Source organism: Juglans regia, chromosome 3, assembly GCF_001411555.2.
Source record: "Juglans regia cultivar Chandler chromosome 3, Walnut 2.0, whole genome shotgun sequence".
NCBI lineage: Eukaryota > Viridiplantae > Streptophyta > Magnoliopsida > Fagales > Juglandaceae > Juglans > Juglans regia.
This window is the reverse complement of record NC_049903.1, coordinates 29,475,456-29,547,544: the sequence shown is the minus strand read 5'-3', so window position 1 is coordinate 29,547,544 and position 72,089 is coordinate 29,475,456. Positions and strand designations below refer to the sequence as shown.

Sequence of the window (72,089 nt, the reverse complement as noted above, 5' to 3'; positions counted from 1 at the left end):
TTATAATGATTTTAACATAGTTATGTATTTAGTATTATAAATTATCGTAAGATCCCTTTCGTAAATGGGTTAGGATTTAATATTTTAGTCGGAATTACTAAGTTGGATATTGGTGAATTTAGACAATAAAGTTAGTATCTTAGGAATAATGAGAAGTTTGAGTTTGAAGAATCAAAAATAGATTATTTTAGAAATTTTAGGCTTGAATATCAAAATGCGAGATTGATTGGAAATTTATGAAAATTTATGTGATTATTTTTATAGGTGACGATTTATAGTCGACTCGACATATTTGAGGAAAATTCTGGAAAAGTTAAGTCGTCCAGGTAAGCGGGGTTTCTATACTAGATTTGCATAAAAATAAAATGGTCGGAGGTTGATTTTTGAAAACGAACATGTTTATTATAAAAATATACTTGAACTACCTCAGTTATTTGTTCTGCATTACTCATGAGATTCTGTTTAAGAATAAAGCATTTTCTTGCATGACTGGTGTAGACATGAGCTATTTTGCATTTTGCTTCTAAATTCTGAAAAAGAGAGCGAATATGAAAGTTTGTGCATAAAATAATGTTTTGTGATTTCTGAAAACCTCTGGCATAACATTCTGTTTCTGTTTCTGTTCCGTTCTGACCTCACCACGGGTGTAAAATTGTGGCCTTTGTTCGGGTTGGTACCAACTTTTCTGTTTATGGTGCACCCACTTTGGAAACAAAGTGGTTTTCTGCGTGGACTTTCCTATGTGCACACTCGGGGCTCCGAGAATGAATAAGGGGAAGTTTCACATTCTGTTTCTGCTCGGTTAGCTACCGGGGTTTGCACAACCCTACCACGGGGGTTAAACATGGTATTTGTTCTGATATGACAAGATAAGATGTGATGTTTCAGTTTATGCTATGCCAAAGGGATTTTGATTATGAATATTTTCGAACTATTGCTCTGATATTTTTGGTAACATGTTCTGACGCTGCATTTTGAAAACATTATTTTGATTCTGCATTCTGAAAGAAAATATTTTGTTCTGCATTCTGATTTCTGTAAATGCTCATGTTTACACACTAGTATATGTCCTCTGCTTACTGAGTTGTTGATAACTCACCCCTTATCTCTATAATATTTCAGATGAAATTGATGGTTCAGCTGAGGATCAGTATTAGAGTTTATGGAGAAGATTAGCAGTGAATGGTTGTTGGGTAACTCGTGGTATTAGTGTTGATGTTGAAAGCTATTTATATTTCTTAAGTTTGATTCAATGGATTTAGACGGTTTATGGAGACTTATGTTAATGTTTCATTATTTTAGTTTGTTATTTGAGACATGAAGAATAGTTGATTTTATTTGAGTTGCTGGATTGAAAATTGGATAGATGAGTTTATATGGTTTATTTAATTGAAGTATTTTACGTGTGATTTGAGGTTTGAGAAAATATATATTCTTGAATTTGGAAGTACTCTAGCCTTGTAAGAGTTGATTATCAGGTTATATGAGTTAACTCTCCGGACCTTCGGGGACGGGGCGTTACAGTTGGTAAGCGGGGTTCCTATGCTAGACTTTGCATTAAATAAAATGAACTGAGGGGACTGGGTTAATTGTTTGGGCTCAATTCAAGCAGAATTTCTTTGATCGATTTTTTCCTAAGGCTGATAGGGAAGCAAGAGCTCGCGAGTTCACTAACTTGGTGCAAGGGACCATGACTGTGCGCCAGTATGCTGCAAGGTTTGCGGAATTATCACGTTTCGCCGCATACTTGATTCCCGATGAGGAGAAAAAGACTAGGAAGTTTGAGGAAGGTTTGAACTACAGGATTTATGAACGTGTGATGATATTTCAGATTCAGAATTTTTCAGAATTAGTACACAAGGCGATGTTAGTTGAGCAGAATCTCAAGAGGGGTGCTGAATTGCAAGAACAGAGAAAGAGAGCTACTCCACATGGATCCTCTAGTATGGATCAAGGGCCATGGAAGAAGAGAAATGATGGAAGCAGTTCGGGACAAAAGCAAATGCAAGGTTATCAATCAAATAACCCCTGCAAGTTTTGTAACCACGTACACACTGGGGAGTGTAGAAGGGAAAATGGGTCATGTTTCCGATGTGGAAAGAATGGCCATTTCATCAGAGAATGCCCATTACTGTCAGACGACAAGAATAAGACCAATACACCTCCAGGTCCCCGTCAGACGACTCAGGGAAACAATCAGCGTAGAATGGGACCAGCCCGAGTGTTTGCATTGACAGCTGAAGATGTTGAGGACGATAACAATGCGATCACAGGTACCCCACTATTTCTTCTCCTTGAAAGCTTTTGTTTTAGTTGAGTTGGGATTAATCTTATGATGGCATGAAACTTTCCTAGTTGTGTAGTTTAGAATATTGTGGTTGGTTGGAAAGGTTTTCAAAGGGATTAGACCCAATATTTTATATCTTTGAGGCACTAGCTTTTGGTGTTTGATGAGTTAGTATGTGTTTTGGAAGTGAAAAGTCTAGGAAAAATTTATGGTTGGAAGTAGATTTTCTAGGGATTCGGGAATTCGTGACTTGAGTTACCTAGGACTTAATTTTTTGAGCATTTGATTGTACTATTATTTGAAGATTTAAATATTATTTTGGGAGTTCTCTTTTGGTTATTTGTGAGGCTTAGCTGGTAAAGACTGATTATGTGGAGATTAGTTCTTTTCCGACGTATGTGTTTGGGATTCAATGTTTTAGGACTAGAAGTTGTTAGAGTGAACAGCGGAAGCGTGGTTGTATTGATATAATAGTTTGAGAGTGTATTTCGTTTTTATTGAGGTTTTATATTAGGTGGAGATTTTGGAATTTATTGGTTGGTCTTTAATTGCATTATGGAGGTTTATATTCTAAATTTGATAAAGCAATATGTGCGAACGTGTATGGCTAAGGATATTATAGGAGAATACAATCGATAATATTGGAGAGTTAGTATTTGAAATATTAGGTTCGACAATTTTTTTAGATTATTTATTTAGTGCAGCAATATAATCAATGTTTGGGGTAGGCATGAGATGTTTGTAGTGGATAAATATTTAGGTTTGTGGTACTAGCAAATTTCGAGGACGAAATTTTTTTTAGGAGGGGAGAATGTAACACCCGGACCCAATATTGGTATAGTTGGACTTTAGATTTTTACTTATTTATTTATTTTTTTTTTATAACTTGATTGTTTATTTAAGTTCTTAATTTACGATTTTGAGTAGCGATTTTGTTTTCTTTTAATTTGGAGTTCTTGGCCGTTTATTTTTATTTTTCCCGCATGTTTCATTTTTTTTAATTCTTTCTCTTTCCGTCTATTTTAATTTTTCGCACGGCTTATTTTTTTTCCGTCGCACAGCATGCATACACGCACGCTTTCGTTCACGGCATGCTTGCACACACACGTCCCTCATGCACGTCCCGCGTCCGTTTGGTTTTCATCTAGGGTTTTCTTTTCATGTTCAATCGTCTACTTATATTCATACGATGAAGGCTCGCGCCGCTGCCTTCCCACGCGGAACCATAGCCCAGTTTTTCCTCCTCAGCCTCCATCCCCTCGGTTCCTCGCACCCCGAGTCGTGCAGCACCCCATAACTTATCCGCGTACCGCGACGCCGCCCCAGCATCACCGCAGCCTGTCCTCACCCTTTCGGAGAGCACCACGCCAGTTAACAGAAAAGCCTCTGCCTTCAGCCTACCGTGCACCGAGTTGCATACCGCAGGAAGCCATCGCAGCCGCCGGGTCCATACCTCCTTAAACCGCCGTAAACCTACACGAAACCACCGTGCCCACTGCCCAATCAGTCGAAGCTGTCGCCTAGCGTTCCCGTAGCCTCTTCAGCAAGCATCGGACTGCTCTGTTTTGTTATCCAAAAACAGAGCATTTCCAGCCACCTTGAGCCGCTGAAAGCATCCTCCACCGAAAGCCCCTCCGCGCTGTGCCCACACAGAAACTGCCGAGGAGGACGTCTCTTCACCCCTGTCCGCCGCACGCAGCCTCTGTTTCCCCGGTAAGCTCACGCCATTTCTTGTTGGTGTCTCCATTCTCTCGGTCTCTCCCTCTTTCTCTCACCGTCTCTCTCTCGGTTTCAGCTCTCTCTCTCTCTTCCAGTGCACCGCCGCAGTACCCACCACCACTAGCGCACCCGCCCAGCTCCGTCGCAGCTCCACTTCTCTCGGTAGGTCCTCCGTTACTCTTCAACCGCGCGGCATGGTCACGTTGCTTGTGTTGTGTGGTTCCGTAGACTTTCCGTAGTTTAGGAAATATTTTGTCTGATAATTACTTTTTTACCCTTTGTGGGATGTATAGGATATTGTACCGAGTTTATATAGTATTTTTTTTTAAATTATACTATGTGCAACGATTATTTTATTGAAAGTGTATTTTGAACATTTTATTTATGATTAAAGTAAATCACTTAAGTATTTTTTTTATGTTATTAAGTAAATGTTTATTTTAAGAGTAAACAATATTGGTGTTTTTAGATAATGGTGGTATTATAGGAAATTTTTAGAATTCTAGGTTTTGAGGATTTAAATAGGTTCTTAGGTTCAAATACGAAATACGTGATTGATTGAGAATTTACGGAAATTACTTGATTATTTTATAGGTGACGATTAATTATTGTCCGACGTTTTGAGGAATTTCGAAAAAAGCTAAGAAGTTCAGGTAAGCGGGATTACTATGCTAGATTTGCATAAAAATAAAATGGTCTGAGGTTGATTTTTGAAAACGAACATGTTTATTATAAAAATATACTTGAACTACCTCAGTTATTTGTTCTGCATTACTCATGAGATAATATTTAAGAATAAAGCATTTTCTTGCATGACTGGTGTAGACATGAGCTATTTTGCATTTTGCTTCTAAACTCTGAAAAAGAGAGCGAATATGAAAGTTTGTACATAAAATAATGTTTTGTGATTTCTGAAAACTCTGTTCTGTTCTGAAGATGGTCTGTACTCTGATATGATATACTTTCTGAAAACTCTGTTCTGTTCTGAAGGTGTTCCGTATTCTGATATGATGTGATTTCTGAAAACTTTGGGCATGACATTCTGAATTGGGATGTGGTTTGTGGATGGTGACCTATTTGACCTACCACGGGTGCTAATAGTGGTTTCTGTTTGGGTTGGTACCAACTGTTCTGTTTCTGGTGCACCCACTTTGGAAACAAAGTGGTTTTCTGGTGGTCTTTCCTGTGTGCACACTCGGGGCTCCGAGAATAAATACGGGGAAGATTCACATTCTGTTTCTGCTCGGTTAGCTACCGGGGTTTGCACAACCCTACCACGGGGGTTAAACATGGCCTCTGATGCGATATGATGCTCTGGTTCGATGGTGGTCAGTTATGCTATGCCAAAAGAATTTGAATAAGAATATTTTTGAACTTTCGCTCTGATATTTTTATAACATGTTCTGACTCTGCATTCTGCAAATATAAAGTGCTTTGTTCTGCATTATGAAATCTGTAAATGCTCATGTTTGCATACTAGTATATGTTCTCTGCTTACTGAGTTGTTGATAACTAACCCCTATCTCCATAATATGTTTCAGATAATTTTGATGCAATAGCTGAAAATCAGGGATAGGGAATACTTGCAAATTTTGTGGATCATAGAAGACTATGTACCCTAGGGTACAATGACTTTTGGAGAGTCTTTTGGTAGCATTAATATTTTATGTGGCTTTGGTATGTTGAGCATTGGATATTTTTAGTCCTTGTGGAAAAGTTTATCTATATCAATGAGACACCACTGATGTGCCCTTATGTAGGAACATGAATATTTGTGTTGAACAAATAGGTTAATATGTTATGGAGATTCTGGTTTATTTTTAAAAGTATTATTTGGAAATGATTTTTTAGTGATATGAGTTAACTCTCCGGACCCTCTGGGGTCGGGGCATTACAGTTGGTTCAACACAATTTAGGGGTTCGATTGAAACCCCTAACTCAATTTAGGGTTTTGGATTGAACCCCTAAATTGATTTAGGGGTTCAATCCGAAACCCTAAATTGAGGGGGTTTCAATTGAAACCCCTAACTCAATTTAGGGTTTCGGATTGAACCCCTAAATCAATCTAGGGGTTCAATTCGAAACCCTAAAATTTAGGGGTTTCGATTGAAACCCCTAAATTTGAAGCACAAATTTCAGATTGGAACCCTAAATTGATTCAGGGTTCCAATCTACAAACAAAAACAAACAAACAAGTACAAAGAAACAGACGAATGAAACACACAAACAAAATTCTCCACAGCACACAAATTCACAAATTTCCCATCCTCCATCTCCGATTCAACCCAACCTTCCTCCAATCTCCAATCCAAAAAAAAAAAGAAAAAAGAATGGGTTTCGGATTTCTTACCTTTGAGTGGCGGCGAAATCCCAGTGAGAGACGGAGACGGAGAAGTGGCAGCGGTGGTGCTGCTCGTGCGAGACGGAGATTCGACTGAGAGAGAGAGAGGCTTGTGGATGCGAGTGCGAGACTGAGTCAGAGAGAGTGAGTGTGAGAGATCGGCGAGAGACTCAGAGACAGAGAGTGAGAACGGAGAGTGAGAACGGAGAGTGAGAGAGGAGAGTTCGAGAAGGAGAGTGAAATGCAGAAATGGGAAGTAGACGCGGAGAAGGGGGGGGGACCTTAACTAATAGTGAAACGGCGCCGTTTCACTATTAGTTGAGGGGCGGCACTTACCAGACCTAAGTGAAACGGCACCGTTTTGTCTATAACAAAACGGCGCCGTTTCACTCTACTTATTTGTTTTTATTTTTATTTTTATATATATATAATTTTAATTATATTTTATATATATATAACTCAAGCGGGGCGGGGCCTCGCCCCATCCGTCCCCCGCCTCCGCATCATCCATGGGGTGCGGGCGGGGCCCCCCGCACCCCGCTTTAGCGGGCCGGATCGTCCGCCCCGCATGTGCGGGGGCGGGGCGAACGGGGCGGGTCAACGGGGCCCCGCTGCCCACCCCTATCTAAAACTATATTATCTTATCTTACTATCTAAACTCAAATAACCATGTCATAAAATATCACCATATCTCTTTGGAGCAAGAACAAACAACGGTAGGGTTGGGATCTCCAGAAGAAGAAGAGCAAATAGTGATGGCAGAAGCGATGAGCATCGACGCCATGAGTAGATGATTGAAAGAAGAAGAAAAAAATAACAAAAATAAAACAAGAGAAAATGTATCTTAAAAAGATTTACAACTATTTAAAAACATTTCTCTAATATATATATGATCTTATCTTAAATACAAATTATATGTTGGGCAAGTCTTAAATTTTAATTTTTAAGACAAAATTGAAAAATAAAACAATAACTACAAAAATGAATAATAATTCTTAATAGATAATGAATGGTACTATATATATCCCATTCAATATATAATTAATCTTATGGAACTTGATTGTCATGTTATAATCTATTATTTAAATGTCTTGATTATTAGTAACCATAATTAATGAGTCTTCGATCTAATTTCTATTATAATTGATCGACAAGATGTGTTAAATCTACATCTAAAAGGACAAGGACAAACATCACTCTCGGATTGCATTATTCATGCTACAAAGTGTGGAATTCATACATAATTTCGCATCATTTGGTTTGGAATGAGTGAACCTTAAAAACGACGCACTTCTGCTGCAATTTTTCTTTGTTTTTTCTTTGAAGAAAGAAACAAGAAACGCAAGAGTTCACGTGGAAATAAGTTTTGGCACGTACCCAAAATGTCTTACATATTACGAAAGGGAGGGTTCAAAAAAAAAAAAAAAAAAAAACATAGGAGATTACGTTAAAGAAAAGGTGGTTACAACGCTAAAACCTTGATGTGACACGAAAGTATTCAATTAATCATGTCAACGGACTGTGTGCTGCCATGCATGCCAGAGAGGAACCAAACTAAATAAAGTTACTTAAAAATTCACGTGGATTAATGCAGAAAACACAACGGACACCATTGACGTCGGTGTTAGAGATTCAACTGACAATAATTATATAAAATATTATTATTTTAAAATTTTAAAAAATTATATTAATAAAATGAGATGAAATAAAATTATTTATATATATAAGACCTTAAATTTAAGTTCTTCTGAACAATGAATTGATCATCCAATTATAAGCTCTGGCCTCGATTGAAACCAGCTATGATCTGCAAGTTCTGCATTTTGTTTATTCAATTTTTTTTTTTAACTTTTTGCTTTAATTTGTAGGAATTCCACTTAATTTCTCAATTTAATTCCTTAAAATGCACCGGCCTTTGCACACTCAATCAAGGAAAATAACAAATTTATAATTTTTTACGGTTGCTTTAAAACTTTATTTCTAATGAAGAATAGTTATTTAAAATTATGTTTTGTTTTTATTAAGTGACATGATTATATTGATTAATCACAAAATGAGTTATAAAATAATTGTAAGGGTATCCTCGTAACAATGAATAACATTACATACTATATTATTATATATTTTCTACTTTATAAATATAATATTCTCTATCGTCTTTAATCAACTTTTATTTAAACAAAAAAGTTAAAAAATTGACGGATAATGACACATCATCACAATGGGATAAGAGTATGGTAATGATGTAATATATAGAATTTTTCTATAACATATCTACATCCTAGTATTAAGCAGGTTTGGGAGGTAAGATGAGAATTTTGTGTTTTGTTTTAGTGTTTAAAATATTATGTTTTAGTATTATTATTGTGTTGGGATTTGAAAAAGTTGAATTGAGATTTGAAAAAGTTGAATTGTTTATTAAATTTTGTATGGGAATTTGAAAAATGTGTAATAATGAGATGAGATGAGAATTTTGTGTCTCATCCCATCCTCCAAACCTGCCTAAGTGTAGCTGCTTCTTTATAACTCTAAACACAATCTTGAACATTAGTTTGTAGATATAGAGAGTACAAATTCTTCTACTTGTAACATGTGTTAAACTACAATTTACCATAAGATTTACAATCATTATCTAATTAACATGACAGGATATAGGGTTGGGAGGCGGGGCACCGCCACCCGCCACCCCGTCCAGCCCCCGTCTGTAGACGAGGAGTGTGCGAGCGGATGCCCGCACACTTTTGGTTGTCAGGAGATGGGGTCCGGCTTGACCTTGGCTCGCCCGAGGTTTACCTCGTCCGCCCAGCCCAAAATGTTATATATATATATATATATATATATACACACACACATGCACGCACACACATATATTAAAAAAAACAAATTCATAAATATAAAACGATGTCATTTTGATGTTTGACTGAGTGTATAAAGAAAGCTACAAAACCCTAAATCTCATTCTCTCATTTCCTCCACTCCTCCTCCTCCTCCACTATTTCTTCTTGAAGTTTGTGACTATGAGACATCCACGGGCCACGTTGAGTCTGAGGTCATGAATGGTCGTAGGCTTGCGAAGAGACCCATGACCATTTGTGGCCGTGGTTCTTTGCTCAAACTCATGGCTACGCCGTGGTCTTGCCGAAGCAGAAGGTTGTGATTTTTTTAAATGATTTTTTTCGATTTGTGTTTGTATCTTCATGTATTTGTTGTTGGACGATGGATTTGTGCATTTGATGAAAAATCTTGGTTGGTTTTGGATTTTGTTGTTGTTTTTTTATTGTGTTTCGTCATGGGTAGGCGATGGATAGGATGGGGTGGACGGCCATGGGGGCTAATCCGTCCTTCGGCATCCAGATAGGGGTACCCGCCTATGTGAGGTGGTGCAGAGGTTCGGGAGTCTTAAGGCCTCGTTTGTATTTGTAACCCATATCAACTCATTATTACAATTTTTTCAAATTTCCACACAAAATATAATAAGCAATTTAACTTTTTTAAATTTCAAAATAACTTTTTCAAATTTTCACACAAAATATAATAAATAATTCAACTTTTATTCTACTATTCACAAACCATCTCAACCCATCTCAACTCATCTCTGAATTCAAATTACTAAATTGTACCCCCGCTCATACAGGGCAGAGAACGAGACAGGTGCACCCCTATCTGGAGTGTGGTTTGCACCCTAATAGGAGAAGTCAATAAAACAACTTGGAAATATATTTTTTTTTCCAAAAATCACGTTCTAATTAGCTAACCTCTGGCGTTGTGCGTGTGTGTTTTACATTCCAATTAATTAAAACATATGTCTATTCATCATCAGGAGGAGCTAGCTAGCAGCAATTACTGACTGCAAAGTTGGCAAGATTTCCTTGTCACCAACCTAAAATCTTGATAAAGATCTTAATATCATCATACAAAAAATAAAAAATAACTAAAAAGGACGCCACTAAGTGTTATGAAAGCTACATCTTTGAGAGGTGATCTGTTTCTACCTCTTCACCTGTAAAATATAAAACGTTCTGTCGTAAGAAAAGCAAAACTAGCATTCTTAAAACGTTTACATGTGTTAAGTGACTATTGTGGAATAGACCCTTTATTAAACCCAATATAATCAAACTGGATCAGCCTTTCGGTACTAGTGCCAAGTCCGTATGCTTCGGTCAACGTTAGCTTGAGAGTTGAGGAGGGTTTATGCTGAAAATCTGCATATAGCAATCCAATCATATCCATTTTTAGTGATGATAAAAGTGCTGAAGTGTCAGACAATGTGCCTCCCAGCAGATAAACACAGACTAAGTTCAACGTCCAAAAAGATTACTTAGGATTATAGTAATGTAGGGTTTTTTTGGAGTCGAAAGAGAGATCAGACCAATGGCATTGAGCTAAGTGTCACGACCAACTTGTCGCCTAGCCTGTCTGGCCTTCACCCATCGGTCCTTAAGATTCGACAGATCATTCCTAAAACCTAACCCATATGCCTGACGATCAGGTCAAGAGAAACCTTAAGGGAGGCATGGCCTTCGTCATGCCTACATATTTTCTAACATGGAGGTGTCTTCCAATCCTTTTTATATACAAAAAAGAATGAAAAAATCATCTGGAAATTAGTCAGGAAAGGAGGTGTATTTTAGTCCTAGAATCGCATGCGAGTGTCGACCTCGATAGCATCGATGGGAGGCGTTTCTCTTCCATGGTCTTTTGAACTTTGGTTTAAATCTCAAAGGTCGTTCGGGAAAGTAATTCAGGTGTACGTGCAACTGCAGTACTAGCTAGTAGTAGTTGAGAAAGAGAATGATCATTAACATAAAAAAGAGGACGTACGTAAAAAATTGTGGGACACAGCTCCTAACTTAATTAGATCGATTTTCGGTTTCCATCTGTTTCAATCTTTCTACGTACGTGCTCTATCGATCGATGACTTTTATTTATGATATTTGTTTGTTTATTGGAAAAAAAAAAAAAAACTTTTCATGATCTTAATCTACTGATTGATGTTTTACATTTCCGATTTTAAATTATCAAAACTCATGACAAATTAAACAAGTTCGATAATATAAAAAAAATGCTTATTTGTCATGGCCGGTTATTTACTATAAATTGAGTCTATTCTAGTAAAAAATAGTCATTCTCATCGTCAATAATTACTCAGATCAAGATTCTATCCTTGTACATCTTTATTTTACATATAAGTCACTAATCTTAATGGCTAGAATTAGATAAGAGTGCCATTTATTAAGTTGCTTTGGTAGTAAGTACCGTATGGTCATATAGTATATATATGTATTGTTAATTTGGAATGCAGAAGGTAAAATCAGTTCTATTTGTTGGATGGTACGGTACTGCAAAGTTTATTTTTCTAATTATTCTTTAGCAATATTTGAGATCAATGACCTAATAAAGGTTTCATTTTGAAATCGAGCTTTATGCTTTTCGTGGCAAAGATCAGCACGTACTTTGGGTGCATAATTAACAGATGAACAAAGAAAAAAAAAAAAAAAAATCTGAAATAGCGTATAATATTCAATGAAATTATACTATAATCGTACGCTGTACTTGTGGACAGATATGGACCTAACATATATAAATGTCATGACCAACTTCCTTGAAAACTTTTTTGACTAGAGCAACATGAGCTAGCGATTATATATATATATATATATATATATATATATATATATATGATCTCGAAACAAAAAAGTAACATAGATGGTGGCTTATGTAGGGCTGGTCCATTAGTATTCCTTTGGGACATCTCCATGTTCACTCAAGAAAGAGACATTGCAGTGCTGTTAATGGAAATCTCCATATCTTTTTCTATTTCTTTTGAATTAATTATCAGTTGGGTAAAGTCGAAAGATTACTATATATATATATATAGAAAAATTGGATGCCTCAGATTAATTAGCGACTACATGAATGACTCATGATCACTGAGAACACTTTTGGGGCGTCGACACTTGGGGCTGACATGCATGTCGGCCAGGGTGGAGTAGAGTGAGGCATGAAATCCATCTTTTGATGGCGTGTGGTAGTACTTGGAGGTCCAAATATGCGGTGGCGCCTGAAACTCAAGCATGTTCAAGACAGTACGTGAGTTTCATGCTTTTGGTGGTGCTTCCATATGAATTTTGAAGGTCGATATATGGCTAGAGAGCACATTGGTCTCTAGTGGGTGCGATCTTGATCATGTGGTGGTTGAATGGAAATGGATGAAAGATACCCTAACCTAATAGGAAGAAAAATAAAAAGTAAGGAGAAAACAAAAGGTATATGCAAAGAATGGTGGAAACATTACAAGATTGAAAACTATTTATTTCTGTCAATTATTTCTTATTTAAATAACTAATTTATAACGCTTCAATGAAAAATTCAAGTCACATGATTTATATTTTAAAAAGATTAGTCAATAATATAACTAGAATCTTATTAATAATATGAGATCGATCTCATACATTATCTACCTGTACTTATGATCATATCACATATGAAAGTAGTGAAAGTAGAGGATCGGAAGGAGGAGATCATAATTAGGAGAAAGGAGTTAACTCTTAACGGGACAAGTATTGAATTGTTTGGAAGGAATTTAGAAACCAAGGCAGGGAAAGAAAAATTTTAGAGAAGAAATGATGTCTACTTTAAGTAAAGATCAAAGCGACGTTATTGCTGTAATAAATCGATCGGCTATGATGGGGTGACCCCAAGCTAGCTAGGGAATCGTACGTCTCTTTGCTTGATTTCGTGATTCGTGTACATGCAAGGAAACTTATGAATATTTATTGATCAAGCAATAATTATTAATTAACCAAGGCATTTAATTATAATTAGTCATGTTTCTTTAATGAAATTCAATGAATGCATTGGTTACCAGTGGAATGTCTAATCCCAATCTCAATTATCACCTCTAACCCAACTAACAAGATACGGAGTTTGATTCGGACATGATCATCGATCCCTCTATTTTCATTAATATTTAACTCAGAATATATTTGTCGGAATCTGAATAAATCCGACAAAAATTTGGTTTTTTTTTTTTTTTTAGTAATGTCTAGAATAATTGCTTCGAAAATACTTAAAAATCAAATTAAAAATGATAGCAAATAAAATTTGTATATAAATTGAAGTTTTTTTTTTCCATTTATGAATTATAAATTAATTGTATATTCTTTTGACTTTTTTCTTCATTTTACATTTTTAACCAAATAAAACCTCTAGCGGCCAGCTCAATCAATTTTTCTTTAAGAGCCCGTTTGAATTTAGAGGTAAGATGAAATTTTACCTTATCTTATTTAATTTCAACTAAAAATTTTATTATTATTAACAAATCATCTCACCTCAACTCATCTCATCTTTAGATATTAAAATAAAATAGCTCCCCATTTTAATAGAAAATTTATAAATGGTCAGGATCAATTAAAAGAGTAGCAGTAAAAAAATCATATAAATTCTCAAATAGTCTAATTTTTCTTATATATATATATATTTATAATAATGATACCAAATAAATAAAAAAAATAAAAAATAAAACGGTAGCATAAAAAACAAGGACATCATGAATTAATGCCTAAATAGCCTACAAGACGTGTCACCACAATTTTAGGCCTATACGATGACTTTGTCTTCCTAAATCATATTTCCAATATGGAAGAACTTCGATCCCAATAATGTTATCCATTTGATGTAAACATGCTAACTTAAGGGTCCATGGACGTTTAAGATGCATTTATATATATATATATATATATATATATATATATATATAATATGACAACTTTGACTCTTTGAAATGAATCTGTTCTTAATTCCTTTGGAACGTGAACACACAAATTCTCGTAAAATAGTTGGATTTCAGAGAATATATTTTAAAAAAAAATGTCTGATGTCGTATAAGGAGATAATGAGAGAATAATGACTAAAAAAATTATAAATATTTTTAATTTTTAAAAATGTAGGGTGAGGTGGATATGAGTTTTTCACTTAATAAATTATTGTTAAATAACTTAATAAACAACTAAAATAGATTCTCACAAATATTATATCCAAAAACACCACGTTGAATTGTCCAATCACTCAAAGAAAAGTGATAATGGAGAAGTGAGGATGCTTTTCTCATGAAATCCTTTCGTCTTTAAAATAAGGTAAAATCTTAATAGGGACTTTACCATGAGAAATGATACAACAAAAACTCATGTATAATTAATTCACAATTTTTTTTTAAAAAAATTAAAACACAGCAAATTAGAGAAAAAATAAAAGGGAATTTGAAAAGAAAAATTATTATTTTTTCATTTCTACATTATGATTATGCAAAGTCCAACCACCATACCGTAAGCACGAGGATCAGCCAAAGGACAGTGTTAGTGTGCTGTCCAGCGAATAAGTTGGCTATGCCCGTTAGCATAAATTTTATTTTTTATTTCTTTTATTCTTATTTTTATATATTTTTATATATTTAATTATTTTTAAAAAATAAAAAAAACATATCAATACATTAGAAAATTATTTTTTTAATTATTAAATAAAAAATAAATATATAAGCTATTAAAATAAAAAAATAAAATCACGCGTTCTTTAGTCAAAATGCTATGAATGACCGGCATTTATGAAAGTCAAAGATGGAGTGCATGGCCGATGTTGCATCGGGGAGAGGGTAATTAGCCAATTACTTTTGAATAATAGTCAGATATCCTGGTATTTTGTAATAAAAATTCTATTATTAAGTCGGAGAGTAAGAATATATTTAATAAAATATTTATATGATATAATTTAATTTAAAAAATAAGTTTTAATTATCATTTAAATGATATAAATAAACAAAGTAACGTCGACTCAAAAATATAATAATTTTATTAAATATTCTAATTAGTCATGGTACTACATAAATGTTCTACATTTGAAAGTGACGAACTAATGATAAGTAAAGAATATATTTGGAGTGCCGAGTTGAAGAAGCTAGTCAAAGCACCAATAAAACACAGCGTAGCCACAAAAAATGAGGTGTCTGCATTGCATTCTTCACTCAATGGTCAAGCTAGGGGCATTACTCCGCAGCATGGGTAATCATATATGAATGCGGTTAAATGAGTTCTGTTATTTACAAAACGAGGTTTAGGTTGCGTTTGAATATTGAAGTGATTTCAGATGAATTAAATTGATCTATGAATAGTAATTCTTTGTAAGTTTCATTGAGATGTGTTTAAATGTAAATAGATTGAAATATGTATTTGAATATATAAAGTAGGTTGAGATGAATTTAATTTTTTTTATAAAAAATTAAAAAAATAATAAATTCTATTAATGATTGGTTTGAGATGGATTAAAATGTGCTTGACATCCAAATAGCTTGACATCTAAATATAGCCTAAGTACTCTGCATGGGTACGATATTTATTATAGTTATGCAAACAATTAAAAAATAAATGTATTTATTACATGTGGCACTAAATTATTGGTGCTGATACGATGCATTGAATTGATTATATTTATAAGGGTCCCCCCCCAAAAAAATCCTAGCGGGTTTGAGAATGACAATCAAGGGAATAAGAACCAAAAGTCCTGTCCAGAACAAGTAAAGTCTCTAATCTGGCACATGGGTAGGCTCCTCTGGACGCAGCATGCATGAGGGAATGTGCTGCAGGGAATGAGACTCCTCGACTTGGAGATCTCTCGAATAGTATCTAGCTCTTGAGTGCTTGTCTGTATAGTGGGCGTACTGTATGAGAGACCCTCGATCCTTTGACAGGAGGGGTATCAACGGACCACCAAGGACTCTAGCAGGGTGAGGGAAATAGAAAAACCACGCCGGATTAATGGCACAATTACCCGAGCTACACGCCACATTAATGATGCTATCGTAGAGTCACGCCACATTAAAATATTTTGACAAAATGAATAGTACGAAAGACGCGGACTCCATGAGGGCATACACGATATGTTCCCTAGACTTATGATATAAATAATAAGTCTTAGGTACGAGAAAAGTCTCTCTGATACCTAGATTTTCTTACTTATTTTCAAACTTCCAAGAGAATTTACTAACTTTGGCATCAGAGACTCCTTGGCCCCAAGGTTGCCCTCTTCTAGTTGCTTCATTTCCTATCTTTGCAGGCCCAAGTTTGGAAGACCTGAGTTATCGGACCCGGCCTAAAAGCGTTCGAAACACGAGATTAACAATGGCGTCGTCTGTGAGATCCTTATAGATCTTATGTGTACTTTGCATGCCTGTGATAACCCGTTCTGGACAGCTCAGAGGAGACATAAAGGAAGCTATGAAAGTAAGACTAAAAACTATGGAGGAGTGGGCTACAAACATTCCCCTTCTGCTGCAACACCTTGTGAGTGAGGAGAAACTCACGGCCGGCAAGATCAGTATTGTTTGAGTCCATTTCTAGCAAAGCATGCCACCAGATGATGTTGCAACAAATCAGAAGCCTCCAAGCGTTCGGGTGCAATGAAGAGGGGGCTAGACCAAGGTGATCTAGCAAGTCGCAAACAGGGTGAGGGAAACGGAGCCCTAAGCCATACGAAAATATGGAAGGAAATAGGGTCATTCTAGTGGAGTGACCCTCAATGTCAATGGCACCCTTTTGTGGACCAGGGGCCTCGAAGAGCACAGATTTAGGCACCTGGAAAGTGAGGGCCAGTGAAGCTAGCATCGTCGCATGTGCATTTGAACACCAACTGCTGCCCCGAAAGACGACCCAACGTTGGCGTCTCTCCCCACCGGAAGCCATGGGTTGAACGGATTTTTTAGAAGCCATCGACACAGAAGTAAAATGTAATAAAGGAAGGAGAGTAAGCAAAGGGAGAAGAAGTTGGAAGAACAAGGAAGACAAGAGAGCTACAATGCAATGAAAGGAAAGGAAACTCTAACCTCAACTGTATTTATATAAGGGGAAGACAACGGTTGATATCTCATGTCCCGTGGCAGAAGGGAGAAGTATGAGACGTTTCGAATCCCGGGAATGCAATCTGCAAAGTGACGGGAAGGCAAAGAGCCGCCTGATGCCTTTGATATTAATATGACTAAAAAGATACCATTAGAATTATCGAAAATTTAGCCAACAAGAATGGAAGGGAAACGTTACCATGTTAGCCAAACGACGAGAACCTCCCAACACTTTGGAACCCCATACACGTCAGCAGAGGGGTCCAGCCTCAACAGTAAGGCGGGTTCAAGTAATAATAATTCCTCCTGTACTCGTCCGGTGAGAATTAGCGGGATAATTGTAAGGGGATTTCCCCCCCCTCCCCCCCCTCTCAATCCCAGCGGGCCTGAGAATGGCAACCAAGGGAATAAGGACCAAAAGCCCAGCCCAGAACAAGTAAAGTCTCTGACCTGGCCCATGGGTAGGCTCCTTTGGACGCAACCTGTATGAGGGAACGTGTTGCAGGGGATGTAACTCGTCGACCTGGAGACCACTTGAATATTGTCTAGCTCTTGAGTGCTTGTCTGTGTAATGGGCATAATGTACGGGGACCTTGGATCCTTTGACAGGAGGGACATCAACAGACCACCAAGGATGCTAGCAGGGTGAGGAAAATCGAAAAATCACCCTACATTAATGGCACCACTACCCGATCTACATACCACATTAATGACGCCATCACAAAACCACGACGCATTAAAGAATTTTGACAAAGGAACAGTATGAAGGAAACGAACTCCATGGGGGCAGACACGCAGACTTATGGTATAAATAGCAAGTCTCAGGTACGAGAAAAGTCTTTTTGATCCCTAAATTCTTTTACTTATTTACAAACTTTCAAGAAAAGTTTCTAACTTTAGCATCAAAGACTCCCCATCCCAAGGCTGCCTTCTCCTAGTTGTCTCTTTTTCTATCTTTTGCAGGTCCAAGTTCGAAATATCTGAGTTGTTAAAACTTGACCTAAAAGCGTAATGGTTTAATAGCGGAAGAACTAAAATTATTAAAGTTGAAAGGACTTAGAATAAAAAGTTAAAGTTAAAATATGGAGATAAATCTGTCCAAAATCGAACTATAATGAATGCTTTAATATTCAACCCTTAAATATATATATATATTTAAAAAAGAAAATTAAAATCATATGTTCATAAGCTCATTGCACTAGTGAATTTTTTTTTAATCTAGGTTAGCACTAATTATTAAGTATTTCTAAAATACCGATCGATATCATGTGATACTCATATTCTATGATAATTAAGATATATACCATATTAATTAAAATTAATATTTACATAAGTAATTTTAATAACCTAATAATTAACGTGTTGTCACAAGATTAGAGCAATTTATACATTGTTGGAAAACACTAATTAATAATTTTCCCAATATTAGAATTAGAACCGCCGGAAAGGAAGAGAACTCATCCTACGAGTACTGGTCACATCATGAAGTATTAATGGCAGCTCGTGGTGTTAAGGAACCAAAGCATAATTAGGTGATAATACCGTCCAACCCGTTAGTTACAAAATTATTGAAACACAACGGGATGCCACACTTTAGGCAATGAGAAGTGGGACTAGCTAACTAGTGCTTATATTATTCCAAAAAGATGCACATATTAAATATATATATATATATATATATATATATATAGAGAGAGAGAGAGAGAGAGAGAGAGAGAGAGAGAGAGATAGTTGAATTAGCCAAGCCAAACCAACCTATAATGATTAGCTTAAAACTAATATGGATCATTGCTGGTAAGCGTCCTAATCATGATCCCTCTCCTATATATTGAGATAATTATGATCTATGGATCGGATCCTCCAAACATATTATATATGAGTTACATATAGTCGTGAAATACGTAAGCGTTGACACGTAAGTATTGTACAATTATTTTAAAAAAGAGTGAGATTTATTATTAAAAAATTAATTAATTTTTTTTTTCATGTGAATTCCGAATTTAATTTTTTCAAAATAATTATACGATATTTATATACTCACAATTACAATTATAATTTCTTATTATATTTATAATCATGTTTCATACTTTTGTGCTCTTAAAGTGGCAAAAGCTTTTTAATCCTGTTCTGGGCCAGCGCTAGCTTGAGAAAATGGCTGGTGTAATGACCATCCTGATCATTACTAGTGCGTGCTCGCCGTGCTGTCTGGCCCGGGCTGCGGTCGCTGATCTGGGATTTCAACAAATCATGCCTAATCCTGATTGATTAACCTAACCCCAACTTCTTCTCTCTTGCTAAACCCTTTTTGCCTTCTTTTCCTGAAAAAAATCAACTCCACTTTCTGGTTTGTATCCAATAATATTCTGAAGCTGTCTTTATGTTTATGTCCAGAACTACCCTAGCCTATAATGGAAGCAATTAATGGAAAATCAGACTTGAGGAACTATTAATGATAGCCGGACGGACTTAACTACAAGATTAATGTTAGTTATAAATTTTAAATAAATAAACTTCGTATAAATCTTTTATATAAAAATGAGTTTTATAAAAAAAAAATAGATTTTTTATATTTTTTAAAGTGAGGTTAACTTTTTTATAAAATGACTATACGAAACTTGTCTATTAATTAAAACTTATACAAATCATTTCTCAAACAACACTTACAAATACTTTTTAAATAAAATTTGATGATCTTTATCATGAAACCCATAGGTATATATTTAAAGGGAGTAACAAGAATTCCATTAATGAATTAACCTAAGTAGTTTAGAACTGGATCCTGCATGCCTAAAACACGACTCCTAATAAAGCCAGAAATTAATCCTCTTGTTAAAATACTATTTTTTAACGAATAACTAAAAAACTAGTTTGATGATATATATACATGAAAATAGTGTATATACAACTCTCATTCTACTTCTATATATCTGGCCTATTATAATGCGTGACGTGACACTATCCAAAATTATTAGATCAGATATTTCTTAATAAAAGAATAGTCATGAATGAGTAATATTGCGATGTCAACAACATGATATCTAGTGCAATAAAAAGCAAGAGATACACATATTTCGAGAACTTCTCAAATAATTAGCACTCGTACGTGTCTTAATTACTTTACGATCTTTTAACACACGAACGCGTGCAGAGGCTTCAAAAAGTTGGCTTTCGATCCATGGATGATATAATATGTACGAGCTCAGACAGACCATGCATATATATATATATATATATATACACACACAGAGTAAAATGAATTTCAAAGCATATCATGCAGTACTGATCAGTACGATTATATATAATTAATTAAGGACTTTACATAAAGATTGATTCTATATGACTTGGAAGTTACATTGATCATTTCTCAAGCTAGGAATCATATCATTGGACGTACGCGCGCATGCAATAACAAGTACATTAATGAAGAATTAATATATGCATAAGTATTATATGCATCGTGGTGTTCGTGGCGCGCGCAGGTCATTATATATATATATATATATATATATCTATATGAGAAGTAATACTGTTACAGATACAAAGAGATTATACAAAAGTAAATTTACAAACTAACGTAATTTTATAAGATTCGTTAGATCTATTTTATAATAAAAATAACTTAATAATTTGATGTAATATATTAAACCATGTAAATTTATAAATTTATTTTTATATAATCTATTTACTGTTAGAGTATTTTTCTATATTATATATAGGAATCTTCGATCTTGTGTTTAATTTTGCTAGCTATTAAAGCTAGATATATAGGACAGCTGCCGATCGAATGAAGAAACGTGAAAAACTTTCGTAGTTTTATAATTCCTATCTGGCTGCATGCATGGCTGGCTAGCTAGCTAGCTTAATTTAAACTGCATGTCACTAATTAGAAACATTAATGTCACTGATCTATAAAATAAATGGGTAAGCAGCAGTGACGTTCATATGCAGATCATGTCTATAACATATGAAACATTAATTTCAGGAATCGATCGATAAGAGGAAACGACAGAGTTATATATATGACCCAAGTTTTGCTCAGCTTAACTTGATTTATCAATACCTATAACATATGAAAATGTAGTAATTTACTGTTCATTGGATTACAGGCAATAATTAATAATTTAATTTGTATTAATATTGTTATCTTCTTCTGCGTGAGACGTGATTATATATAAATGCATGCATATGTGACCTTATGTTAATTTCAGAAACATATATAATACATACGCGGACATCAGCTAATTGGGCCTAGTCCACGCATGGCCTATCACTTTTGAATGTTAGAGTTTATTGTGCTCATAGGTAGCATCTACAATTCTTTTTTATTATCATCAAATTAGTTTTTGTATCACGTAAAGTAATTAATCATGGTAACTGCATTTACTTGTATCTAATTTTTTTTCAAGAAAATTAGAATTTAAATATTTCACATTATAATATTGTATATCTTCTTAAATTTGTAATTATTTGGGTACTGGAGTATATATATTTAACATATCATGTTATCACTATACATGCAGTATCATGTTATCGTGCCATCAGCCTCTCAATCGACGACCGAATTGCGTTGCTTCGGTTGCCTCCTTCCTCAACGAGATCTCTGGTATCAATTCTTAGATAAAATTTCATCGTTGTGTGACTTTTCCGTTTCTTCTAAAATTGCTATTTTTCTGTGAAATTGCTTTATCTACAAATTTCAGAACTTGAGTTAAAATGGCTTTTTTACCTGTGAAGCACTTTGCTGCCATTAATTTCTAATGGTTATCCTTCATGGCTGTGACTGAAAATGTGTAAATGTGTTGTGCTTTCTAATGTAAATACTTCATGCCTTTATTGTTTGTGTTCCTTTATTTTTCAAGTTATTGTTATGCACTTTGCTTGCTTGTGAATGGCTGTATTCCACAAAACAATACAGCGCTTGCAAAAACACCCTTGTTTGTGATGCACTTTGCTGCAAATATTGTTAGATTTTACTTGCATCTCCTGAATGAAGTTCAATATTACTTACAAAAGAAAGGATGCTGCAAATGGAGCTTGTTGTGTTGGTCTAGTCTAGAGCTCCTCTGCTAGTGTGATTGTCGTATGGCGTGCGGCGGTGGGGTGGGTACAAAGTGCGAGGGTGTCCAACTGGGTCTCTCTTCACAGGAGGAAAACATATACGTGGGTGAAAGTGGGAGTTTTACTTTTGCTATGCTGTGATATATGCAGTACTACTGGAGTTTACTATGAGGATTCTGATGTGTCAGTATAGCATTGGCAACCGCAATGGTAAGTTTGGTAAGATTTCCCCTTAGAAATTAATTATATATATCTTGAAAATAAAAAATAATTGGTGCTTTTTCTAGACATTGTTTGCAAGTTTTCTTTTTTCATTTTTCTAACAATCTTTGCAGTTTCAAACAATTTTTCAAACATTTAATTTATTTTTACGTTGTAATTTCTTTGATTTTTCATAATTGAATTTTTTTCAAAAGCTGTTTAATTTTTTTGATATAATCTTTCTTAGACATGATGTGGCATATATGTTGGGTGTTCGTATGACATGTGATCATCATATATATCTACTTATATATAAAGCGCGAATAGGTTAGTAACAGTATTTTCGTCTAACATTTTGTTTCCAATTTTACCCCTACTTTTATTTCAAACTTTCGGTTTTGCCACTGACATTCTTCCAATTTTACCCCTGGTTCTCTCGCGCGCAAGCACCTCCTCCCCTCTCCCACGTCCGTTTCTTCATCTGCTACGGTGTGCCGTCACACACCGTCGTGCTCGACACCGCCGCTCTCATTTTTTTTTTTTTTAAGTTTAATTTTTTTTAATTTAATTTAATTTTTTGTCTTTATTGTGTTTTATTTCCTTTAATTTTGAATTATGTAAATATTGAATTCAATTGTTACGTTTAAGTATAAATCTATTTTTTTCATTTTATTAATGATTTTTGTTTAATGATTTATTAAAAAATAAACTTAAATATTTTTTTTAATTTCTGGATAAATTGAATAGTTTATTAATTAACTTGAAATCAATTATGCTATTTGAGGTAAATCTATAGTTTCTAATGTACTATAGTTTATTTAATTTTTTTTAAAGGAAAATGATAGGGTTACTACTCTCCTACTACTCATTTACTACTTTTTTTATATTTGATTTTTTTTAAAAAATTTTTTATTTTACTTAATGGTTAAGGAAGTGTTATTAATAAAATTATATATTTTTTTAATTTTTTCGATTAAGGATGTTAAAAAAATACTTCAAAGAAAATGATAAAAAAATAAAAAACTTGAAATTAACTATAAATAGTAATTGGATAGTAATAAGGTAGTAACCCTATCATTATCTTTTTTTAAATGAAAAGGATGAGACTTTATAAAATATATGATTAAATTATTTAATATTTACCACTGTCGTTTTTAATTTTAAAACTGACACATTATATATTTATTTTGGAAATAACAAATATACAACATGTGCATCCAACTATAATTATTAAGAGTAATAATAGTAAGTTGGTTAGTATAATTACAAATTTTCATAAGGAAATAAATTATAACTTCTTAATAATTTAAAAATATAATATGTCATTATTACTATTTTATTTAGCCAAGTGTGAAAATGTTAAATAAATTAATGTTTTTCATTGTTATTATTTCTTATAGTATTTCTGTTTTAATAATATTAAAAAGAGTTATTAAAACTTTTGAAGTAAATTAAGATGATATGGTTTGCATTCTTAAATTAAGAGCTAAATTGCCTTTGAATTAACGCAATAATTTAACATTATTTGTAGTGTTAAATAATATGGTCTAGAATATGTTAATATATATTAGAATATTTTTAATTTTTTCCTTCTCTGAAAATTTATATAATGTTGGAGAGAGTTAGATGAGATGAAATTTTATAAAAAATAATTGAAAGAGAGAAAGAGTTAAATAAAAAATATTATAAAATTAAAATATTATAAGACACTTAGATCATAATTTTATAATATTATTTTTGTTTTAAAATTTAAAAAGATAAATTATGTTTTATTTGAAATTTGAAATTTTAAGAAAGTTGTAATGATTATTTTAAAAGTTTTGTATTGCAGTTATGTTTAAAAAAGAGATGGGATATGATATGAAAATTTTGAAATAAAATCTATTTTCAAATAGACTTTTATTTGAAAATAAGTAAGGGATGAACATTGTTCTTATCAATTTCTCTCTCTATTTTTTTCCTGTTTTTCTCATCAAATTCGATTCTATTATGTTTTTGCTCTTTTGCCGATCAGGTGAGTTTGGATACTGAGGTTTTTTTTTTTTTGATAGGTTAGATCCTAATTGAGATGAGATTAGTTGAAATGAAAATGAAAAGTTAAATAAAAAATTGTTAGAATATTATTTTTTAATATTATAGAAATATTAGCCTTTTAAACAAGAGATTTTGGTAAAACTTAACCAAACAATATTTTATTTTTAGTAAAAGAAATAATCTTAATTTGCTTATGGATGTTACATTTCATTTAAGTGCATTCAATTCTTGAGTTTGCTGCCTAACAAGATCCAAGATTCTCACTATTGGATATAATCATTGATATTATGGTTTATAATATGAGATAAAAAGAGAAATTAGTTAAAAATCCTTACTCATATACTGCTTGTAATAATATGATGATTTGCTTTACACGATGATTCTATTTGAAGTTGGTCATATTTTATTGTCTATTATATATCTCGCAGTATTTAATGGTAGACAATTGGGCACACATGCAGCGCACGTTGCCCTAACTAGTATATATATATATACGTGACGCCATCATTTGTTTGGTAACGCGACACTTTATGATCTGTGCGCAGCCATGGTTTTGGACGGAATGATTTGTTTTTAAACCCAAAAAATTAAAAATTTGAAAAAGTCGGGTTATACTTTTTTGAAAAAAGGCAGTAATGTGAATTCCACTACTATTTGCTTAAAGAGTCAGATTATGAGGCTGCATGCTTATGGAATTTGATTTTTCCCTATAAATATATAAATATATATATATATATTTGCAAAAACATGTTATAAATTAGTTGGTCGGTCTTGGAGTTGAAATGAATGGTTGGAGCAGGATTGATGGATGATGTTCAACATTAATATTGCAAGGAGGTCATGAGGTCCAGTCAGTCAACAAAAGACAGATCATTAGATAGTACTGTTTACGTGTGTCGTGGGAAGCCACCGAAGAATGACATATTCCTCGTGAAGTACTAACTGAGAATTAATGTACAACCGGTTAATTTAGTTTGTTGTCCTGTTTGAGGGAATCAATTCCATCTTCAGCATATATACTGGAGTTTGAGGTCAAACGAATAGAAATATCCTTTGGCTGTTTTCTCCTAACTTGTATAATGGGGTGTTTAGTGTTTACCACATGATCATGACTCAGACGAGTATTCGGATTGGAGTTTTTTTTCTTTTTCTTTTATCTTTAAAATAAAATAAAGTAAAAAATATATGTTATTATAAAGTCATGAGATTAATTTAAAATTATAATAAAAGTTGAATAAAATATTATTATTATTTTTAAATATAAAAAAAATTGAATTATTTATTCTTTATTTATGCTCTTATAATGTATTTGCAGAACAATATCGATGACTTTTTATTATTTGATCCATTTTCAACGGGTGTGACACGCACCGTCAACACAGCCGCCATTTGCGCGCTGTAGTGCACGGCGAACGTAAGCCCTTCATCCAATGCTTTCTTTGGAAACTTTTCTTCCGCCTTTTGTACACAGTTTCTGCTTCGATTATCACTTGTCGATTATTAGGAAGAAGAGGAAGTGAGTCTCGATCTCCAGGAATCAGTCCAAAATAATGAAGTAGCTAGGGGTCGACGTTGTAAATAAATTAACTTGACAAGTGGTTCGAGATGGCTCGTTCAAACTCGAGTTTGGCTGAATTTGTTTATTAAATGATTTGTTTGTGAAGATAAAATTATCAATTCTGCTATTTACAGTCGCCGGCTACAGTCATCGTGTAGTCGGTTGATGATGTGGCAACTACTGTTAATTAAAAAAAAAAAAAAAAACAGAGTGCAATGCATTTCGGATTTCATTCCCGTTTCACTTCTCCACTTCTCATCTTCTTCCTCTGATTTTCTTCGGCAATTTGCACTTCTCATCTTTAGCCAGGGAGTTCTAGCCGCGGAAAGATTGTCTGAAGGGGATCCGCCGAATAATCCAATTGTGGAAAGATCGTTTTCGCGCAGTACCGTGGAACAAAAAAAACCTCGCCATTGTTCGCATCCGATTGAGTCAGTATCTTTGCAAAGAAGGTTGGTTTTTCTTGCGCTTCAGACCCATTAACCCCTCCAATCCCATCATCTTCAAAGTCTGACTCATTGGCATTCACTAGAACCAGTCTCATTTGCACCATTCCACCGGCGCAGGCATGCCATGGTTGAGGATCTAAGCACTTTTCCACCTCCTTTAACTTCTCCTCCGAATCCATAAATATAATCATTTATTAGAAGATAACCCAAACCTATTTCTTACAGGAACCACAAATCGGCCTTCCTCTAAAAAGCATTTCTTCCCCAAGAAAAAAAAAAACTCATTTATTAGATTTCATATGGCAATGAAGAAAAACGCTTTCTTACAGAAACCACAAATCGACCTTCCTCTGAAAACATTTCTTCCCCAAGAAAAACAAACCCATATATTAGATTTCATCTGGCAATGAAGAAAAACACTGGATTTCATGATTAACAGATTTCTCCCAAACCCATGTTGACTATTTCTCCCAAACCCAGTTTTCAGATTTTGTCCGAGTAGCTCTTGTAAACCTTTTGGATCTCTTCCATTCGATCTTTGAACTCAAACTTTTCATCAATCTTCAGAGGCTTTAGACCTTCAACCTTGGTTGCAGACTCTGACTCTTCTTCTTCTAAAATAGTATGAAGTCCCCCAGTCATTTGATTCCTCAGTTCCATCTTATGAGTGACAAATAAATACACCTTTATGAGTGATCTTTGTGACTGCTAATTAAGCATGAAGAACTATAGATCTAAAGAAGTGAAAAAAACATGGAGGAGAGGCTGAGCAGAGCACAACCTACGCTTCGTGCGTGGAAGGTGCATAAACGGAATGCAGAGAGGGAATTAAGGAGGGAAACTGAGGAAAGCCTTGATACGATGAGCTCCAGTTTTTTGAAACGGTGCTTTTGTATTTTTCCACATCAGCCGGTGTTTACGCACCGCTTACATGAGGCTCTTGTACTCAGCATTTTTCTAAAATTATATTCAATTATTAAACGATCTGCTTAATCATGACCAGCTATTAATTCTTATGAAAATAATTATTTCTTGTCAAAATGAGTCTGTTTTTATCACAAATAATAAGTCATTCTTATCGCAAATAATCTATCACAAATAATCTGTTACAAATACTCGTTTTAAACATTAATGTTTAAAAATATTAGAGATAAAAAATCATGTCCCTAATACTAAATGTGCTACTTGAGTATTTATAAATGTAAAAATTATAAAATTCAATATAAGTAATCTATTTTATCAACATGAAGCAGTTCATGAACATGCTCGAACTTGTTTGAATATTAAATGACCTGTTCGTGAACATAAAATCTAACTCAATAAAAAGTTCAAGCTCGAGTCGTGCTTGAATAAAATTAAACGAACAAAATCTGACCACCCATTACTCGCTCGAACTTCACTAGTTTACACCCATTTAGCGAAGCATAGTACTGCATCTCAACTCATCACAATTTCAAATCTTGGCTTTAGGAAAGAGAGAAATAAAATAAAATAATATTTAAACGTAAAAGTAGGAATTCCCACGAGAATAATTAAGTCCAATGACCGGACAAGAGATCAAAAAGCAACGTCTCAATTAACAAAATATGTAAAGATCAACTCATGAAAGATATTATACGTACATCAAATTATAAATGAATGAATATAAAAATGAAATGGAAAAAAAAAAAAAAAATCTGGCTACACATGAAAAGCTAGCGATCGACATCAAATCATCAAACGAAGGTCGACTTTAGGAGCCATCTTCCCAAATAACAAATTTAAATCGTTCTCCAAGGGTGTCAAGTTCAAGTCCAAGAAGACAACCCTCTTACTGCTATTAGATCTTTTCATCACCGCGACCGGCACTTTTGCGCCGACATCATGATCAGGAACGTATGATAATCCATGACCATCATGATTCGGCCTGTGCCGCCTCATATGACCCCCCAGAGCCTGCCCCATCGCAAACTTCAGCCCACAAATGGAGCACTCATGCATCTTTGGTTTCTTCCCTGACGTCTGCAATTTATTCCCATCTTCTCTCTGTTCTTCTTCCGGCCCCATTAATCTCGGCCTCTTGTGGCTGGCTCGGTGGCCACCCAGAGCTTGAAACGATGTGAATTGGCGATTACAAGTCTTGCATTCAAAGACATCAACCTTCGAGGTTGTTTTGGGCTTGGTCGTATTTGCTGCTAAGCCATGAGACAGCAGCATCAGACAATCCGCCATGTCTAAGCTTTCTACTTTCCCTCCATGATCTTCTCTCATTCTCTTCATGGCCATATGAACAAACTGGACGTACGTAACGTTAGAACTTAGGAATTGAAGTCAGAAAAGTATCGGCTTTGATAACGTAAATTGAATGGAAATTGGAAAGGAAATTTATGAGACAGCTGGAGTGGCTGCGAGTTTGGTATTTAAAGATGTTGGGAGTCGAGGGTCTAAATTTGAAACGTACATTCGTTTTGTTTGACTCACAGACGTTGCAGAAGTAGTACGGCACTACGGTGTTGGGTTCCTGGCTTCCTGGTGCTTGCTTGGACTATTTATTTGACTCGATCATTACAAGGACGAAAATACCCCCTAACACACTTTTTTTGACGGTGGTGTACGCTAGTTTTTCTCCCTGCCGCGTCTGCCACTTTTCGTCCTAGGATCGCATAAACGGACGAGTTCTGCGATCCTCGTACGAAGCTTCCAAGGTTTTCTTTGTTTTTTCTTTTTATTTTTTAATGTAATTCTAATACCCGGTTTACATTCGGTAAGTATTTAATTTCGTTTAATTTCATCATTATAATTTTTGTTAATTTTTACATATAATATAATAAATAATTTAATTTTTTCAAATCTCAATTCAATATTTTTAAATTTTAAAATAATAATAATATTAAAAATTAATATTCTACTAATATTTTTTTAACTTTCATCTAAAACTATTTTATCTCATAATCCAAATCAATCCGAAATGATTTCTCATTTAAGTGATAAATATATAAACTAGTTCAAATAGTATATTTTTAATTATAAGCGAAATTAAAAATTACAAAATTTAAGATAAGAAAAATAAAATTTTTTCTATAGATGATATATACAAATCTCAAATATACAAATTTCATATAATTTTTTTTATAAAAAGTGGACTCCACTGGAAAAAAAATGAAAAAAATTCACTTTATATATAAATATATTTATATATATATAACTTATATTTTACAAAAGAGTTATATAAAATTTATATATTTGAAAAAAGAGTTCCACTACAGCTATCGAAAATGATCTTGAATTTGGGTGTTTTTTATTTTCTTTATTTTCATGCATTTTTTTAATCATTATAAATATTTTTTAAAAAATAAAAAATTCATAATATTATTAAAAAATATTTTCTTAATTACTAAATAAATAATAAAAAAAACTATTTGGGACACAAATTTGCTCCCGAATTAGCATTTCTCTTGAAAAAAACAAAAGACTCCGAAGGTAATGCTAGTCAAAGTGGGGGAAAGAAAGAGAATATTATTCAACATGACGCGCAGGAACGACGTGTGCTCTTGCGTTTTCACGAAGAAAAGAAGATGTGATGTTGGACCAAAAGTAGGAAATTTCCAACTTTCCACGATGCTTCACTTTCATTTGTTTTGTTTTAATTTGAGGTTTTTTGTGGGGTCGGGATGATGAATGTTCCGCAACGGTTCTTTGTGCTAAACATGTTCCGCAACTGTTTCGTAGCTTAGTTTGGCATCACAAAATATTTCCACACGGCGCATAACAGTTTAGACACGCTCAGCCATGTCTGCAAGCAATTCCCAGAAGAGTGCCTGGATGCCTCATGTGGAGCCTCGTGTGAAACTTCGGCTTTTTAGTAAGAGGAAAACCTGCTAATCAAGCTCCTTCAATAAGAACGGGACCGCACTGCATGCAAGTTGGTGTAGGTTTTGGAAAACTTCAAACACATGTTTAGCACGCCATAGGTGAAGAAGGCAGGCAACCAAACCAAAGATGGTGTGAGCGGGAAGAAATCAAGACTCTCGCCTCACTACTTTGACAGACAAGTCAAATTTTGAAGTTCTCTCCTTTGAAAGTACTTTTCTTTCGGAAAACAGAGCTGCTACGTACAACCGCGGTTGGAAACCGCGGTGCAATCTTTTTGACACATCAGATGATTTAAATATATATATATTTTATTTTTAAATTTACTCTCATATTTCATTAAATACTTTTTATTTTTCACAGATTCACCCGAGAGGAAGAAAAGAAGCCTCAACAAAGCTTCACTCATCCGCGAGAGGGGAAAAAAATCACCTTGACGCAAAGCATAGCCCACGGGATGAGAATCCATAGTCAAGCAAGCTTCACCTACAGGAGGAAATCCTTTTCGACGGAAACCATCCTCCCTTCCTTTCTCCTTCTTGATTTTATTCATATCAAATTTATGAGTTCAAACCAGAGTTTTGAGTATTCTGAGTGTTCTGAGTGACTATTAAACCTAAAAGATTTTTTAAAAATCATGTGGAAGAGAGGAATCAACAAAAAGGGAAACATGGAAGATAACCAATCAACTAATTTAAGTCTTGGTGATCCATTGTAGAGGTTTATTAAATGAGAAAATTGAATTTTCAACTAATTTATTCTTTGTGGGTTCAGAGTTTAACTCTTGATTTGTAGACAAAATCATGAAAAAGATTTAAGTCTTGGTCCAATAAAAGAATTGAGAAAGAGAAGGAGATAGAGAAATGCAATAAGCTGGGTCTGTGGGTGAAATGCAGCGTGGCTGGGTTTGTGAGGAGAAATGCAGTTCTGCTACCCAAGAAGAAGACTTGCTATGCGTTTGAATGAGAGCAAAATGTAATTTCGTTGTGCGGTCGAAACGTAGTGCGACTGGGTTTGTGAGCGAAACAGGTTCTGCTACCTAGGAGAAGACGAGTTGCTGTGCGAAGAAGCTGAAGACTCTGGTTCGAGGTAGAGGAAGGGACGTGCGAAGAAGCTGAAGATTCTGGAAGGTTCTGTTTGTGCAAAAGAAATTTCGACGCCGGTTGCACGCCGAATGGGTTTGTGGGGAGAAATTTTATTCATAAATTTGATATGAATAAAATCAAGAAGGAGAAAGGAAAGGAGGATGGTTTCCGTCGAAAAGGATTTCCTCCTGTAGGTGAAGCTTGCTTGACTATGGATTCCCATCCCGTGGGCTATGCTTTGCGTCAAGGTGATTTTTTTCCCCTCTCGCGGATGAGTGAAGCTTTGTTGAGGCTTCTTTTCTTCCTCTCGGGTGAATCTGTGAAAAATAAAAAGTATTTAATGAAATATGAGAGTAAATTTAAAAATAAAATATATATATATATATTTAAATCATCTGATGTGTCAAAAAGATTGCACCGCGGTTTCCAACCGCGGTTGTACGTAGCAGCTCTGAAAATAAAACAAGTGACGTGGACACGCCGGTTGCACGCCGAATGCCCCAGTCGGTTGTATGTATCATTTTTCATAGTCATAAGATGATTTGTGAATAGTAGTGAAATAGTTTTGAGTAAGTTTTTTTTTTTTAGATTTTGGGAAAAGAGAAAAAATTGAATAAAAAATACTATAAAGTTACAAATATGAAATATTGTTAGAATATAAATTTTTAATATTATTTTATTTTAAGATTTGAAAAGTTAAATTGTTTTTTATTTTTGTTTTTTGAAAGTTTGAAAAAATTGTAATAGTTTGAAAGTTGTTTTATTTTAGTAATGTTTGGGATAAAGATGAGATAGATTGAGATGATTAGTTTGAAAGTGTTTTATTAAAAAATGAGTTAATTTCTAAGTCAGCTGATCATGAATGGATGCCATGCATAAGATACTTGAACTTCTAGATGAGCAAATTTCACAAGTTTTGACGGGTTAACTTAGACTCTCACATGAACTAGTTGAGCAGGTGGTGTTGTTGAAGTAAAACTTGCTTCCAACATGCTAAAGAAATATGTAAAATCACATGGGCAAAAAGAACACTCGGCGGCATGGCTAGGACTATTATATATATTCAACAACTTTTATACCCAACTATTCAAGCTTCTAGATAAGATACATCATACACGTCGTTACACATACTACCCTGGTTTAATTTCTTGCATAATAAACATGTTGTCTCATCTAAAACATTTGACTCTTGAGGATATTTAGACTCGTATTCATCAGATGATGAGCACGTTAATCTTGAACTAAAAGAGCTTACATCTGTCGCTTTCCATCATATATGTCTTCAAAGGTACTAACCCTTGTAGTCAAAATCGATTGATATCAGCAAAGGGCGTTCTCTGAAGCATAGGTGAGGTTGCCAGATGCGGGATCTTGCTTTCAGTGATGGCCCATTTCAACCCATCCTCTGAAGTATTATTATTATCTTTGTTTTCGATTTCAAAGATGGGTGTTCTCATCTCCTCAATGGATGCCAAACTTGGCACTGCTATATCACGCTTCTTAGGTGTTGCGCTAGTATGCTCATCGACCTGTTCATGGAAACAAACACCAATAACCAACTTATAAATTCTGCAACAATGTCTCCAGAGCTTGGTATTCATTGTTTTTAAGATCACTAAAATCAAGAGTTTGCAGCTATTTTTATACAAAATCAAGAGTTTGCAGCTATTTTTATACAAAAATGCAGGAACTCAAATCGAAGACCATCCTGTAGCATCCTATCCGTATGTTTGCCTAAAGTGTCTAATTGAAAACCATTTTCACATTTGACTGTCTTCAGCAATGCTAGTAATAAAAATAAGTCTTGGGGCAATCAATTACTTCCAAATATTTCAAAATGAAGACAATACCAGTAATAAAAATAAGTCTTGGGGCAATCAATTACTTCCAAATATTTCAAAATCTTGACTACAACTCTTCCAATCCAGTAATGGAGTGGAGAAATGAAGGAATTATAGGTAAGAGAGCGCACCAAATAATCTTTTACGAGGCACTTTTCTGCTTGGCTACGGATATTTGACATACTTCCACCGTGCTTTTCTTGTGTCAGTTTAAGCTGATCCAAGCACAAGGTTGTCATAGAGTCTATTTCCTTCTTATTTTCACGATCCAGGATCAACGAATCTGCCCAGTCCAGTTTAGATTTGAGAAGAGTGCTAAAAGAAAACTAAATCAATATGTAAAAATTTATTACCTTTAACAGCTACAAGAATGTCACTGGCTCTAGCATCAAGATCTGCATTTACCGAGGATGATGCAGACACAAATTCTTCATGTGCAAAATGATTTGCATATATATTTTCCCTATCAAAAAAATAAATTTCACACACAAATGTTATAAGAAAAAACTGAGGGATGAAAAGGAGTAATTTTTAAAAAGCAAGGAGAACAGGGAAACTTACATTATAGTAGACTCCATATCTGAAATACCAATCTTAATAAGACTATTTAAGGACGACTGTGCATTTTCCCACTGCTTCCCAGAATAATCCACTCTATTTGAGCTGCATACCATGAAAATATACAATCATATATGAGTAACATAAATGAGGACTATTCACGAAACTAATCAGAATAAAGGATGTTTTAAGTATCAAAAGACAAATCACAGATTTGTACTTCCTCGCCCATGCCAAGAAAAAGAAAAAGAAGATAAAAAGACACGGAATCAAATATAATCGTTAAAGGGGGGGGCTTTGTCCATTGGATACCTGAAGTAATTCACCCTCTCAACTCTTTAAGCGGCATTAATAGGAATATGATTGTAGGTGTTTTGAAAGGCAATATAATAATCAATGAAATAAAATTATGAACTTAACAATATCGCATTTTTTTTGTATTGCACTAATTCTGCTAACACCGAGCACAATTTTAGTTTAAACCTTGACAGATAATTCCTGACTTTTGTCAACTACTTCATGTCTGTATAATTCCTGGTGTATGGTACTCATAAATGCTTCTGAACTTTCCTTTCTTATACACGCAATGAGGAACCTCTATGATTCATTTAAATTGCTGCTTTGTTCAGAAGCTTGCATATCTGATGGACTCAGAGTCACCCCTGTTGACCCCAATGCTTCAAGCATTATATAAATAAATACCAACTTATTGATTTTAATGATAACAAATGAGTTCAAGTATAAATAAGTCTCGAGTTGTTTACATGATGAACGGTTGAAGATAAAAAACACAAACAAATCAAGCATGAGCAATGAACAAGTTTGCCAATGAAGCTCTAAAATATTCTGTATTTATTAATTTGAAAAAGTTTTGAAGCTCAAGAATATTTTTAAAAATTCACGAAATCGATTTGCATCTTTCATATGTGCATTTGAAAAGTGAATAAATAGCTTATTTCAATCTATTTGAGATGTGCAAAAAGAAGAAACTTTTGTTTCAATCTATCATATGCATATAAATAGCTTATTTGAGATCTTATAGGAGATAATGATTACAAGTTTTACAACATTTATTCATAAAAAACTCTTAATGTCTCTTTTCTAGTATTTACTTATAGGAGGAGATAATGATTACAAGTTTTACAACATTTATTCATAAAAAACTCTTAATCTCTCTTTTCTAGTATTGACTTATCACTTGTTCATTTAGATATAGTTTGTATTGTTTCATTTACTGATTAAGGAGTGTAATTTGAGAACTTACCCACCATAACTATAATAGGGTGTGTATAATCCTTATGAGCATTGTAGGAGTTCTACACAAGGAAACAACTAAATCACCACTCATAAGGTGATTGTTCTATACAGTGTAAAGTTTATATTGTTCAAAGGTGTAATATGTTTCAATTTTTATCTGAAAGAGGTTGACTAATTCTATCTCCACTTGAAGTAGGTTGAAATGGTGAATTTGAAAATCTTCAAGGGGCAACTTGAGCAAAGACGTAGGCAGCGGGCCTGAACCTCGATAAAATACTTACTGAGTTTGCATTTCTCTTATCCTCATCACTTGTTCATTTAGTTTGCATTGTATTGTTTCATTCACTTATTGAGGACTGATTTCCAGCTTTTGTTTAACTGTAAAAATGTGTGTATAATTCTTGTGAGGTAGTATATACAAATTCTTTAAGGCATTATTGCTCAAAGGTATATATGATAAGGCGAAACCTTGATAAAATACTGAGTTTGCATCTCCTTGCTCCTTACATTTACTACTGCATAGTATTTTTGCGTCCATATTTTTATCATATTGCGCGTTTGATTTATATTTGTGAAATTTTTAAAAAACCCAATTCACTCCATCTTTGGTTAGTCATCTGGGCAACAACATATAAAAGAAAAGTTTATTTAGTTCAACGAATCCTCTTTCCCTAACTCATTGGGATCCCTAAACAAAGCACCTAGTTTTTATTGTCTACTATTTCCTTTTTATTTTAATTTATTTCCATGTTTTTTTAGTATGAAGCTTAAAATTTGAAACAGAAGCCATAAAGATTAAAAAATAAAAAATAAATAAAAATAAAAAACACTTACCACTCATAAAGACAATCTTCCATGACAGTCCTAGACTCAGCGGCTGAGAATGTGTCTTCCATGAAATGACTTTCCACCTCTTCCACATATTCAATCAACTCCTCCTTAGCAACAGTTGAAACTTGCTGCATCTTGGAAATCTCATGCTTCAATCTTGTGTTCTCTTGTGCACTTGAGTCCTGGATGTTCCTTGATGCCTTTGAGACCTAATATATATAACATTTAAGTTGTCATGTATGCAAAACTTGCAAACTGTTCAATGCAACATTAAAAAAACAAAAAGTGACGACCAATCCCACCATATATGTTTTCTTCGATGTCAAGGTTTCTAATATTCTCGCAATTTTCTCCAAAGCCAGTTTTTCTTCTCTAGCAGCCTCCTCCTGTTTCGCGGCAGTAGAACTCTATTAGCCATCACAATAGGTCAGTCATACATGGAGTGCACTTCAGGATTATCTTACCTTAAAATTCTCCTCAAAGTTTATTAATTGGTGGGATCTCTCAACTTGGTTTTCTTCAAGTATTGACATTACTTTAGAAGCACGATTGTGAATGTTATTAAAGAAGCTCATGGTTGCCTTTGAAATTACTTGTGCTGAAACCAAACTGCGTTGTAACCCCTATAGTCCATGAAGATTAACATTCTCAGCACATATCATATTTTTAATTATCAAAATAAGTATACTTCAATCAAGAAAAAAAGATCACACTTATAATCCTACCTCCTCCTGTTGTTGACTGGAGAAAGCCAGCAACTGTTTTTGTTCATCAAGAGAGTTTTGGATGTCACCAATAACCTCCTTGGCGTCCAAAACCAAAGTTATAAGCAACTGTAAAGACAACAAATCTTATTAACTACAGAAGCGCAAAGAAGAGAAAAAGGGGAAAACAAACAATCTTCTTTGCTTCATACATTCTCAACTGCCATTGCCTGCTTTGAGATTGTAGAATTTATCTGCTCCAGGTCTGAGGAAGCTTTCCTTTGCAGCGTATTAGCAAGCTCCTTCAAGGTTGCTGCTCCTGATGTATAAGTCTCTGTCATTTTCTTAATTCTTAATTCAAGCGCCTGTGTTACCTGGCAATAGTAATAAAATAATGAATTAGATAACTGGTATAAGCCAGACAAGAATAAAGATGAGGTGACTACAATGTTTCCTTACATCACATTTGCTAGCAAGATATGAGCGGACATGTTCTTCCATGCATCTTAAATGCTGCTGTTGTTGAGAAACCGACCCCAGGATGGTCCTGTGCAGGTCTTTTAAGCTCTGATCCAGCTGAGAACCAAAATTCAAAACCATGCTCTGGTTCTCTGCTTCCATCTTGTCTTTCTGTTCTGCAGAATAATACATAAAAATGTAAGTATCACATTGAAGCAATTGCCCATCCAGTTATTGTTTCTTAATAATATATTTCTTACATCATAACCGCATATATTTCCACTAACTATGGAATGCTTAAGTTCACTTATGATCCCAAATCTAGAAAATTCAACTTTTAGAACTAAAAGTCACAAGGGAAAAGATACCTTTAAAGCTATAGATTAACAGGCACTACAAAAGTGGGTCGAAGCAAAAAATAAACATACCTAATTTTGCAAACAGTGAAGATATATCCTCTGTTGCACCCTGCAGATTGGTGCGCAACTCCTTTGCACGTTCAACTAAAGATTTTTCTGTTTATTCATTGATAAATGCATAGAATTTTGTTAATGGAAAAGATATATACCGCATAAAGCACAAAAGTTTGCCACTGATCTGTCAGTGGTCTTACCTGAGCATAACAGTTTGGAAATAATAAACTCCTTTTCCTTCAATGTTGTGATGGCTAACAGGTAGTTTTCTTGAAGATCAAGCAATGACTTGTTACTGTTTTCCAGATTTATCTGAGAGATTATAATTTCAATTGGCAAATCAGATAGATGCACCGAGGAAACTAAGAACGAAGAAATAAAAGTTTATATACCTTGCATTCTTTGAGGTCACTTTCCAAATGCAGTTTCTGTTCTTGCTCAGTTAAATAGCGCTCACGAAATGTATCCACTTGCTACAGGAAAGATAAGTCCGTTTACTAATATAATTATAACATCATAGGAGAATGATATAATTAATCAAAGAGCACGCAATTCATACTTTCTCGCTGAGGTTGAGATCATTCTCCAATTGCTCAATCTTCTCATTCTTCGCCTGCAAGTGTTCAAAAAAATCAACTACATAGGATTAAAGAATATGGTTTCCAGATGCAGGCTTCAAGTTTCCTCAACTGTGAATCATAGGATCTTCTAAATCTGTAATTTCAAATTATAGAATACTATATAGACTGCATATCTTAGAGCCAATCAATTAAGGTTTAGACTATCAACTGGATCCTGTTGCTTCCTATTGGTTTTGGATACATGTTTTCAAAAAAGATCTATATATAACTGAATGCCCACCTTCTTTTCGGCTTCTTCTCGGGCAAACCTTTCATGCGGAATATAAACACCATTCTTTTCCCTTGCTGCTCGAACATCTGAATCAATTTAAAAGATACTATGAGTATGAATCTTTTGTTGCACAAAAAAGTCTTAAAAACAGTGAATCCTTGGACCTTGTTTCATTCTCTCAATTTCCAAAAACACTTCCTTAAGCAACACAGCCTTGGACATTTTTTGATTGGCCTGAAAAGATGAACTTCGTCATCAGCACCAAAACATAAATATGTCTAGAAAAAGAAAAAGAAAAAGAAAAAGAAAATGGAGGCAAAAGAAGAGCTATAGACCTCGGGCTTGTTTTTTATGTTTTTGGCACGGAAGGCGTAATCTAAAGTGCTTAGAGTTTCTTCCAAACAATGAGCAGAAGGAGAAATTGTAGCGATGATGCAAGTTTTTGTTTTGCCCCCTAAGGAGTCTCTCAACAACCTGGTAAGTTTGCTATCCCTGAAAATAAAATTGGGAAAACGTGGAAGAAGCATTGGAAAATAGTTATAAGAAACCCAGTACATAAAAAGAATTCGTAAAATATTAAGACAAACCTGTAAGGTATATGAGCAGAATGTTCCACAAGTGCATTTATAACACGGCCTAGGGTGAGTAAGCTTTTGTTTATCTCCCCTGCTTCTCTTGCCCGACCCTGTAATTAGATCATGACTTGATCAAAATCTGATGGTCACCTCAAAAGGTAGAATTGAAAATTTTAGATGCTAAAAATATAATGCTGTGTAGCTTTGGACATACTATTGTTTTTTTCAAAAAAATATATAGTAAATAAAGTGTTTGTGAAAAACATATTGTGACGTCCATTATTAAAGTAGGCCGCCATATTTTGAGCGATGTTAAGAAAGTTGCTTGCTATTTATACTATTGAAAGACAATGTAAATGATTACTCAGAAATTTTAAGCTTGTTTTAGTCTGGCAAGAGATTATGATTTACATAATTGCAAAGGAGACTATATCAATATTAGATATCACAAGCAATTGATTTCATTGCCAAGTAAAATATTATCATACCTCTCGTGCACCTGAGCGAGATATATTCTCTGATCCTGCCAAATCAACAAGATTAAGCTTGCCGCATTTAATTAGCTCCTCATCACCAACAGTTGCTTCTTTTACATGGACAGTAATGGTAAAGATGGAATGAGAACGGCTGAAACAAAAAAGGGTAAATTATGGTTTCTTATAAATCCATTATCCCTGTTGGACAAGATAACAAAAGAATAAAGTACCTGCTGTGCTTGTTTAACAAGGTGTCTGCAGTACGCCTTTTGGATGCCCCTTGTTCCAAGAGAGTATAAATTTCACTCATGCTGTACACGGCTACCTCCTCAAGGCCTCTTATAACCACGCAACCCTTTCCATCCTCCATTAGGGAAATCGGTTTCTTTTGTCTATCTTCAGTCGATCTTGAATTGTCTTCGGGAGCCAGTAAATCAGTTATTTCTTCATTGTACAGTTCCAAAAATGTCACCTTCATGCTATAGTCAGCATTCTGTGTCTCCAGCATATCAAAAATTTGACGAACTGCCCTTGGAATAACTCCAGCCTCCACAGGCAAATCCCCACCCTGTAAATCACAGTAAGAAAAATGGATATGATATTCTGTTAACATTTGAAAATGTCATGGTATTGTTAGATGACTGATTAATCTGTACCTTGTTTCTCATCCCACCCTCCATTGTATATGTTTTTCCAGTGCCAGTCTGCCCATATGCAAAGACAGTGCAGTTGAATCCCTCAAGGACTTCATTAACAATTGGTGAAATTGCCTGGTCATATATAGACCTTTGCTGTGCTTTGGGGCCAAAAACCTAGGATATGTTACAAAACAGCAAAAGAAGTGTATATTTATAAACAGAAATCATCTGTAAGAAACATAGAGGCAAAACAGTCATAAATCATTATAGAGGTAGAAGCATACCTTGTCAAAGGTGAAAACTCTATCTATTTGCTTATTAGCTACGTTTTGCAAAACAGTGACTTCTCTTTTGTGTTCATTACATGATATCACCTTCGGCACATTCAACCTTTGCTCATCATCACTTAAAGGCCTGACATTGGAGCAAATGAAAATCATTCTAAATTAAGTGAAGAATGCATGCTTGTATGCTCGAGTTATCTTAAACTAAAATTTAGAATAGTCAAGAAAACTTATCAAAGGTTATCTAACCAGTTTAATGCTTTTATTTCTAGCTATGCCATCTAGTCCTCAAAAGATGATATACACGATTTCAAACACAGCCAAACTATATATTCTTTGACGTTATATCACAGTTCCAAAATCTCAATGTAAGCACAATCCTGCAGCTAGAGAACATCAACGAAACAATGAATCACAAAAGTAAATAGATAGTCTCACATGCTAGAAATCATGATTCAACAAAAAGAAATTTCCATGTGCAAAATTATCCTAGTTCATAGCATCATTCACCTAGTAAAAAGCAGTCATTAATAATCTTCAGACTATGACATGCCAATATTCTAAAAACAAAAATTTCAAAACGAATTTCGTTCTCTTCCATTCAAATCACCCACAGAAGCACCTGCAAATAATAATCATCATTGAGATGCCTAAAATTCGTATAGAACCCTATCATCAAAATTTGACCCCTTAATAGTCAGGCATAGAGGCGAGAGCCCAAAAACATTGAACCAGTCACCTGCATCTTAGCAAAACTTGCACATTGCTCTCTTTATCCCTGTCCTGACGGTTTGAGTTCCATTCTACCATTCTCGGGTCCATACGCCGCCGTTCAGGGTGAGGGGTAAGAAAAGGATGGGGAGACGGTGTCATCCCCGATCCCACTTTCTTAGATTGATCAGGAGTGAGTGACATCTTCAATAATTTGGATCTAAATCATTAGAAAGTAAAATTACCTTAAAAACTTATGATAGAAAAAAGTGAAGCATCTCAATCTCTCACAGAGAAAAGTTCAAAAAATCACTACGATTACAGAAATTCGAAAAAAATATGAATAAAACCACTGAGTCATTTTAATATGAATAATAGATGGGTGACGCCAAAATATAAAACCCTAACCCTCCCCTTTGGTGGCTGCGCCTAAGACAACTGCTTGGCTGGTCCATTTGAGAACCTGTTTTTGGGTTTCTTTTTCGTTTTTCTGGCTGGAAAACATGATTTTATTTCCTTTTTATTTATTTTAGCTTTCTCAGAAACCAAACAGAAAGAAATTTCAGAATAGATCTAAGTTACTGAAGGAACTCCACTTACACAGTGTTCCGCCGAGGAAAACAAATGATTTTGATCAAAACCCCAGACTGCACGGAGAATCTGATGAAAGAGCGAAACAAAAAGAGCTTTCCCAATTCTTGCTTTTCTCTCTCTCTCTCTCTCTAAGATCGTAAAATTATATTTGTGCCGTTAATCTAGGGCGTTTTCAAAAAAGGCAAAGTGTTTCTTTTGAATCTTCAACGGCTAGTTGGGGTATTTGTAGGGGGGAATAGCCATCCGAGGCACGCCAAGATTCTCTGCATTTTCAAAAAGTGGGCCCGTCGGGCAAACTTTTTCAAATGGGCCGCATAGCCTTTGTAGCCATTGAGGCTGAAAATTTGAAACGGGTTGCGTTAGAAATCTTTAAAAATTGTTTGTTTAAATAGTATTTTAAAATTTTTTTAATAGAAAAATTAATTAGTTTGAGTGTTACGTATTAAAATAATTTTTAATCTCAAATAAGATAAAAATCATATTTAAGAAAAAAATTATCAATGGACAAAAATATTTATATAATCTATCTAGAAACTACTTTTTTAATTTATTTCCAAACGAATGTAATACATCTTAAAGTAGTTTAAATATTTGGTTATCAAACAGTAAATAACTTTTAAATAATAGAATTTATTATTTAAGCTATAAGTTATAAACTCTAAAGTTATAAGGTATATTTTTCACTGCAATCTCAAACATGCATATAATAAAAAATAAAAATAAATATTTTACTGTTATTCTAATGACTATACACTATATACTGCTTACATAACACAATTTGATTTGGAAGATAAATTTTAAATTTTGAATATTACAAAGTCAAATCTTATTAGTTAAGTTATATAGATGATGTGTTTTACACATTGACTTTTGATTGTTGTGTTACAAGTAGGGGTGCCCAAAAATTTGTTCTTGATTAAAACCTCAATCTCATAAATAAAATATGAAATCAGGAAATTTAATTAGTAATAATAATTCGTCATCATTTATTGAAGAAAGATGAACTTAGTTCAACCGTCCTCTAATCATATGTTATTAATTATTATGTTGCACTTGATAGATATAAAGGAATGAGATTACAAGGAAAGTGGGGGGCCATGATGAGACGAAGAAAGTTGCCAAGTACATGTCCTGTAAATTGAAAGCTTTAAAAAGAAAAAAAAAAGTATTTCATTACTACAATTTAATTCTGCACCTAATCGATTAAGGTACCTTCCTTTGTTATTCGGTGATCCAACCGTCCGTTTGTGCAAAATACTACCATTGATTTCATCTTTACTTTATATATATATATAAAAAAAAGAATACATGGCAAGTTCTATCTCCGCACCAAATCAAGAATGCTGCTCGACGAGGCTCGGATCATGATGGTTAATTTAAACAAGAATTCTATTACCAACTCGACTTGTAGAGTACATCATTCACATCACTCGAATGATATAATTTGATTTATAAATTTATCTTTTAAATTAAATTATGTTATGTAATAAAAAATTTTATAAATCAAATCTTACCATTTAATTAATGTGGATGATATATTGTATACACCAACTTGAGAATATGATATGAAAGAAGCTGGAGCAAAAAAGTTTAGCATATCGCTTCTTTCAATGACAAGTGGTAGATGAAGAGTTTGTTACGTAGCAAGCGTAAGATTTTCAATGATTGTGGTAGAAATTAGATTCAACAGAATAATATGCCTATCGTCACATCTCCTCGATTTTCATTATTTTCATGCCTTAGCTACCTTGCATGAACCTCACTCTTATCTTAAGGCTTCCACTAATTCCTTTTGACAGGTTGCAATGAAAGAGGAAGTTGATGCATCATCTAAGAATTGTATTTGGGATTAGATTGATTTGCCTCTAGGGAAGTTTGTTATTGGGTCTAAGTGGATCTTTAAAATTAAGACTCGCTCATATGGTATTGTTGATAGATACAAGGCCGAGTTATTGGAAGCCTTAGGAACTTGCTTGAACTTCCTAAGGCTTCGACTCAGATAATAATCACAGGAAATTAAATATATGACTGGTACGAGTATCTGATTAGAAAATAAATTTTAAAATTAAACTTTATAAATCAAATATTATCATATAAGTGATGTGCAAAGTGTGTTATACATATTATTTTGATAATAGAATAACTTTTAAAAAATAATTTTTTTATATAGATCTCAAAACACCCAATTTTTTTACAAAAAATGTGCAAGACTTAGATATACAAGTTCACCGCATTTCTTGCCACGTATATTTTGGACACCCCTGCTTGTAGCACAACAGATTTTATAAAAAAAAAAATTGTGCCACGTAGATTTTGGACACCCCTACTTCTATTTCTCAAATGTGCCACGTGGATTTTGTAGCCATTGTGGTTGAACACAGGGTATCGAGATAGATTCTTTTAAAAAAAAAAAACAAATCTTTAATTTATTCCTTAAAACAAATTCAAATCCAATGAATTCTATTACTTGTGTCCTGTTAAAACTTAAAAAAAGTAATAACAATATTCTGTGATTGTGGCTTTTGGGTGATTCGAATCGTTTTTTTTTTAAATATCCGTTCTTTTTCATGACTTGATAGACATCTTTAAGGGTAATATCTTTTTCCCATTTTGTTATTTTTATTATCTTTAAGGATATTATTTTTAAGATATTATTTTTTTAATATCCGTTATTTTTATTGGTATTGATTAATTTTTCCTACGGTTTTATAATTTTTATTATGAGAAGTGCTACAATCACAAAAAAATTTTTACAAAAATAAATTTACAAATTGACATGACTTTATATAATACGTTAGATATATTTTACAATAAAAATAAATTTACAATTTAACATATTATATCAAGTCATGCTAGTTTGTAGATTATTTATTGCTAAAGAATTTCTTTTACTAAACTCATCAGTAAAAATTCAATCATAAGAGATTTCTAGTATCTAATAAACAAAAATCATCAAGAAAAAAGATAAATCTATTACTATTACACAACTTTTATATAACTATCCAATTAGGCATTAATTTTTTTTTAAAAAAAAAAATTACTTTTACCTTGAGATTTGATTTGTTTGAATTAAGAAATTATTGTTTTATTAAGAAGTTGTGAATTAATTATGAATTGGTTGTAATTGTATCACTTCTCATCTAATAAAAAGATAAGCTTCTATTTAAAAAGCGATTGAGTTGTAAATCTAAAATTGAATAATTCTAACAATAACAATGCCAATTATTCCCCAAAAAAGCATAGCCTTTTGCAGTGTCAAAAACAAAAATAAGACCCGAGGATTCATATCGTTTTTGAAGGAAAATAAAATAATAAAAAATGAAAAACCGAAAGAGGTATCAAAGGTCCAAGATTCAAGACAATGAATGGATAGGGGCCCTCCAATGAATGAGAAATCGAAAAATTTAATCAATGAGACGTGACCCATTTTTTAAATAAAGCTGAACTCATTCTCTAACCATATATTATTACTGACTACGCTCCACTCCATAGGTATAATTAAAAGGGTGCGAGAACAAGGACAGTAGGTGCATGATTATATGAAGAAAGTAGCCAAGTGCGCATATCCTGCAAAATAAAAAGTTCAAGAAAAAAAAAAAAAAAAAAAAGAGTTAACTTCATTGCTACAATTTAATTATGTTCCTAATCAAATATAATCTATTATTTTTTTTCACCTTTCTAGTTTTTTTAATTTGAAATGAGAAAAAATAGAAAAAAAGTACAAGATTTGAACACTTCTTTTTTCTATATATAATTGAAAAATTCTTCTCATCAATCACTATTCACAAAATCAGAAATGCCAAAACGTGTGGTTCGGCTCGGAGCAGGATGGTGAACTCAAATTAATTTCAATAAGAAGCACAAAAGGTGCAAGGTGCAACCTAAATGTTTAGCAATAGATAAAAAATAAAAATCATGATGGTTGCCAAAGTTCATTAGTCTTTCCAAATACACAGTATGTAGCAAGTAGGAACCATCTCCCACAATATAATACATTTTATTTGAAACGCATTTCCAAGGAACATGATACCTCACAAAATCGAAAAATACAGAATGTTTCTTTATTTATCAAGTCTGACGATACACAATAGCACAGAACGCTCTACCACGCGGGGTTCGAAGTTCATACCAGTCTAGAAATAAAGCAAAAGGAAAATCCAACTTCTAGAGGGAAAACTCTTTAATTCTAAAAAGTTTGTTTTAATTAAGACCACATCATAGGGGTACAGATCCATAAAACACTACTTCAGCTGGGCCTGTCATGTACACATGATTGTCTTCCTCCCTCCACTCAATCTCCAATGGCCCTCCAGGTAGATCAACCGTGCAGTTCTATGTTGAACATAAATATATATGATTAGTAAAAGCAAAGAGAAAGAAAGTGGGGGGTGATTAGTAAACACCAGAAGATAATGGTACCCTTTCAGTTGTAGAATATGGAACAAGAGGCCCACCAAGTAAGGTGAAAAAACATTCAAAACTGAAGTTTTGAAAATCAAAATAAAGATGTTCGATAAGAAATTGTGTCTATAACAGAATAGAACAGATAATGACGCTGTCCAAGCAAATGAAAGATGCAATAAGTTTATTTTTTGTGGGGTATATACACAAGCTATGCAATTCTCATGTGTGTGCAGTCTAGAACACTCATGTTAAATGCTATTCTTACCCTTCCAGCACGACCTTCAAGAACTGCTGCAACAACGATTGCACAAGCTCCGGTTCCACATGCTAGCGTTGCTCCTAAAATGAACAGCAATTGTATTCAGCTTTCCATCAAACAACCATGGGCTGGCTCGGTGAATTGCATGGCCACAGTCAATTTCACAAAATATATAAAAGGGAGAAAAATCTAACCTGCCCCACGTTCCCAGACACGCATTTTCAGGTGCGAACGAGAGAAGACTTGCACAAATTCTGCCAATTAAGTCCAATGGTATTCATGTTAACAAAATCAAATGATGTCATGATGAAGTAGCGGCATATAATAACTTCGAAGATAACAGTGGACTACCCAAAAAACTTATCATAAAGTAGAGTGTCATTTTCTAGAAAATAACATGATATCTTTGTATGGTCACGTAAACTCAGATTGCCAACCAGAAGTGTAGAAGCAAGACAATTTTCCTACATATTGTTATTGTTTCTATTTTCTACACTTACTTCAGCAGATCCATTACTTTTTCTTGCAAACTACTAAGGCCTGGTTTGGATAGCAAAATTCTCCTAACTCATCTCCATCTCATATCATCCCATCTCATCTCAATATCCAAACACTACAAATACAAACACTTTTCAAATTCAAATTTTCAACATTTTCATTTAATCATTACCTAATCATTACAAATTTCCCATACTTTCCAATAAAATACAAAACATAATTCAACTTTTTCAAATTTCAGCACATAAATAATAGTAAAAAATTATATTCTAATAATATTTTAACTTTATAATATTTTTATTCAATATTTTATCTCTCCTTTCCCAAAACCCCATAAAACATATTAACTCAAATCATTTCACTATTATTCACAAACTATTTCACTACTATTCACAGATCATCTCATCTCATCTCACTATCCAAATGAGGCCAAAATAAGCCAATACAATTATCTTTTGTATTTTTGATGAAGCAGAACCTCATCCATGCAGGGCCCTTTGGATGCCCACCAGCCAGACCGGGTATCAGGTAATCAAGGAAACTCTTAGTGCAGGAAACTCTTGAGTTGCATAACGAACCGAATCAATAAAATCAAAAAACACATTAATTTGATATTAAAGTACATTGGTTGAAAAAAAATATAGCGAAAAGACCATGACCAAAAAAGTTGAAGAATTGTAGGTATCGACATCTATGCTAACATAAGCAATTAAATATACATCCATCTAGAGAGCCAACTTGGACCATTACATATGACATGTGGTGCCATGGTTCATATATGATCTTCAATATCAACTAATTACTAAGAATATTTGCACTTTGCTCAATAACTCTTTTACCAACACTGGGTTGGACTGCTTCCCTAGCAAAAATCCTAACCTAGAACAATTCAAGTAAGCATGGGCTTTTTGTAATGGATTGGTGTTGTATGTGTAAAAAAAATGGTGAAACTGTGAATCATTTATTACTTCATTGTGAGGTGGGCAAGGTTTTATGGGATGAGATTTTTAGCAAGATAGGACTTACCTGGGTAATGCTCAGGAGGGTGGTAGATTTTCTTGCTAGTTGGAGAGGCCTCCAGGGTAACCACCAAATTGTTGCAGTGTGGAAATGATTCCTTTATGTCTCATGTGGTGCATTTGGCCTGAAAGCAGTGGTTGGAGATTTGAAGATTGCAAAGGCTCTTTGGATTAACTTAGATGTTTCTTCTTCCACACTTGATTTCTATGGGCATTTGCTATTGTCTTCAATAGGGGCTGCTTTTCATGTTTTTCTTGTGTCCATTTCTAGCTCCTAACTTGTAACTAGGTTTCTCTTTCATATACTTTCTGTGTACCTAGGCTATGCTTCTTTACTTGATACAATAGAATTTTATTTTACCTTTAAGAGAAATAATTTCACCTAAATTCTATATAATTATAAATAACTGCATCAAAAGGGTGATTTGGTGTAGTTTCCCAGGAACACCACTGATGCAGCATGGTGGTGAGAAGCTGAATCTTTTTTTTTTTTTCAGAATGAGAAGCTCTACTAACACAATGTAACATACGGGTCCTAGATTAGGATCTAGAATTAAGAGTATTATTATTGTTATTATTATTATTTTTAAAAGATTTATTTTAAAATAGAGATTTTATATGATTGGGTGTCTTCCACCCTTCACACCCATATGCCTCTCTGTGTTTATTTCCTAGTTGGAGTAGTTTCCTAATTTGTAGCCAAATTCACGCTTCAAAACCCTAGCCTAAATCTTCTGTTTTTATTCACATTATTACTCCCCCATGCAAACAGCAACCACAATCAAAATCCTCCCTCAGAAAAAAATCAAACTTCTCGTTTACACAACCACCGTAGCCTTCCTCTCAGCAACCAAGCAGCAGCCTCACCGGAAACCACCACAGAGCACGCCGACTCCTCCTTTCGTCAGAGTCAGCACCAACCGCCAGACAGCCAAACTCTGTCGAATCCCCACTATTCCGGTAAGTCCACTACCATCTGCCACCTCCTTCTCTCTCTAGTCTCTATTGCTTTCGGTTGACAGTTTCTCTCTTTCTTTCTCTCTCTAAACTCTCTCTCTATGTTGCTCCATCATGTTCAGAGGTTTCCTCCAGTCACCACCATGAACCTTGGCCAGCCACCCAAACCGTCACAGTGGTTCTTCCTTCTCTCGGTGAGCATCACACGGCCATTTCCCTTCATTGTTCTCAGTCCCGTGTATTTTCCAGAAGGGTAGCCACCCTTTTAATTCATAATGGGCCCTTGATATTAGTATTTATTAAATTCAATATATTGTTGAATATTTTATTAGATTAAAGTTCATGATATGTGTTCAAGTGGGTAGAATGCTACAACACGTTTTCTAGATAGTTAGTAACATCTAGTACCTCGTATAGGTAACAAGCTACAAAGCAGGAACCAAGAAGCAGCGCTAAGAGGTAAGTAGCATGATCATAACTTTATGTATTGTAAATATACTGATTGTGCAGGAAAAATGAGATGTTTACCTATGCTACGCTATGAGCCAATTCAAGGTCAGCCCCTATTCTCGAATCTCGATGAATTAACGATGATATGCTTGTGATGCTATGCTGGTATGGATTGTTAGATGGATGAGATGTTATGAAAATCACATGTATGCCATGTAATGTTCAGGTAATATTTAGATCATGTATGCCATGTAATGTTCATGTAATGTTTAGATCATGTTATGCCATGCCTATGTTATGCTAGGTGGTGTAAGACTCATATTAATATGCCATGTATAATGTTAAGCCATGCACAAGAGTATGCCATGCCATGTAAATTCATAAAGTCAAACATGTTCCCTTGCATTATGAAAGTTAATAAGAAAACACATGAATGACGAGTAAACTTTAAGGTTGGTCTTATGTTATGGGTGGATGTGCAAGCTACAGACTCAAGCGTGGTCCACCACATGAAATATATGATGTTTTGAGGTGACACGGACCCATGCGTATTTCACCACAGGTTATGATATGCTGTGCCACGGACTCGAGCGTGGTTTACCATATTCTATGTGATAACACGGACTCAAGCATGTTTCACTACATGTTATGATACGTTAGGCGGTGCCACAAACTCAAACGTGGTTCATCATATGTTAAGTGATAACATGGAACCAAACGTGTATCACTACATGATATGATACGTTACACAGTGCCATGGACCTAAGCGTGGTTCACCTCATATCACGATATGTATATGTGGTCAACAACAATTGGACCGATTCACACATGTAATGATGGCCACTAAATAATTGAAAGACAAGATGAACAAGTTATGTATGATTGATAGGAAATGCATGGAGTCAGCCACTCATGCATCTTGTTACATGAAATTCCACGATTTTGTTCATTCCACATATGTTACGATACGTTAAAGTTTTATAAATCAAGCCTAATGTTAAGCCAAGTTAAGTTACATTATAATGTGCTATTACTGAGTCTTTGACTCATTTTTTTTCTGTCTTTATGTTTTAATGTCCCAGATGTTGATTGCGAGGACGCAAAGCTGGAGAGCCAGAAGTAGATTAGTTTAGAGACTTAAGACTGGAATAAGTGTTATTTCCACAAGAACTTAGTTTATGATTAAAATATTTGAATAAGTGATCACCACATAGAACTATTTTATGCCTTTTTCATTATGTTTTCAGCTTTATGTTATCAAAGACTTTTATGTTAAATTAGCTTGAACATTCAATAAATGAGGAAATTTGATGACTTCGAATTTCTTTACCGGGCATTATGTTATAAATGTACGTAATATTCCTGACCTACGGGAAGGGGTGTTACACACAAAGATCTCACAACTCTTCTATAAAGCACAAAAAACCAATCCTTGGATCATGAGAATATAAAGAAAACTTACTTGTATATAAAAAAAAGAGAATATAAAGAAAACTCTCTCAAGAGGATTATCGACTTAAATCAGAAAAATAACTAGTTCAGCCAACACGAGGCTTAGATTACATGAATAATGTAAAGACTACAAACCAAAATGAAACTCAAAAAGAAATAAGAATTTCAAAATTATCTCAAGTTCGCTCCAGCTAAGGTCGGGCATGTATCACGAGACAAGTCTCGCAAACTCTCAAGAAGAGCCACTCAACTGCATTCAAATCACAGGGGCAGCACAATGTTTCAGGAAGGCGTGCTTAATGGATACTCATGTGGGGGTTGCACAACTTGTGTGACTTTGGTATTTTTACATGTCATGCGACTTTGTATTTTTACTCCATCCTAAAGTCTAAAGTCCTATTCTTGCCTTCAAACCTGTCCAAAAGCCCATTGACTATCTGTTTTACATCAACCAAATTGTGTGGAGCAGGATTTATTCTAGCGCTCCTTCGCAAGTTGCAATATAATCTATACTTTGAGGTGTCCTGTGTAAGATAACTAGACCCATGGAAACAATTCTAACAATAATACTTCAAATCAAATTTTGAGGTGTCTTGGTGTAAGCCTCCCCATGTAAGCTCATTGAGGTTTAAGAAGCAAAACCATTTTCTACATCAATGCAGATGCATCTCAAAGCAGCTAAGAAATTGAGATACCACCCCATGCATTATTGTCTTAGGGGAACAAGGGGGCATAAATTTGAAACCTAGATGCATAGAAAAGTTAACAGGCCTCCTGGCGGCCATTACCCAACACCAATCCATCTATTAGTTTTTAACTAACAGAGAGGAAAATAAATGAAAGAAGGAAAACTAGCCACAAAACAAAATCATCTCAGTGGATTGACAAAATCTAACCTGTATTAGTTCGTGCTGGGAACATCTCATGATGCTCAAACTTTGGACCAATTTCAGCTAACTTCAATTCATCAACCTGCAAATCCTGTTCAATTAAATGCATAAACATAAGGATTTAAAATCAGCAGAGGCAATGGATGAGGGAAAAAGCAATATCTCAACAAAGGAATAGGTTGACTAAAGTGGAACCATAAAATTTATCACACCCAACTATTATCTGACAATGTCAAATGTCAGAACAGAAAATACATAAACATATATTCAGTTCTAGGCTTTTGAGTTATGGAGAGCTTATGTAACATTTAGATCCAAATTATATATGCTTGGATAAAGATTTTATAAATTTGGACTGCATGCCCAATTTTGTTAAGGCTAGAAGGAAGATTATTTTATTGGGCCCATTAGCTTGTCCGTATTATTAGAGGATCTAGTATTGAGGAGATCGGATTGGATACAAAATTATGTACATAGATTCAAAATGGAGTATGTACATCCCATTAGGCCGCCCATATATGAATGGATGAGCCCAAGTATTTTCTAGCCAAAGCCCATTTGATTTTTCGCTGTTAAATTCGTGAGAATTGGAAACCAGCTCTTTTTGGGTAAGTTAGAACTAGATTAGGTGCCAAGAAACCCTCTAGATGAAGGCTCTCCACACTTAGGAGATTGATTTAGAAGAATTCTTACACCAATAGGAGTGTTGCAGCTTGCTTTAGGACTCTTTTGAGATAGGATTTGAGCTGTTCCAGGTTTGGGGAAATAAAAATCAGTCCCATTTATCACTCCTAAATAGATCGAAGAATAGGAACATATTTACCCTATAACTCCTAGCCAAAAGGATTCTTTCGAACCCATTTTCGAAACAAACTGTGAGTTAAATTCAGTAGGTTTTTCAGGTCTCATAAAAAGCACTATATGGCCTGAAAACCAGAAAAGCAAAGGCTGCTCTGAGACTAGAAAGTTTTATAGTAATCCCCCGTGATGTTCTCCCATAAAACCAATCCCTAACCCTAGATAACTGCTGCAAATACCAATCAGCCTTGTTTTCTCGAGGCCCTTGCTTGATATTTTTAAAGAAACCCCTAGGAAAGTTGCTGCAATTCCAAGAGATCTAAAAACCTGTCTTGACCTATCAAGTCCAATCCTTTTTAGCAGCTTCAAGCAGGTGATTATTGACGTGTTTGCTATCGCTAGAAGCAAAGAGGTAAGTAACATGGGTATGGTAAACAATGTTTTTAAAGTATTATGTATGCATGGCCCTTTATTGAAAGCCCCTTTTTACCTACCAAGTTATGATATGATGAAAGTGGCTAGTCCCTAGAGTTTGTTTTGCATGAAATGAAACCATAAAGCACCTCAAGGAAACCCCAAGGAAACCACCGCCACCCTTGCCGGTGAGTGACCTCTCACTGTCGTCATAGACAAAGCCGATGGGCCCCGGCGACTTCCCTGAGGGCCATCCAGCGTCGGTCCAGAGGAGAGAGAAAACACAACGAAGCGCGAAAACCCTAAGGAACCAGATTTGCCGCCACCCACCCTATGTTGGCGAGACACACCGCACCGTCGGCACAGATAAAGCTAACGGACCTCGATGACTTCGCTGAGGGCCGTCCGGCGTTGGTTCAACCTCCAGCGTCTTAGATATCGTTGTATTGCCTCTCAGAGTACTCCGGCGATCCTCCCGAAGGCTCCGTTGGTCGTGCCGTCGACCCTGAAGGCTCCGACGAGTGCTCCGGAGTCTTCTGTGAGCACGATTTGCAGCTGGAAACAACTCTGCAGTGCTTGCAGTGAACACGACCTGGAGTCCACAACTTCGCAGCTTGCAACTCCCAACAGATTTCTGATCTAGTTTCTCTGAGATGATGAATGGTTGTTGAAGAAGGGGAGTGGGTCAGTATGGGTTCTTCTATGGAGTTGGCCCTAGAATCTAAATCCTTTACACTGGTAAAGGAGGGGAGCATGTTGGCCATTATTAAAAGGAGTCGAAGGGTGATATCTAAGTTGGTTCTGGGTTCGACAACAATGCAGTGGCTGGCCAAGGCCATAGAAGCATGCACTAAGGATAAGAAACAAGATTTTTTCTCCACTGTCCGGGAAGGTCGACGCAGTTTCACAGCGCATCGCTGCTCGAATGCTCGAATGCTCGCGAATGTTATATGGTGGTGGAGGAGTATGGTGGTGGGGGGAGGAGGAATTTTATTTTCATTCCTGAAGAGGGGGGCAATGGCTGGAGAAGGATGGGGGAGGTGCTGCGTCATTTTTCCTTTGGCAAGAGAGGGAGTGAAGGCTTGGAAGGACAAGGTACTGCAGGTGGTGTGGCAGGGAGGGAGAACTTGGAGAAAGACCCAAGTACATCCTCGGTGGCGAGGCAATCCTATGTGGCAGCTCTAAAGACGGGACATGCTTCGGGGGTTCAGAATGTGGGGGGTCTGCCAATCACGCCTCAAGACTAGCTTGTCGAGATGCACAATTCTCTAAAAGAGATGGAAACCCAACTTGTCGAGTTGAAGACAGCGATAACTTTTTTGTCTACGAAAATAGATCGGCTTTCAGCTGGAGGCAACAGGATGGTAAGAAACATGATAGGACCGAATCCTTTAAACTTAGAAAAAGGAAAACGGAAGATCGGATTCGGCTCTGTCCCTATAACCAGATCCAGGAGAGTATGGCGGGTCAAAAGGAAATCTGGGTTATTTGAAGTGGGGTCTACATCGGGTATTGGCGTAGAGACATCAGTAATGGAATGTCATTCGCCTCGTGTAACACAGGATAGATCGATAGTCGGTATTACACCCTTGGTCCCTGAAAAAACTATGGCTCCCTCGTCAGAGTTGAAGGAAAAAGGTGTACTATCGAAGTCTGAAGGAGATGTAGGATCCGCTATCACCCCAGAGGTGAAGGGATTTGTTGTCACCCCAGAATCTCCAATGGGGATCCCGTTACCATTGGAGAGAACCGATGAAGTTACTGGAGAATCAATGGGTTTGGCGTTGGTGCCTTGTGTAGAGGAATGTCTAGAGTTGGGAGTGCAGGTTGATGGGGATATTGTGGCTCCCCTAGTCTCTCTTCCTCCAATAGCGAATTGGATTTTGCTTAAGGTTAACGAGATTAAGCAGTTCATGGGAATTTCACATGGAGGATGTGAATACCAATTTAACGAATTAATTACTGCGATCGAGGCAAGCCGCACACTTGAAACCAAATCAAGCTTCAAGAAAAGCAGGGAGTTACAGTGTCTCTTTTCGACAATCAACTACGACGCTAATGGGTGATAGTTCAACTAGAGGGAAGTCTTAAGGGAGGGTATTGTGAAGACGGGAATCAAGGTGTTGGGGTTGGTGTTCGGGTAGAGTTTTAGTTCTACGGGAAACAAGGATTGGGGTTGGGTCTGATGTATTTTGAATTGGTTTTTTTATGGGCTTTTTGGGCCATTAGGGGCTTGTTGGGTCATTTTGGGCAAGATGTTTTCTTGTATACATTCAGTGTACTTGGTTTCTCCTTTTGATATATACAATATTTTTACGTATAAAAAAAAAATGAAGAAAGTGAGTTTTACTGTAATGTTATTATGTGTTTTACATGCATCATGGTAATAAAGATAAAAAACAAGTTATGAAAGAAGCTTTAAGAATGGTCATAAGAGATGCATGGTACCAATGCAGTTGTGGGTGGATGTGCAAGCCATGGATCTAAGCATGGTCCACCATTGTATGATATGATAAATTAAGTGGTTCCCCTTGTGGCCACAAGCAGTGGAACTGGTGCACAACCTTGCACATGGAGGGTTAAGGTGTGCTGGCCATTAAAGAAAGGAAAAGCCAAGTTTAATGAGTTATGTATAGTACATTTTACATGTTTATGTTAGTATAAGTATGAGCATTAAGTATGCACGTTTTTTCAAGAAAACCCTATGTTTATTATGTTTGTTGTATGATGGGCTACCTATTGAGTATTTGACTCATTTTGGTTGTTTGTTTGTTTTTATGTTTTAAAAATGTCCCGGTAAAGAAGATAGTGCTGACGAGCATACAGCCAGGCATACATCATGTTTCAAGGAATTTTCAGACATAGTTAATAAGTGTTTTTACACAAAATAACAACTTTAATTTTTCTTGGCATACGAAAATTTTTATTTAAATTTTTTCAAGATAGTTTTAATGTATATTTTTCAGTTTATTTCTTTCAATAAATGAGATAATTTTTTTTATCAAGTTGGGTCTCTTTACTGGGCACAATTAAGTACATAATACTCCTAACCTACGGGAAGGGAGTGTTACAGATTAGTCAACATTAATTGATTGATTTATCAACATATCATAGTCAAGTCTTTCCAAATTGCTTAGATATATTTTGGCTCATCCAAAAGGAAAAAACCAAATGGTCAGATTACTTGATCATGCAATGCTTAAAACGAGAGAAGGGGTGAGATTGGCATGGGACTTCAATTCAACTCTTGTGACAAAAAATATATTATCTACATTTTAATCAATATACCAAAAAAAAAGCAGAGTTTAAAGCAAAGACAGCATAGAACTCCTAGCATGAAAGTGAACGAAAAATCACCGTATTTCTTAACTGTCGATAATTCATACCTGGCTTCCTTTTCTACCAAAAATTACGCAGTGAGGATTTCCCATACTAACACAGGTCACGTTCCAGGTTACACCATCTACATCCAGCTCTGCCTTAACAACAGAATGATCTTTATTTGCAGGTAATCTTGTAGGAATATCAGATGCTTTAAGTATCGGTTCTCCCATATCAACTTTAACCTGACTTGACAAGACTAATGTTAGAAAAACTGAAAATAAACATCAAATACCATAAAGGTGGTTATCAGTTCATAAGTGGGAATATTTTCTACATAAAATAAGGTCATATAAATGCTATGAGTAGGAGCAACCCAAAGGTGTAGGCAACTGAGGCCACTGCTTAAGGCCCCCAATCAAGGAAAAAAAGAGTAAGGCCTAGGAAAAATCCAACGAAATATGTGCCCTACGATTAAGTCAAGACCGGGGGCGAGGGTCTCAACTTAAAACTGAAAAATTAGGCATGAAATGGTAAACTAAGATAAAAGAGGGTAAAACTTTTATTAGAAACCTGCAACAGCAATAAAAAAGGGTCATTAAAAAGGTAAAGCATTTTTTTAAAAAGTAAATATCATCTAAGCTTATTTTCATTGCAATTTACATCCCTCACAATATTTTTCTCACGGTACAAACACAATATGTCTTTTAGCCGTTTAAACCTCATACCCATGTAACACTCCCACATCTCGCAGCTCAGGTAAATCATCAGTTTATCACTGATGGGATGTGCCTTTTAGAAATTGTTTACATCCAAGATTATAACCATAGACTTGAGGGGAGCATACCCTAAGAACAAGGCCCTTACCATCGAATTTTAACAACCTAGCATTTCATGGAAATGATGAAAAGTTTACCAAGATAAAAACAGAAAGTTTTTAAGTCTGAATGAAATGATTGTGGAATCTAATCCAGTAATGCAATAACATATTTCGCCTACCATATAGGATATAGCATACAAAATGAATTGATAGAGACGTTAGCAGTAAAAATTAAGAGGTGCAATAATTCAAAAAATACAGTAAAATTTTTTCCCTTATAGTTGATAATACTCTTGATGCAAGTCAACAAGAACAAATGAATCTTATATTATGATAAGGTATTTGGATAAAATTTAATTATTCTATACCCTTTTTAACGGTAAACAAGATTTTATTGATCATAAGGATAGGCAAAAGCCCAAGTACATGAGACATATACAAGAGCAATAGTTATTCTATACCAAAATATATCTTATAGTCTATAAATTAAAAAGTCAAAAACAAGGAGTGGTCTCAAGAGGAACTTTGATCCCTATTTTTCAGCACTTTATTTCTATGGGCCATTGCTTTAGATTTTAATGGCCTGAATTTTCATGACTTTTTAGTTTCCCTTACTTCGACCTAGATAGGTCTTATCTCTTGTATACCATCTTGTATACTCGGGCTTTGCCTATCTTTATTAATATATTCTTGATTACTTATCAAAAATAAAAAATAAAAAGCCCCAAAACATGTCTATTAGAAAGGGGTGGAAGGAGTTTGTAACACATACTAGTTTAGAGGTTGGTGAGGGCACACAAGGATCAGTTTTTGGTTTGATGAATGGTGAGGTGAAAGAGCCCTGTTTTCTGCATTTCCAAGAATTTACAGATTAGCTGGAAATCAACAAGCTGCAGTGTCAGATGTGTTGTGTCAAGCCAATGACACGGTGTATTGGAACCTGTCCTTTTCAAGAAATGCGTAGGATTGGGAAGTTGAGGAGATAGCAGGTTTTTACAGCTTTTTGTATTCAAGGAAGATAGGTGGTAATGGGGGAGATAGAATGCTGTGGAAACACTCAAAGAACAAGAAATTTTCTGTCAAATCCTTCTACAAGGTGCTGCAAAACCACCAGCCCTTAGTGTTCCCATAGAAGGGTATATGGAGAGTCCCGGTACCACCTAGAGTTGCTTTTTTCGTTTGCACTGCAGCTTTAGGCAAAATTCTGACGGCTAATAACTTAAGAAAAGGAGGGTTGATTGTTTTGGAGTGGTGCTACTTGTGTAAGAATGCTGGAGAATCGATTGATCATATTTTTCTGCATTGTGAGGTGGCGAGTTATGGGATGGCATTATCAGTAGGGCTGGGTTGTAATGGGTTATGCCTAGGAGTGTGGCGGAACTTCTAGCTTGCTGGAATAGGCAACATAATAGTTCACAGTTGGCTGCGACATGGAGGATGGTCCCTTTGTGTTTATTGTGGTGTTTTTGGTTGGAAAGAAACGAGAGATGCTTCAACAACAAGGAGAGAACAATGGGGGAAATCTGGAACTTTTTTGTATTTTCTTTGGTTCAATGGTTTTCTGCTATTGTATTAAAGGGTGGGAATGTTCAGGAGTTTTTACTTTCTTTTCAGCTTGCTAGAGTGTAATTAGGGGTCTCTTTTGTATACCACCTGTGTACATGGGCTTTGCCTAGTTGCATTCGATCAATAAAAGTTTATTACTTATAAAAAAAAAAAAAATACATGATGAGCCACCCCCAGCTATGTGGGATCCGGCTTAGTATGGAAGTAAATTTAAAATATTCCTGACTGATCATAAGCTTTGCAAGCATCATATTTTAAACTCCTAGATAGCACCTCCCAGGTCAGCAATCAGAAAAATTGCAACAGATAGGGACCACAAAGATCTACCTTCCCATCATCTTGAATTTCGGGAACAATTAGACCAGCACCTGTGTATACAGTGAAGCTGCAGTAATATAATGAAAGGGCATCATTAATCAAAGTCAAATTGCCCACGGATTCAATAACTGAAACACTTTACACAATGAAGAAGCCTCATGCACACGCACAGAAGAAAAGAAAAGAAATTACACAATGATACGTGGCTTTACTGAGCACTAGTGCGGCAAGATTGTTATGTAGGAGAAATACAGATACAAGATAAACTCAAAACTATACCTTTGCTTTCCCTGCAAATCCTCAAGCTCGGAAATGAATTTGGCAAAGCATCTCACTCCATTACCACACATCTAGGAAATAAAAACATCATATAAAATTCCACCGAAAGTGTGACATATGAACAATGAATACAGAACACAGGCATAACATACAAATTTACTAGGAAGAGCATTTCAATGTAGAGTATTCAGACTCACAAGTGCAGAGCAAGTACTGCACATAACATTGAGTGCTGTGAAAAATGAGTATTACCTCTGGCTCGCTACCATCAGAATTAAAAATCCTCATGGTATAATCAGTGCCGTTAATACCCGGCATTGCGAATATCACCCCATCTGCACCAATCCCAAAATTCCGATCACACAACTTCACTGCTTGTTCCGGAGTGATTCTTGGCTCCGATGAATCCCTATTATCCACCTATTACAGTTCACTTGCAAAACTAAAAATCAATATCATTTTAAAACGACAGCCGTTCAGTTTCTCATTCAAATTATAGTTTCTTTTTTCTTTCTTTTGAAGCCCAACAACTGAGAGATTACCAAGATGAAGTCGTTGCCGAGGCCGTGGTACTTGACGAAATGAAGGAAGCCAGTCTCTCTTCGGTCAAGAAACGAAGTCGGGGGCGAGGCTTTCTCGGGAGCTAGGGCGCTCATGGACGAAGTCGCTGAAATGCGAAAACAAGGGCATGTGCGAGCGCTATCTTTCGCAAGGAATTTCAATGGAAAAACAGAGGAAGAGGGAGAAGAAGATCGAAGTGGGTTGGTAAAGGCGAGGGAGCGGCCAGTAGGGGAAGCGAGAGGCAGAGAGATGGCGGCGGCCAAGGCCATTGCTTTGACGAGTGGAGTGCTTTGAATTTCTCGGCCTCTCCCTCTATCGACGATCCGACCTGCCTCAGCAAAAACCGCAAAGTACTAATTCTCAATGTCTCGCTACGGGTCGTTTCGATGTTGAGAAGGTTTACGTTTCGGAATAAGGTCACGTGAGATATTCCGTAAATAATAATAAAATAATAATAATATTAAAATATTATATAATAATAAAACATAAGTAAAAATAATAATAAATTACTCCACTATTCAAATAAGCCCAATCTCATTTCAATTCATTCTATTTTATTTTATCTCATCTCATCATAAACATCATTTAAATATATATTTTTTAATTTTTTTATCTAATCAACATGTAATCATTATAATTTTTTCAAATTTTTAAATAAATCACAAAATATAATTCAAAATTTTTAAATCTTAAAATAAATATAATATTTTAATTTTATAATATTTTAATTTATTTTTTTCTTTTCTATTTCTTAAAACCTCATAAAATATCATAACTCAAAACATTTTACTATTATTAACAAATTATTTTATTACTATTCATAAATTTTTTATCTCATATCATTCTCTAAAGATTTCACGTCATTTGATCTAATAATCTATCAAAATAGTTAATTAAAATTCACATTATATATTTTAACTATTAATTAAAATCAAAATCAAGTTAGATCTCACAAGTAGTTATTTTCAGTTTATCATGATGCAAAAAATTCGGGTTTTGATCTCTGTGGGGTAATTGGCAATAAATAGGGAGTTTCAAAAAAAAAATTTATTCTCTTCAGTTACTATTTATTATTCCACATCTTATAAAAAATATTTATACACTTTATGAAAAATTATAAATATAGAATGTATGATATGAATAGTAATTGATTTGTAACAAAACTCGTTGCAAAAGATACATGTTTGCTGGGGGTCTATGAGGTTATTGTTTTTTATAGGGGTATTTCAATAACTATCGGAGAAGTTGCGTTTAAGACACGAGTTGGTGGACCGAAGATTCTTTTGGATGTAATCCAACAACAGGTCACTAGTTCACGTAAATGGAAACGGCTCAAACATTCTCGTATGCATGACAAACTTAAATTTGATTCTCAAATTGGTGCTAAAAGGACCCTGCTTCAATCTGGCTGATGTTCAGCCCCTCAAAGCTCCATGAGGATCTTAAATATTGATTTATTTAAAAATGAGTAGTACAAAAGTTATTTCAAGTGTAGGAGGATGTCGTGTAATAATTAGGAATAAATTTCTAAATCGTATCCTCAAAAAAAATTTCTTAAAATCAAACTCGTTTAAAATGGTAAAAATATTTACAAAAAGAAAAGAAACATAGTGGTATGTGCAATGAATGAAAGAGTGCAACAAGAATGAAAAATGGCACTAGTCATGAACTAGATTCATATTTTTGAATTTTTGAGTGTCGAAATGAAATGTAAAAAAAAAAACTAACAAATTGAAATTAGCAATAAAAAAATTAACTAAATTAAGCAATCTTAATTAATCTGAAAATTAAACAATAAAATAGAAATTATTTAAGTTCTAATTAAGCTTTAATTGATCTAATATGCAATGGAACTGAGAGATTAATAAAACTAATCTAAGAATTAAACTAAATTAGAAAGCAATTGAAAAAATACGAATTGAAAATTGAAAAGCTCTAAAAATCAAGATTCTAGGGTTGATCATTGTATTCAAATTACAAATTCTCAAAATTAATTCATAGCAATTGTAATCACTGTTAAATAAAAGTTTCAAAAAAAGCGAAAAAAATAAATAACACGAAGTAAATAAATAGCAAATAAAATGTCCAAAAGTCTAAGCTAAATATCTCAAAAATACATCACAAACTTTAAATTAAAATTAAATAAATAGTTGAGAGTGAAAATAACAAGTTAAATAAATGAAGATAGAAGTGATAGGCAATAGAGGAGAAGGTTGGAACGGCAATTAGATCTTAGAGCACTCCCAATGGATGTTCTATAATACAATTTTCTTTAAAATATGAATAAATTTGTTCAAAAATGACCTATAATGGATGTTGTATTTTATCTTCTTTTTCATTTTACTACAGTTATTCCGCTACATCTAGAAGGAACTGTTCATCCATGTAAAATTTTTTTAATTCATTTCTCTCTCCTTCATCTGATTTTCCCCATCTCTTTAAAATATTTTATCTTCATTTCAGACCACCCCTCTCTCTCTTTCCCACACTTTCATCTTTGTTTAGCGTCGAAGAGTCTGGGTCTCTCAAATAACAACTCTAGCCACCGAATTTTGATCAAATAATGATTTTTAAGCTATTTCCTTTCGAATAACAATTTCATATCTTCAAGTGAACTGATAAAATATATTCTTTTTATTTTTTAAATTAATTTATATTTAGATTTAATTTATAAATTTGTATTAATTTAAAATAGAACATAATTATATGATATTGTATATGAGAAGATATTGTAAATATCAAAAGATACGAGGATATCATTATAATTAGAAAAAATATTTGAAATGAATAAAAAATATAATATTAAAATAATATAAAAAAAATAGATAAGCTGATGTATAATATATTATAAAAGTTAATATATAAAATAAAAAAAAATGAGTTTTGATAATATATTTTAAAAAATAAGATAAAAAATTTATTGCAAGTGCTATTAGAAGAGTTCTTTAAATATGCGAGCAACTATGCTTTCTTCTTCAAACCGAGAAAAAAAAAAAAACTCTCTCGTGCGGCATTAAAAAAAAAAAAAAAAAAAAAATCTATCCCCCACGCCTCATCCGTCAAAACTCCAAAAAAAATCCTCTTGCTTCCGTGTTGCGTCCAAATCCATTAACACCCAAGAGTCCTTGATTTTTTTTCTTTTCTTTTGTGCATGCTGTGTGTCCCCTCATCCAACTTCTTGAAGACAAGACAAAGTCAAAGCCATAAAGGACTACTAGTATGTGTCTCCCACGTTCACTCCATGAAGACCAAGTCAAAGCATGTGTGTTGAGTTAAAACTCCCTAAAATAAAAACAATGGCCCGCGTGTGTGTGAGGCTTTAGAGAAACCAAAAGAAAATCTGTAGTCTTTATTGACTTTTCTTTGTATTTGTTGGCCTAAAAAAATTAAATTAAATTAAAAAAGAAATAAAAAAAAAAAAGAATAGAAAATAAAAAAATATGTTATACATGTGAATAAATATTATCTAATTAAATCACAAGTTAAAAAATTAAGCATAAATCATACTATTAACCAATTTAAATCACAACTCAGATTTATTCATCTTAACTATTTTTTTCTTCTAAAACTAATAATAATGTAATGAAATAAATAAAATATGTTGATTCTAAATGTATAAAATATGCAATAATTCAGCTCAATCAAATATCCGAGAGCTTGAGAACCCTTGAGGTATTCGAACTCTTACTGATTTAATCAGAAGAGAAAATTCTGAAGTTTTGTTTCTTCACTTAGAACTGCTAAAATGGAACCATGTAGAGTAAAGTTAAAGTATGCAAATTGTTTAACAGTTGATGCCTCAGGCCATAGTGGTGGATTGGCACTTTTATGGAAAAAAGAAATTAAGTTAGAAGTAATAAGTTATTCTTCTTCTCATATTGAAGCAAGGGTGGAGGAAGTTTCAAACCAATGATTTTTAACTTGTATTTATGGCCAACCTAAGGCATCTCGAAGAATAGAAACTTGGAATCTTATAAGAGGGCTACCTAGTGATAATTCAGATCCTTGACTTGTATTTGGTGATTTTAATGAGATCCTTACCCAAGGAGAGAAATGGGGAGGGAGGGATAGACCTGTTCAACAAATGTTAGATTTCTATGAGTTATTATCTGATTGCAACTTGAAGGATCTAGGGTTTAGTTGATGGGAACCAGAGATTTTATTCTCGCGGGTTCATATCATTAATACCCTAGATACACATGGTGTAATAAAAAGGAGGACTCAGTTCTGGTATCTGAAAGGTTGGATAGATTTTTGGGGAATATATCTTGGTGCAACATGTTTGAAAGGGCTGCTGTATTTTATGGTTTTTCCTCTTATTCAGATCACTTACCACTGTGGGTAGATATTATGGGTGTCCAACCAAAAGAAGGAGAATGAAAAAACTATTCAGATTTGAGGCTATGTGGTTAGGGGAAGAGGGGTGTAACCAGATTGTGAATAATTCTTGGAATCTGCTTAGTAATCAATCATGCTTAAAGGATGTTATGTCAAGTATCTCTTGTTGTTCTGCTAAATTGCAACAATGGAATAAAGTTCAGTTTGGTAGAGTACAATCTAATCTGCAGAAAGCCAGATAGAATCTTAAGTTGGTGCAACAAAAGGACCCCCTTGAACTAAACTCTGAGGAAGTTAATGAAGCATATGAAGTTCATAAATGGTTAGGTAGAGAAGAAGTGATGTGGAAGCAGAGATCTCGAGTCCTGTAATTAGCTGAGGGTGATCAAAACACAAAGTTCTTCCATGCTAAAGCATCTCAAAGACAAAAGAAGAACATGATCATTAAACTCATGGATGAATGAGGAAGTTGGCATGAAGGAGAGCACTGTGATAATCTTATCATTAACCATTTCACTTCTCTATTTTTCTCTGCAAGTACTCAAAACGTACCTCATGTGCTTGATAACATTGACAACAAAATCACAGTGGAGATAAATGCAGACCTTATTAAACCATATTTTGTGGATGAAGTCAATAGAACTTTGAAAGAAATGCACCCCTCGAAGGCCCCAGGACTTGATGGAATGCGTATTTTATTCTTTCAACAGTGTTGACCTCAAATTGGTAATTCTATATCTACTATTGTCCTTCATGCTCTAAACCTTGGTGAATTCCCACAAGTTGTTAACCATACTTATATTACCATGGTTCCCAAGAAAAAGAATCCTATTAAAGTCAATGACTTTAGACCTAGTAGCCTTTGTAATATACTATACAAGCTAATATCTAAAGTCATTGCTAATAGAATCAAATATGTTGTAACTGTTGTTATCTCAGAAACTCAATCTACCTTCTTACCCAGTAGATTGATCTCGGATAATGTCTTTGTTGCTTATGAGGTTTTTTATTTTTTAAAAATGAAAAAAATGGGTAAGAACAACAGCGGACCTATGAACAGGCAAAAAAAAAGTTTGAAAAAAAAATATATTAATTTTTTATAATTTAATAGGATTTTATTAATCTTATTTTGTGTTGGCCCTTTCTAAAAAATTATCTTGGCCTCCTCTACTAAGTTATTTTATTTTATTTTATAGATTAATTACTTATAAGTCCAATTTAAAATAATTTAGTTGTCTATATTGAAAGAGAAATAGCTAAGAATTTTTATTTAGATTTGATACTTGATGATTTTGTTTTTTTAAAAGAACGCAAGTTATAATTTTAGACATTTTGTGTTTCTTTTGTTTGATATATTTATATGAGTGTTTTTATATTATTTCAATGACATATTGTTCATGACATATCATATACTTTTTTAATATATAGGTTGTATTAAACATATTTTATTTTTATTTTAGATCTTATTATCAAATTTTTCTATATCACAGAAAAAAATTGTATAGAAATAGAACAAAAAATATTTTATTATAGTTTTAGCTTTGTTTGACTCCCCTAAAACAAATTCTTGGTTCCACCACTGAGTAAGAAGGATTATATGTCTCTAAAACTAGACATGAGTAAAGTATATGATAGAGTGGAATGGTCATTTCTTGAAGCAGTAATGTTCAAGCTTGGTTTCCATGAAAAGTTAATCAAACTTGTTATGAAATGTGTTCAAAGTGCCTCATTTTCAGTTCTTATTAATGGAGTACCTTCTGAATATATAATTCCTTCCTGAGGCTTGAGACAAGGAGATCTCATCTCTCCTTATCTATTTCTGATGTGCACAAAATGTTTAATTGGTTTGCTTAGGAGAGTAGTTGTTTCAAACTCAATCCCTTGTATAAAAGTTTGTCGAGGGACCCCAAGACTTAACCATATGCTATTTGTAGATGATAGCCTCATTTTCTATACTGCTGATGTTGAGATTAATCACAGATTACTTGAGCTCTTGAAAACATATGGGGATGCTTCAGGTCAGCTAATTAACCAAGACAAAACTGTCATGGTGTTTAGTCAGAATACTGAGGTTGCTAACAAGAGAGCTATTATGGAATTGTGGGGTAATTCACAAGTACAACACTATGACAAGTATCTAGGCTTACCACCATTGATTGGTAAATCAAAGATGACTGCATTTGTTGAGATTAAGCACAAAGTATGGATGAAATTACAAGGTTGGAAAGGCAATATATTTTCTCGAGGGGGAAGGAGGTGTTGCTAAAAGCAGTGACTTTATCTATTTCATCTTATGCCATGAGTTGTTTCAAACTCCCTCATAAGTTATGTATTGACCTTGAAGGAATGATGACAAGTTACTGATTGGGACAAAAGGAGGAGGAAATGTCCATTGGGTTAGCTGGCATAGCATGTGCAAACCTAAAGTTGTTGGAGGTTTAGGGTTCAAAGACTTGGAAACCTTCAATATGGATATGCTAGCTAAACAAAGTTGGCGGCTACTGCAGTATAAGGATGGCTTGTTCTACAAGGTTTACATTGCCAGGTACTTCTCTAATTCTACTCTATTTGAGGCTCCTCTTGATAGTTCACCCTCTTTTGCTTGGAGAATGATATGGGAGGCTAAGAATCTGTTAATCAAAGGTTCCCAATAGAGTGTGGCTAATGGTAGAAGTGTCCATATCCTGAAGGACCCTTGGATTCCTGGCTTTTGAGAACTAAGTAAGGAAGCATTTGTTAATTGCAACCAGTATAGTAATGCTCTAGCTGAATTGGATGATCAAGTTTTTTCTTTAATTGACTGCAATACACATTGGTGGAATATGTCTAAGATCATGACTCTCTTCAATCCAAAAATTGTTAAGGCATTGTTGAGGATTCATCCCAGTTTTTCCAATGAACCATACAAGTGGATTTGGGAGCATGAAAGGAGCGGTGTTTTCAATGTTCGAAGTGCATACATGTTTTTCAAGGGGTTAGTTGCCACAAATACAGGGGAGACATCATCTAAGGCCTTTAATAAAACGTTTTGGAAGGCTTTGTGGAAACTGAAAATTTTCCACAAAGTCAGAATTTTTGCATGGAGAGCATGCAAATAGATTCTTCCCACAAAGTCTAACATTCTCAGAAAAAGGGTAATGGTGGATGGCTCTTGTTGTTTCTATGATCAAACAATGATTTAGCCCATGCTCTATTTTTTTGTCTAGCTATACATCAAATTTGGGTGAACAAATTGGTTGCTTTATATAAAGTGGAATCCTTCAGATCTTTTGTGCTTACTGCTATGGAGATTTAGATTTTATCCTCATGGGCCCATGGCATGGGGGTTTTGGTATAAAAGGAATACAATGATTCATGAAAGTATTAATCTGTCTCCTCAACAAGTTTTAAGCTATGCTCTTTTCTTGAAGGGTATTATGCCTACAGGTTTTCAACAACAAGCTACTGTCAAGAATATGAACTATAGGTGGAGTCCACCTCCACCAAGCTGGTTTAAGCTAAATGTAGATGGGGCACTCTTATTTGATTGCAATAAAACTGGAATTGGAGCTATACTTTGAAATGCTTGTTGTGATTGGGCACTCTTCTTAGAACCAGAAAATGTGGAAGTTATGGCAGTTTTGGAGGTCTGCAATTCTGTCTTCAGACTTGTATTTATAATCTACTTATTGAAAGTGATTGATTTCATTTAATGGAGGAGATAAATAGTATTGCTGATAGGAGTGTAACCAGTCCGGTTTTGGACAAGATTTGGGACCGAACTGGTATGCACCGGTTTTACATTTTCAAGAACCGAATCCACACTGGTTATCCCCTAAACCGGTACTTTCGGTTTTACCAATTTCGATCTGGTTCAGTCCGATTTTAATATACTATATACTATAATATATATAATAGTATATTATAGTATATAATACTATAGTGATAATATATTGTGGTATATTATAATATATGGTGATATAGTATTAGTATAACTATTAATACGCACTATATAGTATTAGTATAACTATTAATACAATAGACTATAATGATATAAGATTTTAAAATTTAATATTATATTAATTAGTAATTTATCATATAATACAAAACTATTTTATATATAAAAATTATAATATATATATGAACTGGTCCGATCCGGTTTTAGAAAAAGAAAAATAAAAACCAGACAGGTTTTAAGAAAAATAAAACCGGTATCAAACCGAAACAAACTCGAGACCAGACCAAACCCGGTTTAGTCCGGTTCAGTCCGATTTATTGGTTCGCTGGTTTTTTTAACGCCTTTAGTTGCCGCAATAATCTTCATTATTCATCATTTCATTATCCTTTCATGATCTTATAATGTTAATATTAAAATAGAGATAATTTCTAATGTTTTATTTGTAAGCTAATATTTGATACTACGTTAGAAGATATTAAGAGGATAATAATAAAAATAAATAAATAGATTTTTCATACATAAATAAGAAAAGTGGTAGAGCTACAATCTATTTACAAGTAATTTACAACTTTTTAGTAAGATTATATATTTTTATTAAATTTAAGGAAAAGTGAAAAGAAATTTAAAAAAAATGTTATTATATTGAGTAGCTATATATATACAAATTGTAAATGGGATGTTGCTTTATAATTTGTTTGTAAATATTGTGAGGGACTGAAAATGATGGATTCCATAGTGATGCAAATAGTAGTAACCAAGTGGGTATATTCTTCCACTATTTGTCATTGTGGGTATTCTAAATCATTTTTCTACACATCAAGTGCCGCTGCTATTGAGCATCTAAATGATTGAAATGCTTATATATCTTTAATTAGTCATTCATGTGCTTTATGACTGTAGATGTGCTTACTATATGGATATTATATATAAAAGTAATGTTATATACCATATTTTCATCTCATTTTCTTTTGACTACATAAGATGAGGCACCAAATCATTATTGGTGTTACATCTTACTATTGGTGCCTCATCTTATGTAGTGAGATGAAAATAGAATAATAGTATAATGTAAAGAATTTTTCTATATATAATAATTGAGCTGGAGGAGCACTTTGTAACCATAGCCTTTTCGAGAGGAAAAAATGCTAGCCCCATCATCATTTGGTGTTTGTAATTCTCCCATAGCCTAATCTTTTTAGTACCATCAGCTATGTGTGCTTTGTTACCACATGCACTTCCAAAGAGTGCACTTCTCCGCACGAGGAAATATGACATGATATTTTTTAAAGGAATTGTGTTGAGAGGACCAAAACCATAATGATTTTTGTTTTATTGAACATATTAAGTTATGTACAATATCATTTTAGTAGCCTTGTAAGTAGCAAGAGCCTCCTAAAAAAGATGTACCTCTATTTTGTATGAATGAAATTGGTTATATAACAAAATCTTAACGGTTAAACTTGAATAGAAGAGGGAAAGAGAAATTTGTTATGGTAGTTTAGGGTTGTACATAAGAAGTTGCTTGTCATACATATATAAGCAACTACAACCATAACAACATCTAACAAATAAGAAATAGTTGTAATTTAAAAATTACATTTTTGTCAATTTCAAATGAGAAAACAATCTTAGGGTGATGAAAATGTTGATTCTCATATCTTGGGAAGAGAATACACATTACCGTCAAAAGTTGGGAAGGAGTTTAAACTTCTACATATTTCTACCATGTTCGGTCTCTCCATTTTTGAGAAATTTTAGGAAATTTGTAGAAAACGTTTGAGATATACTGTTTATTTAGTTGTTAAAAGGAGAGAGAAAATATTTAAATAATTTTTTGAAGAGAATTATAGGGACACAACTATTCCACAACTATTATTTTTTGAATTCAAACCTATCAAAGTCAAACAAAATTCAAATACATTATAAAAGATACTAGGAAAAATCTAGAGCCACCGACGTTGGGTACCGAGGATAGTCATGGTTGACGTGGTTGAATTTTAAAATAAAAAATAAAAAAAGAGACAAAATTAGTCGAACGATGAAAATGACCCTGATAAAAAAAAAATGCTACTTATCATCCTCATATCTCATATCACACATCAATATGTGATTTGTCATTTTTTTTCATTTTATTTAAACTAACATATTTACATATTAATATGTGTATCTAAATAAAAAGGTAAAAATGGCAAATCACATGTTGGTATGTGGTGTAGGGGATGATAAGTGGAATTTTTTCGACGAAAAATAGAAATGCTACTTATCATTACTACACCACATATCAACATGTAATTTATCATTTTTGTTCATCTATTTAAACTAATATATTTACACATCAATATGTGTATCTAAATAAAAAGGGTAAAAATTACAAATCACATATTTGTGTGTGGTATGGGAGAATGTAGTCGTATTTCATTTTAGAATTTTTTTATTTATAATTAACAGTCACCACATGGCATGCCATGTTAGTTGGGAAGATTCATCGATAGGAATCCTTAGTGACTATAGAACTGCCCAATATACTAATATTTTATTAGAAAGTTGTGAATAAGTTATATAATAGTTGTGTCTATGTCTTTTTTTTTTAAATATGTTTTGTATTGGAATTTTTTAAAGTAAATTGCAGAGTTGAAAAAAATATTTGATAGGTTTTTTTAAGAGTAAATTTTTGTTTTGATTTTTGTGTTAAGATAATGATTTAATGAAAATTAAAATAGTATTGGTTCTCTTAGATTTGAAGATGTATGGTTTATTTAACTTCACATTATGGGTAGTGATCCTAGACTTGGAGTCACCTTCTCTTAGTACAAACTCACATATATATGTAACATTGTAAACTAGAATTAGGGGAATTGGCATAGAAAATTTCTATTCATTAATATATATACCTTGCTACTCAAATTCAGACAAACGAGTTCTTGTAACCATCAAGAGAATAAGAGTTAACAAAATAAGAGTTAACAACAAAGTCATAGTGTGTATCTTTTTCTATAATTAGTCAAGTCATGCCAACCGATCGATCTAGCAAGATTCTTGTAATGTATATGCTGCTATGGAACTTTAGGCATGATTCATAAGTTGACTACTCGAATAGCCCACTCACTTCGTCACATTTCTACATACAACATATTATTTCATTCAAGATCCACATTAAGAATAACAATCTTAAATTTTTCATATCTAGCAAATCTAGCTGGCTAATGAAAATCTCACAAACCTCACTACATTTCTTACTTTTACAACCCACTCATGAACATGATCTTTCAAACTATCGATCATAATAAAATTAAGAACATGTGCACAACATCACATATGTAAAAACTCAAGTACTGTGATATTACTAGAAGATGCATTATCCACTGTAATTGTTACCACTTGCTTTGAACTCCACTGCTTTATTTGAACTCCTTTGCTTGCATTGCAGACATCAAGTCGACGGAGCAGTCATCCATACGTGCAAGCAAGAGAAAGAACAACCTGAAAAGTCTGTTTTTTATTAACATGACTAAAGGTCACATCAAAGTCAATGCCTTGTTGTTAGGGGTGTAACCAGTCTAGTTTGATCCAGTTTTGTTTATCTTTTAGAATCGAATCGGTATACACCAGTTTTAAAAATTTAAAAATCAATACCGGACCAATTTACTACCGAAACCAGAACTTCCGACTTTTTCGATTTCAGTTCAGTCCGGTCCGATTTTTTCGATTTTACTGATTATCTATGTTAGTAATAACATGATGTTTACATATACTAAACTATTAGTCTATTTATATTATAATATAAGTACATTATTTTATAATAATTAACACATACTATTATAATATTGAATTTAACTATTGTCTATATAAGTTCTAGACTTTTTGTATTAATATATATAATCAAATATTGTGTAAAAGTGTATTTACAAAAGGAATATATATATATATATATTATAATTTATTATGCCAAAAATATTGTATTTATTCTTGACATAATATATATATAAAGTAAGTTTATATTAATAACTTAATATTAATGTTTATGTTTAAGACTAAAATATGTATGTTACATCAAATGTTACATAAAAAATTATAAGATTAATTTTATGTTATATCACATATTATATTAATTTTATATTATAAGATTAAAAGACTTGAATAATAAGATTA

General features: G+C 34.2%; 4 protein-coding genes across 4 annotated transcripts; 1 reads left to right on the top strand and 3 right to left on the bottom strand.

Moving 5' to 3' along the window:
• Nucleotides 1-28,046: 28,046 nt before the first annotated feature.
• LOC109009638 (zinc finger protein ZAT11-like) lies at nt 28,047-28,907 on the bottom strand. Its single transcript, XM_018990217.2, has one exon. It carries the CDS (start codon nt 28,795-28,797, stop codon nt 28,240-28,242), a length of 558 nt encoding a protein of 185 aa, XP_018845762.1. The 5' UTR covers nt 28,798-28,907; the 3' UTR covers nt 28,047-28,239.
• A 3,583-nt stretch (nt 28,908-32,490) lies between these two features.
• Nucleotides 32,491-41,840, bottom strand: LOC109009637 (kinesin-like protein KIN-5B). Its single transcript, XM_018990216.2, has 24 exons — nt 41,666-41,840; nt 41,094-41,285; nt 40,355-40,484; nt 40,089-40,244; nt 39,663-40,000; nt 39,445-39,583; nt 38,969-39,066; nt 38,717-38,873; nt 38,546-38,615; nt 38,391-38,467; nt 38,089-38,142; nt 37,922-38,002; nt 37,730-37,841; nt 37,545-37,631; nt 37,117-37,292; nt 36,870-37,031; nt 36,679-36,786; nt 36,418-36,576; nt 36,256-36,339; nt 35,957-36,162; nt 33,869-33,970; nt 33,661-33,770; nt 33,439-33,590; nt 32,491-32,995 (listed from the first exon to the last, which is right to left on the bottom strand). The coding sequence occupies exons 2-24, from the start codon at nt 41,267-41,269 to the stop codon at nt 32,771-32,773; spliced, it is 3,159 nt and encodes a 1,052-aa protein (XP_018845761.1). The 5' UTR covers nt 41,270-41,285; nt 41,666-41,840; the 3' UTR covers nt 32,491-32,770.
• A 3,726-nt stretch (nt 41,841-45,566) lies between these two features.
• LOC109009639 (diaminopimelate epimerase, chloroplastic-like) lies at nt 45,567-60,077 on the bottom strand. The gene is made up of 9 exons (XM_035688654.1): nt 59,647-60,077; nt 59,357-59,524; nt 59,105-59,175; nt 58,835-58,892; nt 56,187-56,366; nt 51,595-51,679; nt 46,517-46,576; nt 46,329-46,402; nt 45,567-45,991 (listed from the first exon to the last, which is right to left on the bottom strand). The coding sequence occupies exons 1-9, from the start codon at nt 59,932-59,934 to the stop codon at nt 45,875-45,877; spliced, it is 1,101 nt and encodes a 366-aa protein (XP_035544547.1). The 5' UTR covers nt 59,935-60,077; the 3' UTR covers nt 45,567-45,874.
• Nucleotides 60,078-65,924: 5,847 nt separating this feature from the next.
• Nucleotides 65,925-67,563, top strand: LOC109002966. Its single transcript, XM_018980901.2, has 3 exons — nt 65,925-66,259; nt 66,348-66,646; nt 67,430-67,563. The coding sequence occupies exons 1-3, from the start codon at nt 65,925-65,927 to the stop codon at nt 67,561-67,563; spliced, it is 768 nt and encodes a 255-aa protein (XP_018836446.2).
• The last annotated feature ends 4,526 nt before the right edge of the window (nt 67,564-72,089 follow it).

Coding starts and splice junctions, on each gene's coding strand:
- LOC109009637 (XM_018990216.2), bottom strand. CDS start 41,269: ATGTCACTCACTCCTGATCAATCTAAGAAAGTGGGATCGGGGATGACA. Junction 39,067..39,444: donor CTCGCTCAGGTGCACGAGAG/GTATGATAATAT, acceptor ATCTAATTACAG/GGTCGGGCAAGAGAAGCAGG. Junction 38,003..38,088: donor ATCTCAACCTCAGCGAGAAA/GTATGAATTGCG, acceptor TCTTTCCTGTAG/CAAGTGGATACATTTCGTGA.
- LOC109009638 (XM_018990217.2), bottom strand. CDS start 28,797: ATGGCCATGAAGAGAATGAGAGAAGATCATGGAGGGAAAGTAGAAAGC.
- LOC109002966 (XM_018980901.2), top strand. CDS start 65,925: ATGCTATTTGTAGATGATAGCCTCATTTTCTATACTGCTGATGTTGAG. Junction 66,260..66,347: donor TTTTCTCGAGGGGGAAGGAG/GTGTTGCTAAAA, acceptor TTGACCTTGAAG/GAATGATGACAAGTTACTGA. Junction 66,647..67,429: donor TAAGAATCTGTTAATCAAAG/GTTCCCAATAGA, acceptor TTATGCCTACAG/GTTTTCAACAACAAGCTACT.
- LOC109009639 (XM_035688654.1), bottom strand. CDS start 59,934: ATGGCCTTGGCCGCCGCCATCTCTCTGCCTCTCGCTTCCCCTACTGGC. Junction 59,176..59,356: donor CTGATGGTAGCGAGCCAGAG/GTAATACTCATT, acceptor TTTATTTCCTAG/ATGTGTGGTAATGGAGTGAG. Junction 45,992..46,328: donor TTGAAGGTCGTGCTGGAAGG/GTAAGAATAGCA, acceptor TGTTCAACATAG/AACTGCACGGTTGATCTACC.